The sequence below is a fragment of the Periplaneta americana genome, chromosome 4 (genome assembly GCF_040183065.1).
Source record: "Periplaneta americana isolate PAMFEO1 chromosome 4, P.americana_PAMFEO1_priV1, whole genome shotgun sequence".
Classification (NCBI taxonomy): domain Eukaryota; kingdom Metazoa; phylum Arthropoda; class Insecta; order Blattodea; family Blattidae; genus Periplaneta; species Periplaneta americana.
The window spans coordinates 118,579,855-118,651,943 of NC_091120.1; the positions used below are offsets into that span (position 1 = coordinate 118,579,855).

Below are 72,089 nucleotides of genomic sequence, written 5' to 3' on the forward strand. Positions count from 1 at the left end.
TAATAATAGCACTTCTGTCGTAATTAACGAACAAGTTATTTCAGTAACAAAAATATAGTATAGCCTAATGCTGCTTTGTATGTGGGCTACAGGTTAATCTGATTTACAATTTTATTACATTTGTTTAGTACGTTTCCACATCATAAGAGATTTCTGATCAAGCATGAGAAAGTAAATTGGTCTCATGGAAAAAGTCGTTAATTTAATATTCTCCAATAAGTAGCATACAACAACTTAATAAAGTACTACTAGATTGTTTTAATTTTACAAAACACAAAATAACCTAGTTATTTCAAAAGATTAAAACCTGCATTATCACAGATATAATATCGAAGCTTAATTTGTAAGTCTGAGTTGCAGTAATATTGCTTGTTCCCCATGAATTACGTATAAACCAGTTACAACTGCAACTAATGGGTAAATAGTAGATAAAAACTATTGGTGAAAATAAAGTGTCTCCTTTATTATATTATATTCTCTCCTGTGTATAAACAACAATTTCATAGCAATGCGTACTTTATAATGCCATAAAAATGTTTATTTTTGCGAAGCTGTACTCCTTTTTTGCATACTTCCGGTTGAAGTCGGCACAATGTTCCAATTTTCGGTTAATTATTATATTTACTATTCAGGGGTGCATTATAGCTCACAATTTGTTAATGTAGTAATGTTACAATGCATTCTTATGTAATGGGTTGTTTTTAAAACCTTTCGCATTCGCTCAAATAGCGATCTTGAAACTGAGGTCATATTTATCCATGCTGAGGTGGACAACAGAGCTAGTGCCACTCGGCGCCGAACCACTGAACTAGAGGAAGTTGCGTCACTTTCTCTTCTACCCGCTCTGGTATGGGATTAAGATAAATGCAAATAAGACGAAGAGCATGGTCACAGGAAGAAAAATACAGAAGATAAACTTGTGAATTCTAAATGAGGCAGTAGAGCAAGTGGACAGCTTCAAATATTTGAGGTGTACTATAAGCAGTAACATGAGCTGCAGTCAGGAAGTGAAAAGGAGGATATAGTGAGGATCACGTAAGTTCAGTTCCCAAACAGCAAATATTTCCGCCTTGTCAGTGTTGCCAACTGTTACCAGATATCACCACATGTAGTAAAATCACGATCCTATGTACTGAATGACTTCTTTATTCACCGTACTTTACCTTAATGTTGGAAGGTTATTCTAAATAGTTTCAATAATAATGAGAATAATAATAATAATGAGAAATGTATTGCTATGTTCTATTCTTTTATTCCTTTACATTATTATTAGTATTCGCATTAATAGGTTACTATACGTAAATATACAACAAAGTATAGTATATAATATTCAAGAATCAAATCTGTTCCAAGACAAATTAAATTATTGTCACTTCACTTCAAAGATTCCAGCGTACATATACTGTACTTCCTAAAGGTAGATAAATTAATAACCAATTGACTTTTGGTTGGAATTCGAATGAACTTCTGATTATCTTTAGAAATTAGTAAGGAAATGGATAATACAACTAGGCTAAAACTGAAATAATAATAAATCAACTTACAAAAATAATTTTGGTCCTTAAAAGCCATAAGTAATTTCACTTCTAGATACCTTTTTAAAGATTTCATTTGTTTGTAAATTGCTTAATAATGTTACACTTACACTTATTATTTCTGCAACTCCACGTCTGTCATTGAAAAAATGTATGATACATAACTGTGAAGTCTCTTTTTGGCTCTTGTGTCATAAATTTAAATAAGAAAAAACAAATGATTCAAGAAATGTGAGCTGGTGAAAATTAAATACTCAATTAATAAAACAATTACTACCAAAAGAGTATTTTATTAATTCTATACAAAAGATGGATTACACAGAACAGATGGCCAGAAATCATAGATTTATACACAACATACAGCATGAAACGATCATCAAAAAATGCTTTTTGTACACAATAACATCTTTCAAACGAAGTGAAATAGCCAATAAGTTCAATAAATATTATGCTAATAAGTAATAACTATAATTAATAATTATCTACAAGCTGTAAAAGGGAATAAAATAGTATATTGTTGAAATTAGGGGGTTATGGTTTATTACGTGTATTTATAATTTTAATTACTTTTTCTACATTTAATTATATTTTAATTTCTATTAGATTAGTTGGTGGTGTGGTTGTTAGTTTTATCTGTGTACGTCAGACTATTAAGGAAAAACTGAAAGAAATATTAAATCTACAATCTACTTTATATAACAATATTTAATCAAGAACTGAATATTACTATTAATTTAATAACATAAGACCTAAACATCTCCAAGTCCAGACAATACACATGCTGATTTTCTTAAACATGTTGGCAAACAAGCAAACTCACTACTTTTATCTTGTAATCTCATCTAAAATACAATATCTGTCTGGAGAAAATCTATCATAACATCAATTTTGAAAAGCAATTATTCAACTAATATCTTTTCGAGTTATCGACAGATACCACTTACTAGTATGATAGCCAAAATTATGGAAGAGATGATTTCATAGATTGAATTGGTTCCTGGAATCTAGTAACTAACTTTCATCTTATTGAGTTGACTTTAGAGAATTGCATTCAACAAATGGACAGATTTTAAATTTTAGTCAAGATATTAAAGATATTTTAAGCAGAAAACAAAACACCTTAACAATTTTAATTTATTTTCAAGGAGCATATGGCTCTGTAGATATAAATCACTTAAGAAATTGCAAACTTAGGGTGTCCATGATAAAATGTTACACTGGGCCTGTGACTTGATTATTTGATTCATTGTCACAAATATGTAAATAGAGACAGATTCATCTGGGCTTCCCACATTGTTGTTTTCAGGAATACATTTTCCAATATTAATGTCGATGGTCTAACTAAAGAAATAGATCTTATGATAATCTCATCATTTGCAGATAATATGGTTCTCTAGAACAAAAAATCACAGTCCACAAATATTAATAAACAGAGCCAAAATCCCAACAGACTTTTTGACTCTACTTGGAGAACTCAAACTTGCTCAATTAAGGGAAACTTTACTAATAAAAACAATCCCAAGTTATTTCAAAATGAATAGTATATAAGTTAACTTTAACAGATGATGTTAAGAAATGTGATACTTCTCCAGACATTTTAAAAATCATTAGAAACGATAAATGATCTGGTCAGTGAGTGACTACATACAGTATTTTTTTATAGATGGATCCTGTTTACCAAGCCATAGATGTAGTGGTGTTGTAGTACAATACCAGTATATTCCCTTTTACAGGGAATTATATTCAAACACTTGTTTGCCCCATTTTAACCGTGACAACGCTTTTTAGTTTTTTAAACATTCTGGTTATTGTATTGTGTTTGTGTTTAGTGAAAGATTTTAGATAAGGGCGCAAATAGCCATAGTAGCTGACGCGCCCTTTTTAAATGCCACTAACTAACTAACTAACTTCAAACACTGACTAATTTTGATAGTGAAAATTTAGATACACTTTTAAGCTTACAAAATCTCCAGTATCGACTTCATAAATCTGAGAAGGCTGTCATACTATCAGATTCAAAATCAGATATTCTTGCTGCAGTATTGGACGTAACAGCATGAAATCTCAATATTTTACAGTGTTTTAATATTTTAAGCAAAATGGTCGAATTACATCGACGACTGGTACTTCCATGGATACATGAACTTTATGGAGTGGGAGGTAATGAGGTAGCTGAAAGGTAGCAAAATTACTGTAAGGTTATCTATACCTGCATCTTACCACACTGTTAAAAGAATAACAAGATCAGAACATGACAATGTGGTAACAAAAATCGGAATGATTCTAAAGCAAATGAAAAAATTGCAATAGGCCATCCGGCATCCACTCCACGATGGAGGAAAATCCTCAGAAGAAACCAACTAATCAGACCAAATGGGGGATCCAAATTACCCTCGAGTGCAGCTCTGAATTTGCAGGCCAACGAGTCTACCGACTAAGCTACATTGGTGGCTCCACTAAAAATATGAAGTACATGGCACTCAGATTATTAAATTGACAAACCTAAACAATTATTCATGAGTTAAGCTATAAAATATAATACATAGCAAGCAAGTTAATTCAATTTAAAAGTATAAAGAATTCAATCAGTTGAAATATACAGAAATTGATAATAAATATCATGCATATTACTTCACATTACAAGCATAAACAATTCATCACTTGTGGTATACAGCCTACTATTTAATTTACAGCACATACAATTCATCAGTTAAGCTATAGGCCTACAGTCTACTATTCAATTTACAGCATATATAATTCATCAATTAAGCGAAACAAAAATATAGTACAATACATAGTAAAAATAATACACCTAATTTAATAACTGAACTTCTATGAAAATCTACAGTGGCAGTACTCATATTATCACAGGCCATGATTGTCTCAAATATTTACAAAGAACTGATATTTCAGAATCTCCCCATGCCATTTCTGAAATCTCAATGAAGATATGGATCATTGTCTTGACTGTTTAACTTTACACAGCTTTCAATCATCTGGTTAAATATTGGAGTGCAAGATAACAAATGACATCAACTGCTGAACACTTGGTATCAATCAACCAACAACTTCATTACATTAAAGGGGAAAAAAACTGAAAGAATTAATTGTATATAGACACAACACATAAGACAAGGCTGCTTCAGAACAGTAATTGGCAAGGCTCTGTTGTTTTAGGATTCTTATGTAGATTCAATTTCACCTGAAAGAAAAAAGTAGCATCTATAAGTATGCCTAATTATGAGAAATAAGAGAAACGGTTGCAATAGTAGTAGTAGTAGTAGTAGTAGTAGTAGTAGTAGTAGTAGTAGTAGTAATGATAATAATGATAATAATAATAATAATAATAATAATAATAATAATAATAATAATAATGACTGTAAAGTATAAAAATTAATATTGCAATGTAATATCAAAAGGTGATTTCACACCATCAACTCTTATCATTTAGTACAACAAATCTATTATATTCAGTTGCAATCACCAGTAGCTGTTCTTTCCTCCATTTTGTTGTTGGCTGATTTTTCACAAGTCTGCTATGATATGCAGCACTATCCATGACAATAACGCATTGCCCTAATGTTCTCAGGTCAACAACTGTGTTTGCACCCACTTCTCAACTACAGGGCTATTCATAGCACTATGGTAGTCCTGACTTTTCTTTCAATTGCATGAAAAAATTAAATCAGCACCTGCAATAAAAATTATACCTGGGCATATAATTACGTCACATGAATTCACAGCATTTAAATAAAGAAAATAAAACATAACATAACATAACATAACATGACATGACATGAGATCCTCTTTGGTGAAAGGCTTTCCCACGTTTTTATTTAGTCACCAATTTTTATATTTTTGTACCCTGATTTAAAAAATTACTCTTGCCAAATTTATGTAAAATATAAATCAATATAACTTACTGAGTATAAATCCACCTTTCGTTCTGGCATCTAATCTTCCACCCTCATTTGTTGGTCTACGAATAACACCATTCATGTCACTGGAAACTTCACCTGGTTTATTTCATGAATAAGTGGGTGATCCTACTTAAAAAAACAGAGAGAGAAAAGCAATTCACATTGACACTCTAAGAGACACAAAAATTTTAAAGACAGGAAAACCGTTCAAGAATTTTATAACTAGCCTCTAGTTATAATATGAAACTATTAATTGCAAAACATGTTGTTCCCACCTGAATTCATTACTAGTAGCCTATATTAATTGCAATTTCATATTCCACATAAGTGTTAACCTATTTGTTAGTAAAAAATTCAATCACTCAATGTCTCACAATACATTGAAATTTACCATTCATAAAAATCCAAGTCTCATCCAAGAATACTACGGGTTTAGGGTTCTCACGCTCCACATTTCTTATTTATTCTCTTAAAAACGAATAACATCACTTTCTCGTACATGTGTATAAGGTTCCCCTTTGCTCCATAGAAATTTCATCTCTTTCAAAATTTTTTTCACCGATGATAAGGATACTCTAAATAAATATGTTTCATAATCATCATTCATATGTTCCAGAACTTTTGCTGCTGTTAGTACTTCCCCTGTAACAGTAAATGAAAATTATGCCATATTTTTATACATATGACTAATATCAGAATTACATTGCATAAATCAACACAATAATTCCTGTAACTTCCCTACCTTTATGTAACTTGTCATAAATAAATCTCGCAATTGCATCTTTCGTAAAATCATCAGCATCAGTCACTGGATGTTTACGTAGTCTATGTTTTCCTGGTGTCACAAGTGGGATCCCCTTCTGTGAATTTATCACTTTCGTGGCTGTAGTAAAACCAAGCTGTAATAACAAACAATAACATAACACTTCTAAAAATTGTTATATCATAAAATTCATGCATGATACCAACATTTACAGCTATATGAATAGAAAATGATCAACATGTTAGGTTGGATCTACGATAGGTTTAAGTAGGCTAATATTTAAGTAATTCTCCAGAAAAGCTACATCAAAGAAGGCATAATTTTATTTTGTTTAATTGATTTCTGTGATATTTACATAGTGATGAACACGTGGTTTTAGTGCACAGCCACAAATACTTTCAGCACAAAAATCCTTTGACACTTACCTGTATATTCTAATGCATTGTTGTAGTCCCTCCCTCAAACGTGTTACTAATTACCAATATAACATGCAAGAGGTCCAGGACGAAGAGAAATGGTTAGTTTCCCAGTAGTGCGTCCTCGTCCTCTCGAGTGTTATATCTTAACAAGTACTTTGGGTGGGGTAGCTTTTCTGAAGAAACACCATATTTAATATTACTTAGACCAGTCATGAATAAATTATTCAGCCAGAGTCAACGTTCCTATGCTTTATAGAGTATGTTATATAGTTATTATATAAAATTGAATTATTTTTAAGCACCATAACAGGCCAACATTCATGTAATATTTGCTGCAATATCAAGTTAATAATTACAATATGACTTGTATTTTCTTCGGCCGATGTGGCATGTAAATTGTGATCTGAACGGTTAATTTAATACCAAAAGAGAAAACTGGAAATTTACTTTCGTGCTGTTTGATTACTTGTTCGTCTAATTTGTAAATGTATTTAAGCTATCACCTACTGCAGTATTACAGTATCTTAAATGTATTTAGTTTGGCAATATGAAAATCACTGACTTGATTAAACATGTAGGCCTAACCTAAAAATTTGTTTTGTTTGACCACAATCATGAAATTATTAGTGCAAACTCCTAAAACTGAATACCACTTTGAAATGTATGCTTAAGAATACTTACTCCTAATAATTGTCCTATTCTGGTTGTAATTGCTGTCTCCGTTAGCATAATTCCTTCTTCATTATCTTCTTTCTTCAACTCATTATACACGTGAACTACAGATTTCTGAAGCGTACTCTGAATGCCACACATTTTCTTCCTTGGAGGAGTCACTGCAACACTATTTCATTTTTTGACATAGTAATAAAAATCTAAACACGAAAGAAATTCATTAAAATTTGAAATAATATTTCTATCCATTACCCACGTGCATTATCACGCCCAAGTATATTATATTCATTCGTACTTATCTGACTATTCTTGAATTATAACCACAACGCAACACATAAAATAACTATTATGTATTAATATTAATACTAATATTAATTAATTATTAATAAGTTCGAATTTCACTATCTTCCAGTAACCGGCTGAGAAATCTAGTACAATTTTAATTTCATGGAACTCCAGTACCGGCAAATATTGTCGATATTTGCCTCAGCTGCCAACATACCGGTTACAAAATCACTACCATTTATAGTATTTGTCAGTATCGAAATTCGAAACGAAGTTGGCAAAAGAAAATTCAACCTTCAAACTAGAAAATCACCATAATCCACTAGCATTTGTAGTAATGGGGGAAAAATGGTTAGGTTTCACCCTTAGGGCATCAAGTTACCTGGTCTTCCCTATAGCAATGGCCAAGGAAGCTTTTAACTGAAAAAGGAGCATTTTCTGTGGATCTCTGGAAAAAGAACTAAGGAAGAGACTATTGAAGTGCTTTGTATGGGGCAGAAACGTGGACTTTATGATGAAGCGAATAGAAGCATTTGAAATGTGGATGTGCAGAAGAATGGAACATGTGAAGTGGACAGACAATAAAAAATGAAGCTGTGTTGGAAAGAGTAAGTGAAGAAAGACTGATACTGAAACTGATCACGAAGAGGAAAAGGAATTGGTTGGGTCACTGGCTGAGAAGAAACTGTTTACTGAAGGATGCATTGGAAGGAATGGTGAATGGGAGAAGAGTTCGGGGTAGAAGAAGATATCAGATCATAGATGACATTAAGATATATGAATCATATGAGGAAACGGAGAGAAAGGCAAAAAATAGGAAAGATTGGAGAAAGCTGGGTTTGCAGTGAAAGATCTGCCGTTGGGCAGATCACTAAATGAAATGACTACAAGACAACTTTTGTATAGGCCTACTCTTACATTTTGAATTTCGGAATTTCTTTTTTTTAGGTACACTCTACTACAGATGCTTCCTCCTGGCCATTTGCCAAATTCGGCACCAAACATTCTATCATATCATATTAACTGTACAACATTAGCCCACAGCCAAATACTACTTTTTATATTAGTACTGTACTTTTATGATAGTCGAATATGGATTAATTATCTTCACTTGTTATTATTAAAAATATCAAATTTGGAAAAGAGCTCAACATTGCTGTTGAGATTATGTCTGCTAATATGAGGGTGGATCGGAAAGTAATGCACAATAATTTTTTCTGCATAGGTATTGCGGCTGGGATGTTGACATTTCATTGAGATATAGTTTCAAGTTTTTACTACAGACACAATTTGTTTTGCATGTGCAGCTCTAGCAAGAGAAGCGTGAACTATGCAACAAAGATGGCGTGCATGTTACTGTCGTCAACTTGTGAAGAGCAGCAAAGTGTTGTACGATTTTTGTGAGCTAAGGACATAAATTCACAGGGACATGTATGGCGTGTACAGGGAAGATTGTATGAACCGTACCAACATCTCCAGGTGGTGCGCATTCTTCACAGACGGCCGTGAGAACCTTTGTGATTCGTCATGTTCTGGGCGGCCAGTAACAGCTGCAACCCAGCAGAATGTCACAGGCATTGAGGCGGCAAATTTGAACAACCGGCAGATCCAACTATGAACTTATCTCAGCATAATATCAATTAATGTTTTTGGTTTCAGTCAATGACTTATCATACAATATTCAAGGAATAAAACCTTTATATTACATATTTTATGATTTGTATGAACGTTTTCGTAGCACTTGCAATATCATCAGATACATATAATTTCTAATATATTAACCTCAGTTATAAGTAGAGCAGATATTAATTAATAATAATAATAATGATTTATTTAACCTGGCAGAGTTAAGGCCATACGGCCTTCTCTAACACTCAGCCAGGAGTAAAACTGCGTTACAAAAAATACTACAATTTTACACACAAAACTGAATAAGATAATAATAATAAAATGTAAACAACAAGTAAGTAGAAATCAGACATAATATATAACATACAGAAAGAAAGAAAAAAGCATAATAATATGTGAATAGCAGGTCAAAATAAATGAGACATACAAAGTATAAGAAAATAAGACAATTATTGATAATAATAATAATAATAATAATAATAATAATAATAATAATAATAATAAGAAGAAGAATAGTAAAAATAATAATAGTAATAAAATAGTGTAGTACAAAGCATACAATGAATACAATATTTTTAGGTACACACAGTGAGGAAAATTATGATTTTATATATATAGCTCAACTTATCACATTATAGATATACCATTATCAGAAAATATGAAAACAAAAAGATAAAATAAGTTAAATATCACTAGAACATTAAAAAAATGTGAATACGTGGAAACATGCAATACAACACTTGTCATAATAGTATGTTAGTTCTGCAACTCGTCATAAGATAATTTTCCAATTTGGATTTGAAAGATTTCAATGTTCAGCAGCCCTTGACTTCAGACAGCAGAGAGTTCCAGTGACGAGAGGTAGCAGCAGTGAAAGATGAATACAGAAATGATGTGTGAGGTGGAATTTCTAGCGTGTTATCGCATTGTGATCGAGTATTAATATTATGATAGCGAGAGAGAGTATGAAAACGAGCAAATAAATAATAGGGGGATGAAGTGTGTATAATTCGATATAAGAGAGAAAGTGAGTGCAGATTTCTACTCTCATGTAACCTAAGCCATGACAACTTCTCGAAAGAAGGTGAGATATAATCATAGTATCGAACATTACAAATGAAGCAGATGTACGCGTTATGAACACGCTGTAGTTTCTGAGCGGAATCAATCCTAAGATCACTGAACAAAACTTCGCAATAATCGAAGTGAGGTAGAATGTATGTCTGTACCAGCGTCTGTTTTAATTTAGATGGATAATGATACAATCTTTTTAGTGAATGGAGAATAGAGAATGGCTTCTTACTTTATATTTAATGTGCGTATCCAATTGAGATTAGATTCGAAATGCACTCCGAGATTTTTTACGTTAGAGCTAAATGGGATGATTGTTTTATTCAGTTTCACAGGTGGAATATTCAGGTCGTTGACATCAGGAATTAAACTACGGTTCGCAAACAGAATAGCCTGGGATTTACATGCGTTTAGGTTAAGCCCGAATTGTTGAGACCGGGAAGAGATGGAATCAAGATCTTCATTAAGACTATTAATGCTGTCATTTAGTGCAGCAGGACGGGCTGAAATATACAATTGAACGTCGTCTGCATATATTTGATATCTGCAGTGCTTAAATGATTTAGAAATTCCATTTATATAAATAGAGAAGAGCAAGGGGCCTAATACTGATCCCTGAGGCACTCCTGTGTCTACAGTACGCCAGGATGAGAAACGATTATTAGATATGACACACTGCTAGCGGCCAGTAAGGTAGGAGTACATCCAGGTGATAGCACTATCAGAAAGATGTAGTGTTTGTAGTTTAGTCAATAGTAGATCGAAGTCAACAGAATCAAAGGCTTTGCTATAGTCCAATAAAACTAGTACACAGTGGCGAGGCGTGACATTTCAAATAGGGGAAGCTCCAGGTTATACGATATGATAGGGTATGATATATTTCATGTAATTAATTACATCTATGTAAAGTGGACCTCACAATTTTACTCCAGTTTATACATATGTTTAACTGTAAAAATTCTTAACAGAGCATAGTGCTTGGGGTGTCGGGTGTCCTTCAGCTTGGAAACAAGTAAATAATTAGACCTAAATTCGTGGACATTAATAATGAATAAAATATGTACACTCTTAGACAAAAAAAATGACCGGGCTCCAGATTCTATGTCCGATTTGGAAGACTTCGGGTGCATTTGTCAGAGCATGATACACACGCGGATGAATTTCTTCTGTCGTGTTTCCGATACTCCACTGCCACCATTATATGATCATTATATAACATGCTTCTTAAAGAGTCATCGTCTCTCTCGCATAGCATAGTCGGTAGCATTGTGGACTTGTATTCGAAAGGTTTCGAGTTCGAATCTCAGTCTGTACTTTTTTTTTTTTCATTCTCATTTTTTACTTCTTGTATAATGATAATAACCAGTATTGTGAAATATTTAACAGAAAGTTAATATTTACAAAGGGCAAGTTAGATACATAATAGCAATCTTTTCCCTTGTATCTTGTATTTAAAGAGACTAAACGAAATCTTCTCGGATAGAAATAAACAATAATAAACCTTAAGTAAAAGAAATCCTTCTCGGATAGGAATAAACAGACATAATCCTTTTCTTTGTATTAAACAAAATAAAGAAATACATCTCTGAGACTAATAAACAAAAATCAAAATAGACAAAAAATTCAATACCAGGTATGTAATCCCTCCGCATCTATAACCGCCTGCAGCCTACGGGGTATGGATGCGATCAGGCGTCTCAGGTACTGTCGACGTGAAGATACACGATCCCAAGCGTCCTCGATAATGTTCCAGAGTGCATCTTTTGTGGTCGGCCGACATGGTATTGTATTTATCATCGCTGTCACAAATTTTTCTTCACCTCCGACCACACATTTTCTAGGACATTCAGATCTGGTGAACAGGGAGGCCATTCTATCAGTCTGATATATGGCCTCTCTGAAAACCATCTCATGACCTCGGCACATGTGTGAAGACGATGATTAACCTGTTGAAATATGATCTCATCATCATCAGGATGTATCATCCGTACAGAGGGAAGCATAACATTTTCCAATAAGACCTTGTATTGTTGGGCATTAAGATTTCCATCGAGCCGCCACAGAACACCCAGACCGTCACTGGACATCCAGCCCCAATATGGAACAGATACACGGCCACTGCGAAAGTGAGTTGCCACATGCGTAGGATCGTATCGGGATCCCCGTGAACAGTAGACTATTTGCCTCCCATAATTGTCAGAGGAAAAAGTAACTCGTCTGAAAATATTACCTTATTCCAATCGAAATTAACATTTTCCTCTGAAAATGCAAGGCAGAATAATCTGTGGTTATTGTTATTATTATTATTATTATTATTATTATTATTATTATTGTGTTTGTAATACTATGAATATTATTATTGTTATTATTCTGGTTGTTGCATTATTATTATTATTATTATTATTATTATTATTATTATTATTATTATTACTACTAATACAAATTATAGTAACTGATCAATATTCCTTATAGAGAGGGGAGAAGATCCAAGAACTGAACATCTATTTTAATTCAAGGGTAATTAGGAAGAAGTCTCCGATATTACTGAATGTTTTTGTTTAATTGTTCAACTAATCCAAACTCCTGTGCACATTAATAAATGTATCATTTGTTTCTAGCTAGAGAAAAAAATAAAACGAAACAAATATATATACTTATATGAAGGCGGATACGAACCCGGGTTTTTTGCGTGGGAAGCCAGAGTTTTACCACGGAGCTATGACACATACACAGTTCAAACCGTTGTTTGCCAATATAAGAGTATGTTCTTGGATCTCGCTGGTTTCGTGCTTACTACTCTGATTTTAGTCTTGTGTATCAGGCGCACAGCCAAACGGAACTTAGAAAAATTTACGCTTCAAGAGTGCGGTCATTTTTTTTGTCTAAGAGTGTACATAATTAAAAATAAATTAAACATTATCGTACCTTATTTTTTGTACACTAGTTCAATCCTCCTGTTTTTTCTGGCAAAGATGTCAATCACATCATCGTAGAAGAATGGTCTCTGGCGTAATGTAGCAAGCAGGGACTTTTCGATGCTCAGAAGAGCTAGTGAAGATAGTCTCTCCTGACATTGAGTGTTCCGAAGATAGGACTTAATCCTCTTCATTGCTGAGAATGACCTTTCTGCAGATGGACTAGATGCTGGGATGGTGATTATAAACAGCACAAGTTCATGCAGTTCTGGAAAAACTGACACTAATCCTTCTTCTGTCAAGTACTGATGTAATTTCACAACAGTGTCCTTATGCATTTCACTATCTTTGTATAATACACTCAGTTCACCTCTCAGACTTGAAAAATCAAAGAATTTGTCATAGCTCTGTTTTAAGCTGAAAAAGCCCTCTTCTGGAAATTGTTTTGCAAACTCTTTAAAGTATCTTGAATCTAAAATATTGAGGAGTTTGAGTTTACTCAAGTCAGCAAATCGATATTCAATGTTTGTTTTCATTACGTCAATAACTTCCAGAAATATTCTTTTATAGGACATGGATCTGCTTTCTCCTGAAATAGCATCAATTCTTAATCATTTACTAGGAGCAGGCTTATCACTGTTGTATGAGACTTTATCCCAAATAGATTCAAAATCTTCTCTGAGTCTTGTAAGATGGCTAGAAAATTTCTCAACTCGATATCAAAAGTCTTTTTCTGAAGAACTTGAAACAATATGTCAGCCTGAGGAAATATGGAATAGAACATGTTAAGGAAAAAATTGAAATCAAAGTCATGTACTGTTGAAAGAAGACCTCGAGCATTACAGACTGTTTCTGGATCCCAACTATCTGAATTTTCAACAATTGAAGTTAGTAAGTCTTCTATTTGTTGTTTGTGTTCGTACACAGTTTGTAATAACCTGTTACTGTAAGTCCATCTTGTTGGAGCTAATGTAGGAAATCTTTTCTTTATCTCATTGTCTAGTGCTGCCATTCGCTTTGTCGATTTTGAAAAGAAAATTCCAAAACCAGAGAGAGTGACAAAGAATATTTAGCACTGCTTAATAAAACTCACTGCTTGTGACCATACTAAATTCAGTCTATGTGCATAGCAGTGCACAAATATAGTTTGTGGGCATTTTTCTCTGACCCTCCTCTGAAGACCACTGTGTTCGCCTGACATTACTGCCGCCCCGTCATATGTCTGTGACACCAATTTTGTTTCACAGTTAAATTCATGTAAGACATTAAATACATGATGTGCTAAAGAATTTGCCGTTCTGTCGTCACTGACGTCTCTGAAATACAAAAATCTCTCCTCAATATTTCCAGCTTTGGTCACATACTGCAGTATAACAGATAATTGTGATTTTGTTGCATAATCCGTAGCTTCGTCCATAATAATGCCAACAAAAGGAGTGTCAGAAATTTCCTTCTTGATTTCTTTTGTCATTACCTGCGAAACAGAGAAGATAATGTCATTCTGTATGTCACTGGACAACCCCGAAAAAACCGTCGAATTTGACAAATGATGAGATAACTCTACATCAAAATCTCCGAATTCCTTCAACAGTTCGACATAATTCCCTCTGTTCAAAGAACTTTCGGACTCGTCGTGGCCTCGAAATGCAAGCTCTTGCTTTCCCAAAAAACATACTACCTTTATCATCTGAGAAAGTATTCTTCTGTTTCTTCTTACGTCCTCATTGTGTTTCTCTATCGAAAGCTGGAATTGTTCACTTAAACACGATTCGATCCTTGTTTTCCCGAACTGTGTAAATTGTTTTAGACACATTATGTGATTTTGTGTGACTTGATGTCTTTTCTGAGATTTGTGCAAGTTATTTAAGTCGTCAAAACCAATGTGACTCCAAGCGCTTTTCTTTTGCGAAAATAATAAGCATGGCCAGCAGAACAATTTTCGCAATCTATGACATCCACATAACCATGGAACTGTATCATACATATTTTCATTAAAATGATGCATAAACGCTTTAACACCTTTACTCTGTATACCGAGATCATTATTAAGAAGTTTTTTTGGTTTGTCACTTTTAATTATATTTAGTTTTTCCTCGTAAGGGAGAGAACTAAACCTACTTTTCAGTACTATTTCTATTGCACAATCACACGTAGGCCCTTCTTCCACTGCAACGCTGCCCACGCTGCTGTCAGCAGCCATGCTGTTCAAGGGGTCCAAAATTTCACGGAGCTGGCACTCGCCCCATCAACTCGCAACCTAAAGTGGAGTTAATGTGTATTTCCGACACTTTCACCATTCATTAGCAACTTAATAAGAAAACCCTAGTTTTATCTACTAAACTATAGTGTACACATAATACAAGAATCACTACAATTAAAAACATACTTACAGTTCTTTTTAATGATGTCACATAATATAAAAACAATAAAATATTCTTTGCCACTACAAATATTTCAGCGGGCCGATTTCTGGAGTTGCTTCCCGTTACCAACAACTCCCGAATTTTTCCGAGCAGCTACGATTGTGTCGAGTCCAGCTTACCACGACATGCTCAGTTGTCAATGCGCACTGGTCACTTGTTCCTGTGCTGCCGTTCGCTGCCTAGCATGAGGCTGTGATCTTCAACACGACTAATGTTCCCAAATGAATTTAAAGATATAAAATGAATATAAATATAAACCTGTAGGTAGAAGAAATGTCGGCAGGCCACGGATGAGATGGTCGGATCAGTTTTCTTGAAGACGGAACGAGCCACAAGGCTTATGCCGTGATGAAGAAGATGATGATGATGAAAATGAATATTATTTCTCCTAAAATTTAAGGGGAAGCGGCGCTTCCAGCACTTCTAAGGACACTTCGCCACTGCTAGTACAGTAGCCTGTCGTTTATCCATGGCTGCGCGTATGTCCTCAGGGACATTCAACAAAGCAGTAGAAGTGCTATGGTCATTTAATATTAGAGATGAATGCTAAAATTAGGTTAAAATTAAAATTAAAACCTTAAAAACATTTTGAAATATTACGAGCCTTCACTTACTTATACAATAAGCATTCTTTTGTGTATTTATGATTAATACTGATATTTATATTGCTTTATATGTTTATATGGTATAAAATTTGGTAACTAAGTGTATAGTTACTCTTGTGTATTAATCTTATGTGGTTTAATGTTACGAACTGTAGACCAATGCTGAAGTATTTTCTAAAAAAAAGAAAGGATATTGTGGGTTTATTGAATTAATTTATAAATATTTGAGTAGATTAAACTTATAATTATGTGTCAGAAGACGAACAATTGTTTGTATGCATCTGAAATCTGATTAGCTGCATATTCCACTAATCAGGGATGTATGCATTGGAGAGAGAAAGGAACTGGCCACTCTACTCCATTATCTCCTGGTCTAGTTGCCTCATGAGTGATCCCTTATTGGTGTTACTTCTGAGGTTCAAACCTGTCTTCGAACAGTTGACTAAACTACAACAAACTTATAATTGAACTTACATAGTTATTTGTATATACCTTTTGCTATGATGATGTCCTATATTTGGAAGCAGTGGTGTAGTTTATGTAGAGTATCATTGGAAGTTATTTAATGCGCACATCCATGAGCGACCCCTCCACCATCACAATACACAGTTGCTCTCCAGCTCTCAGTCTAACAGGACTGCATACATACCAACAGATAGATTGTAAGTACCGTATCATACATATTAAACAGTTTTACAGACACAAATACATTTTCACATCAAAATAATATTAAATTTTGTTCTTTAAAACACAACTTATGATTATACATTCCAATTCCATATCAAATAATTAACTATATTCAATAAGTTTAATTCAATAATAAATATAATATATTTTCTCTATTCAGATGCTACCGGTATCGAAGTTCACCTAGCATCTCAAATGCATAATAATTCATAAATCATTTAAAAGCAATAAAATAAGTTTATTTCGTATAAACCCATAATATAATGTAATCCACACAATCAATTTATTATAATTTTGCTTTTACAGTTTAAATAACTTCTGATGATACTCTACATAAACTACACCACTGCTTCCAAATATGGGACAACATCATAGCAAAAGCTATATTAAATAACTACGTAAGTTCAATTGTAAGTTTAATCTACTCAAATATTTATAAATTAATTCAATAAACCCACAATATCCTTTCTTTTTTTAGAAAATACTTCGACATTGGTCTACAGTTCGTAACATCAAACCATATAAGATTAATACACGAGAGCAACTATATACTTAGTTACCAAATTTTATACTATATAAACATAAAGCAACGTAAATAACAGTCAACAATATCAATTACGGCATGTAATATAGCCTATATAGAATAAAGCAATTTTATTAACTAAATAAAAATGTAAACAATTTTCACTCACACACAAATTAACAATTTACACAACTTTGCTTAATTAATCATAAATACACAACAAAAAAATGCTTATTATATAAGTAAGTGAAGGCTCGTAATATTTCAAAATATTTTTAATGTTTTCATTTTAATTTTAACCTAATTTTAGCATTCACCTCTAATATTAATATCTCCTCTATTTATAACTGAGATTAATATATTAGAAATTGTATGTATCTGATGTTGCAAGTGCGACAAAAACGTTTATACAAATCATAAAATATGTAATATAAAGGCTTTATTTCTTGAATATTGTATGATTGACTGAAACCATAAACATTCATTGATATTATCCAGACTTATCTGAAACACTTTCAAAATGAATTGTAAAATTATCTCAGAAGTTCAACATTTCATACGGTGCGGTGTACAACATTGTGCATGATACATTGAAATTTCATAAAGTCAGTGTCTGCCTGACAGACAACAAGGGCCGCCAAATGATGACATGCTTGAACCACTTAAGGTGTTACACTCCAGAAGGAGTTTCTCAAAGGAATTGTCACTGGTGATGAGTCCTGGGCATACCACTAGACGAAACAAAGCAGGTATCTATGAGTGGAAATATACTGCTTGCCCAGTAAAGAAAAAATTCAAAATGACGCAATCTGCTACAAAAGCGCTTGTGACAGTGTTCTGGCATATGCATGGTGTTTTGTTGGTGGACTTTGCTAAACACGGGACCACTGTAAATGCTGCAGCCTACATTCAAACATTGGTAAAGCTGCGTCATGTCCTTCGTGACAAACACTGTAACATTAATGCTGACGATGTGAAACTTTTTCATCACAATTTCGCCCCAATGTTGCGGCTTCTTTTCATGAGAAAATCAATACATTTGGTTCGAAGGTGCTCCAGCATTCATCATACAGTCCAGACCTTGCACCGTCAGATTTTCATCTGTTTGGTTCCATGAAGAAATTCCTGGCCAGCCATCGCTTTGCGACTGATGCAGAAGTGCAATCATCTGTCCGCAGATGGCTATACTCCAATCGAACAGACTTCTATGAACAGCGTATACTGAAACTGGTACCACGCTGAAAGAAATGTGTTGAGAAACTTTGCGCCTATGTAGAAAAATTGCTAAAAGATGCGAGTTCACTTGTGTATTTTTTATTTTATTTATCTATTAAACTTTTTTTTAAATTATTGTGCGTTACTTTCCGATCCACCCTCATAATTGTACTTTCTTAACTAGCATTATGATTTATAGACCATGGTATAACTAGTGTGCAATATAACGACATTTTAAATAATAAAGGTTTTAATTTTTAAGAAATAAGTGTACAATGACTGATTTTGAAAGGCTTGATATTGTTATCCAATGGCAACTCATAAAGTTACTATACATAATAATTTTTATAATGTTCTACTCAGAATAACATTATTGTACCATATAAAATTAACAAAAGAAGAAATACCAATCTATATCACAGACACATTCATTGCTAAAACTCCAGTTGTGAACGAAATTCCTCCATGGAAATGGGTGATTCCAGAACATAGCATACAAATTCCAGGAAATCATTCCAAAAATGATCCTCCATACATTCTTAAGTTAGATGCCATGGAACTACTCTGCACCACATGTAAGGATCAACTTCAAATTTATACAGATGGATCTCTAAATCCTAATAATGGGACATCAGGAGCAGGGTATTATATTCCAAAATATCAAGAAAGTTATTTCATACCATGTTCTTCCTCCTCCAGTCTTGACACTGAATTGCTAGCTATTGATGCTGCTCTTCAGTGTGTTACTCAAATTTCTGAAAAATCTATTTGCATACTTACCGACTCCAAGGGGGCTATATTTAATATAATTAAATATGTACCAAACCTATATGCACATAGAATTATTCCACTTCAGAAACAAGTAAGCTAAAAGAACTCCAAAAGGAAATAACATTTCAATGGATACCTAGTCATTGTGATACTGTATACCTGGAAACGAGAAAGTCGATAATATTGCAAAACAGGCAACATATTTGCAACCAAGACCTTTTCAAGTGATATCTCTATCCAGTGGTTTTGCTTCAGTAAAGTCTCATTTTACAAACCTATGGATCAACAATTGGCTCTCTTCTGACAAAGGAAAAATTTTACAGTCTGTACAAAAGAAATCAAATGACCTAAAATGTACAAAAACTTGCCCAGACATGTTCAAACATTTTTAACAAGAGCCAGAACAGGTCACATTGTCACTCAATTGTACCTACACTGATTTCACCTTTCTGATAATCCTACTTGTCTGTGGTGTAATAATCATGATGAAGATCTGGAACACATTCTCCTATCACAGTCTACTATATACAGTCACGAAGCTTGGGGTGATTTTTTGCATTTCTCACGATAGTTGCTAGCCGCTTGGAGCGCTGTGAGTACTAGGAACAATAGACTGTGTCATTGCCATCGTGATCTAATTCAGGCCGTAAGGCAGACCATGTGACTCGCTTAACGCGATCACGAAGGGCGGCGTTTCAACCATATAAATTAATTGGAATGCATAAAGAGTAACATATATTTCTCTAAAATGTAGTGTAATTGCATTAATGGAATTTAAAACAATGATTAGGAGACACTTCAGACATAATTCCTTGCGAGTTGTAATATAATTTAATATAATAATATAATATAATATAATATTAATATAATAATATAATTTAATGTAATATAATTTTTGGCGTGAAAATTACGTTGTTCGTATGTGTAATACTAGCCTTTATTTCGATTAAATATTGCGAAATTCTTGTGCATTCATTTATGCACGATTCAATAATTTTCAGTTGAGATATATTGAAATTAATTATAGATGGAACAACTGGATAATACCCACGGCAGAGCAATGTCGATAGTCGACGTTACTCGCTGGCCACTCAACGAGTTAGATAACTCGTTGGTGTGGAGGAATGGCACTCCATTCCTCCATTCCTCCTCTACTGCAGTTAACACACATAGACAACAGCGCACTAGCGGCCAGAGAAAGAAGCAGAGTTTTAAAGCAAGTAAATGAACGGAGAGGGAGGAAATCCTCCTCCGAATCAGTCATGGGCGGGAAATAGAAACCGACTGGTCGTGCAGCAAAGCTCGCTACTGCTGCCGCCTAACGATGCTGCATTCAACCAGACTATAACACATCTATTACTCCGCGCGACTGCGAGAGGCAAGGGTCCATAAGAGACCTGGAACTTATTGAAACAGGCATATAAAGTGCCACCAATTTAAAAAAAAAAATACTCCGCGTCAGACCAGCAAGTTACTGCAGGCTTTATGGGACAACAAACTCTCACACCATAGCCACACCAATCAGTAACAATAATTGGCCAGGAGTGTGGGGGAGGGCAAGTACGACAGAGCGTACTGGCTCCTTGTGTATACTATCCATTCTAAAAATGTTTTCTTTTACATCACGTACACAATTTAACTCTGGACTGCTCACCCTATTTTGGACTCATTACTGCTCACCTGGGGTATGTTGTTACCCCACGACTTTTCTCTCCTCCTTCCCCCGACTACAAGTAATTAAAACGTTTGTCGTCCCATAGCCCAAGCTATTATTAGATTATTATACTAAACTACAGAAGAAAATGAAGTCATCTGGGGTGACGATGACGCGTCACCCCGGGTGCATTGCAGGGTTAACTTACTTAGTTACTTACTTACAAATGGCTTTTAAGGAACCCGAAGGTTCATTGCCGCCCTCACATAAGCCCGCCATCGGTCCCTATCCTGTGCAAGATTAAGCCAGTCTCTATCATCATACCCCACCTCCCTCAAATCTATTTTAATATTATCCTCCCATCTACGTCTCGGCCTCCCTAAAGGTCTTTTTCCCTCCGGTCTTCCAACTAACACTCTATATGCATTTCTGGATTCGCCCATACGTGCTACATGCCCTGCCCATCTCAAACGTCTGGAGTTTCAAGTTCCTAATTATGTCAGGTGAAGAATACAATGCGTGCAGTTCTGTGTTGTGTAACTTTCTCCATTCTCCTGTAACTTCATCCCGCTTAGCCCCAAATATTTTCCTTTAACTAATAGGATTAAAGAATAAAATTAGTGTAACTCATCACAAATCTTATTGTTAGCACCAGTTTGTAATAAAATGTTGTGGCTAACGCCGTACGCAGTTTCAGTTACATTGAATGAAAAGGCAGTACGAAAGTACAAATACACGTTTAGCATCATAGTTCTTTCGTCGGAACCCAATATTCTTTTCCGGATTCGTAATTTTTTAAGCATTCTGGCGACTTGTCCATTGTTTCAGTACGACAAGAAAGAGCAAACTAACTGAAGGCACTACACTAACTTATTCTTGCACAGCGATTTGAAGCTGGACTAAACTAAACTAAAAACTAATTGTATACAAAAAACACGCAATATTTACACAAACTACGACAGCGAATAGATTGGCAATCGACACTTTCAAACAGGACAGTAAAGGCCTCCCCACACCGACACGAAATATTCGCACCGGTGGCGAATGTTTCGCTTCGCAAAATTGCCACTGTCTCAGTGTACATTGCGGTATATGAGCGTGCCTACACCGACGCGAAAGTATCGCCGGACGTCTGCGAATCTGCAGCGTTGAAATTTAGATTCGCCGCCTGCGGAGTTTTTTTCGCTGCCGCCGCGAATTTTTTGATAGTGTTCTGTGAGAAATTGTAAGGAAACATCCAGTTTTATACGATTTATTCTAGAGGATTACAAGTAAGTAAGGGAAAAGGGCAATGTGAGATGCAATCCAATTGGAATTAAATGAAAGTGGTAAGTTATTCACATCTTTAACATATCTTAAGAGAAAAATTCCAGCCTGTCTGTAAGGAATGATTTCATATTCGCATCTTTGTTGACTTTTATCAGTCCTTCAGAATATCATAGCGTTGCTTAGTACAGAAATATATTTCTAGAGAACCTACCTATATGAACTTTGCGTCATTTAACATCTTACTAAGGTTTAATAGTTCAAAGTTAATAATTTTCTTAGTTAAGGGAAGGTTTCCTTCTTAAATGCAAACATATAAGCCTATATTTAATAGCAATTTTTTGTCAAAACTAATCTCATTCATATTTTATTCCTATGAAATACTCTAGGAACTTTTGTATTAGCTAGTACAGAAGAGTTGTTTCAATAAACATAAATAGGCCTATTATTGTTTTCATTAAACCTTACGGATTCGCGCTGTATCTCCTAACATTAGTAGGCCCACTCGGGTTTGGTGTCAGTACAGTTCAATCAATAATAATCAATGTTTTGGACTTAAGCTAATATTTTTATTTTATTGTGCGATATTTGTCTACATAATGTTAAAATAACCGACTTGCAATTAATTTTTAAATATTAAATACAATATTATAGGATTGTTGTTTAGTCAATTTTCCGAAGAAAAGTCTGAACCTCACAAATGATACCAAGACGGCACCACTTATGAGGCAACTAGGCCAGGAGATAATGGAGTAAGGTGGCCAGATCCTTTCCCCCTCGATTTCATACATCGCCGAAAAAATTAGCAAAAATCTACACCTAGCAGATACTGCTTCACACTTACACTTACACATAAACAGGATAATTTTATTAATTATACGCGAATATCACTACTTGTGAGACAAATCTCTCACAGATATTAGACTTGGCATCATCTCTTGTCTTCCTTCTCTTGAAGGACGCATTATAACAGAATCAAAGAAAAGTTAGAAAAACGAGACGAAGTAGAGTCTCTTCTGTTTTCGAGATTTTGTTACGCACTTAACACACGTCCATTGTAAACTATTTTTGCACGATAATATATTTAGAACTGCAAATACTGTATGAATTTTATGATACTTTCTGCGTTGAGAGCGCATTTTAGTGAATGTAGCCATTATATATTCAAGGGAGTATTAGTTTGCTAAAAAGTTTAATATAAGTCAGTGTGGTTTTCTTTTGTATCTAATGATGAAAAAAAAACATGAAAAATATGTTATTGAGGGGGTTTAGACGTATTATATTACATTATAATAGAAACGAGGACAATGAAAGTATAATAATTGTTTCCAAATGTGAATGTATTGATTTCACGGCACTAAAATTATTTATATCGTATTAGGAGTTTGTTGAACGTACTCTCATCAATTCCTAGAAAATTGCTAAATGACCGAGAATCTTCCAGTGCCATCTCTCTGAGTAGGAATAAAAAGTATATTACCAATAAATGATATTTTATTTCATTCCACTAATTTCAATTATTTACATGTCCTGGGATGGTAATTCATATTATGAGGGATTCTCTGAATATTCGTTTCATAGGTAATTTATCTTTTCAGATATCTTTAACTTCTTGTTTCTGATGCACTTTTGTATTTTTCTACGTGGACTTCATTTTCTCAGCCACACTTCTTTCTTTTTTTTATGTGTTCTCTCCTCCAGAGCTCTAAGTTCTTTGACAACGTTTGCAACCTCAAGCACAACATCTAAGGCTAAATACTAGGTACCAACGTTCGCCATTTTGATTCTTTTCTTTTAATAATTTAATTAAATGTATTCAAATATTTCAGTTATATTTATTTTAATATTGTAATTACATTTATTTTAATATTGTGATTACATTTTTTTAACTGCATTATTTATATTTTAATTACATTTATTTTAATATTTATTATTACATTTCAAAACACATACGAGTAATTAAAACAATTTAAGCGATGGAAGTATTTTGTAAGCGGATTTGAAATCAGAGCAAAGATTTCTGTATTAGCAGACAAGAGGTTGTCTTGAGTTCTTCGCCAAGTAAAAAATCCTCTTTTCTTTAACTCGCCGTAACTTGAAAACCAGTAAAGATTTTGAATAGCGGCAACTTTTAAAAGTAATTTCCATTCTTTCTCAACATTTCATTCGCTTTGACCCCCCATCTAACGTGAAAAATAAAAAAGTTTACCGCTAACCACTTCTGAAGGTCTAAATGCCTATTTTGAACAGATCACTTCCTAATTAGTATATTTTTTTTCCCCGCGTTTTAAAAACAATTTTGATTTCAAAATTTGTTCCATGCTTTCCTCAGACAATCATAAAAATAACAGTGCCATTGATTGACTATCATAGGGGCTATGACATGATATTTCTCTGCATACGCGAAATTTGGTCTCCCTTCAGCGCTGCGAATATTTCGCGTCGGTGTGGGTAACGTGCGAATTTCGTTGCCGCTGTATACGCGAAATATTCGTCGCCGCCACGCCTGCGAATATTTCGCGTTGGTTTGGGGAGCCCTTAATACGTTTGCACGAGCCCAGCGACACGCGGTAACTGTCAATCAAGACGCGGTGGTGGTTTAAAGCTTATAATTCTGTACCTGCTGAGTTGCAATATACAAAGGTCCTTTAAATATATTTCTTCCAAGAGCTATTGTTAAAAGAGCAACATAGTTCCCTATTTCAAATGCACAGTAACTTGCTGGTCTGACACGGAGGAGGCACAGCAAAAACAGTTTTAACGCAGTGCTATGAAAGAATCATGTAAACTTTTTTTTTTAGTTATAAATCAAAAATATTATTCATTGCACTTTATATAGGCTACTATTCATGGTTTGAAACTTTCGTGGATATTTGAAAGTTAAAGTCGGGTTTATGTAAAACAAAGCGGAAGTAGTTCTACGTAGTTGGCCCCAATGACGTTATAGTTACTTACCGTCGGCCCCTGAAATTCACTTCCATTCATTGTTTACCAGACAGTGCAACAGCCAAGTTGTCAGTTTTGTACAAATATATTTGAAACTGAAAGTAGGTACTCCAAACTACAACATTTTAACATAAAAAAATTAATCGGCCACCGGCAGCTTTGAACAATAATGGTAGTATGACTTTACAAGAACTGACATTCTTCAAAAGCATGTGATACTGAACTTGTAAAATGTACATGTGGCAACACAGACCACGTGGGTGGGTGCAGTGTTCTCGCTTTCCTCAGATTATTTCCCATTCCCATTTCCGTAAAACGGTTCCGGTTACGAGTTAGTAGCTAGTCTCTTCCAACACGTGTGATACTGTAGTGTGCGCGAAAAATGCTTCGAGGTTGTGAATTTCCTTATAAGTGTTAATTTGCGCAATTATTCAACAATGAACAGAAGTGAAAACATAATATATTTTGGACAATTTAGGAAACTCAGTTTACAAGAAAAGATTTTTGCTATGCAGAAGGGAAGGTCAACCCCAACACTACCTGGTCTTAGACTACATTATGCATGTAGGCTAATTTGTAACATGTTTCATTCAAGAAGGTGTCATTTGGTGCTGTTAACTTCTTTCCTCCTCTTAAGAAATATGCAGGAGCCGCCACTGGCTAAACTGGAGAATTCCCACGGTATCTTTGAACCGTGCCGTTACGTTTAGCACCAAATTTAAGTAAATACACAATCTCGCCAACATAAGAACACGACGTTGGTGTGTGGTGTCGGAGGGAGAAATTTGTTTATTTTCTCTCTCTACAGTATTTCCTTCGTTCTCAACATTACTGAGAGATAGCACCATTGTTAGCTACAAGGTATATTTGCGCAAATATATTGAAGCAGATTACGTGACTTAGATGAGAGTCTCGGGACAAAACAGTTTTGCTATAGGCCAGAGTCCGTGGATATCCAGAGTACCGCAATCGTTTGAGCCGACAAATGCCGACAAATCCGCCATTGTTAGTCCAGCGCGCGCTGTGCAGTATACAGTTGCATAGGGAAAAAATATAATTTAAATGCGAAAAAATACAATGCCACTGTGTTCAGAACTGTTCACAGAGAACTGAAAAAAGCGCACATTTGTTTTCTCTGTGACAAGGTGAAAGAAATAAGGAAAAAGGAAAGAAGTGACTATAAATATAAAAAGGAACGATCCGCTACCTAAGCGAGCATACATTGTGAGATTAATGAATGACTGTATTTTGATATTTATTTTTTCAAAATTTGGGCCCCAAAATATTTTTATAAAACTAATCTAGAATTTAAGTTGATTCAGCAATGATATTTCTACATAAAACAAATGAAAGTCACGTACCAATTAGTATCAGTGTCAAATTTTTACCATCTTCTCCCTTTCAAATCAAGAATTTTTGAATTTAATCCTATTTGCTATTTGCAAGAATGACTTAATATATTTGTGAAGTTCTGAATTTATTCTTGAGACAAGATTGTATTGTTTGGCTTGATTAGAAAATACAAAGACCGTAGAAACTAGAAACCCTATTAAGGTTACACTGATGTGAAATTTCAATTTTCTAAACTATTCTAAGTAGATCTATGAAATTTTGTACTTTTAATTTGTAATTTTAAATTGTGCAAATTTAGGTTTTCAAAAATTGCTACTATTTTGGCCAGAATTTTTGTCTACATACTGTACGTGTCAGACCTTCAGAAACGAAACTTACTATACAATTTTCCTCTTTATTTTACTAAAAAATAATTAAACATATTTAATGCACCAAAAGTATAAAAACAGAAAAATTCAACTCCAGCGTAAAAAAATTAATATTAAAAAATACCTCTTCTGGCTGATATGCATGGAATATATAATCAGGCAGTACATCTCACTTGACGATATGTGTCAGAGGAAGACAATTGTTTGTAAGTATCTGAAGTGTGATTAGTGGAATATGTAGCTAATCGGCGAAGTATGCATTGGAGGGGAAAAGAAACTTGCCACCCTACCCCATTATCTCCTGGCTTAGTTTTCTCATGAGTGATGCCTTATTGGTGATATTTATGAGGTTCAAATCTGTCTTCGGACAATTGACTAAACAACAAGAACAAAAAAAAAGAGTGTTAGGTATAATACTGATAGTAAGTTTTGTTAAGAACATATTCAAAAACCTCTACAAAAAATCATGCATGTAGTACAGAATTTGTAGAAAGAGTAGCATTTTTAGCAATGCAGAATTTACAGAAAATTGAAGTTGAGAAAATTGACTTCAAAAGTTTGGGATAATAATAATTAACCAGGTCTCTGTCTTTTTTATTTTCTAGACATTTTGAAACAAATAGAACTATCATATTATATACAGAACTTATCCTTATATACACTACCACGCTGTGCACACCTAACCTACACTAGTAAATGAAGATGACTAAAAATTATGTAATCTTATGAAAACACTATAATAGATAAATATTATTTACAAATCACTTTGGACTATAGACACTATTATAACACTAACAATAAAACTGTTAGAAACTTGCAAATATTTCTTGTATCACAAACAAAAACCAAGCATGGAAAACACGTTGTTATGGCTACTAGCAACAAGTGGAATTTTCCTTTAGATAAGAGTTATGCTCTCCTTTGTAACTGAATATCTTTTAAAGGAAAGCAGCCTTTGAAGTAGGTCTAACACCTGTTGGATTCTATGAAGAAATATTTCGAGAAGTCAAGAAGCTACACTGGCTCAATCGGAAATCTAATATAATAAATAATGTATGAAATATAGCGTAATTTCCAAAATGGTCGCAGAATTCAGAGTGGAGGTCGTGGACGGAGAATTTAAATTAACAGTCAGAGCCCGCAGTCGTTTAAAATGTGACCCTAAACAGCTGATAGACCGGTCGTATGATCATGAAAATTGGCAGAGGGCATCTTTAGATCATAAATGAATTTTTAAAGATGGAAACAAAGAAACGATTTTTTTTTTACCAAAAATGACAAAATCTCACATCAGTGTATCCTTGGGGACATTGTAATGATATTACCAACTTCCATACTTTTAAAGCTAAACTCACAAAATGTTTATCACTAGTATATCTGGTTGATAATAACACATGTACAAACTTTCGCCTCTCTCTATGATAAGTGGTTTTCACTTTATTAATAACTTAATTATATAGTGTACTGCTTAATGCAAAAAGTCCCTTGCGTCACAATTTACATTATTTTTCATTGATATTCACTTATAAGATTCTTTATATACATTGGAACAAACATTACTATTGGAATTTTCTGTACAGCGAATGGGCAAATTACTAGGAATTTTTATGACTATTAATTCTTTTATTTACTAAAAATTCTAGCAATTTACTTATTAATTTTACAGAAAAACCTTATAGTAAGCTTTGATTCCATGTATGTAAGGAGCCATGTAAGTGAAAATCACTTAAGAATAATGTCAATTATAGTGCGACTTTTTATATAAAGCGGTTCAATATTTTAATACAATAATTAATAAACTGCGAACCACGTATCATAGGCAGATGCAATTTTGTACACTTGTCACTAATAAGCAGATATACCAGAAATCAAAATTTGGTGAATCTAGCTTCATAAGTATGGTAGTTATTAGTTCCACTGTTGTGAACTCTTAAAACTAATAAACTTCGAGAAATTTCAGTATAGTGTGCCCTTATATGCGGAAGCCGGAGAGTTTGCACGAGGAGTGCAGTTGGAAATGTTTAGATTTATTGTTATTTTATTTGCAAAATTGTTGTTTTCATTTGTTACTTGTAATTTATTACGTTCATGCTGCTGTAATACCTATAACTGTGATGTTTATGAAGGAGTGTATTGAACACTTAAATGCGTATTTATGCTGTAATAATTATTAAATGAAGTTTTTATACATTAATATGTTGACTGACAATAATATTCTATAATGTGAGAAGATCCTTTAGACGTTTTTGCCCCTCAAATTAAAAATATCTGAGTTTTACTTCAAATATTCCTATCCCTAGCGTGTTCAAAAGGACTAACAATGGCGGCCGACTCGGTGATTGCGCTACTCTGTATATCCACGGACTCTGCTATAGGCACCGTGCAAGCTCGTCTGGTGGCGACTGTTGCTACTAACTGCAGGACAGCAGAGATAGAGTTGTGCTTGAAGCGTATGAATATACTTAACATCTCAGGTTAAATGATTAGAAATATGGATGACCCTAAAAAGCGGAAAGGTAATGCAAATTGCTGTATTCTTGAGTGTAGTAATGCTTATAGGAACACACCAACCGATATTGTTTTTATTCACTCCCAAAACAGAAAACTGAAGCGCAACGACGCTAATTGTGGATCCATGCAGTACGCAGACGAAAGTAAATAAGGCTACACTGCTTGTAATCATAGTATTATTACTAGGCCTGATATAAAAAAATACATAATTACTGAGTTCTTTACATATATATTATGTATAATATTAGCAACAATAAATAATAATATACTTTTTTTTTTCGTTGTTGGTAACTCTATAGCATCTACTAGATGCTTTATGGTTGTGCTAACAGATGGAGTTACTTGTCAACAATGTGACGCTGAAACGTGTGTTCAAGTTACTGCACAGCAACAGTCCTGATGTATTTTTATATTTGTGATGATTGGTTAATTAATATTAAACCCGGCACACTCACATTCATACAAATTTCCAGACTCTAGACACCCAGGGAATTCCTCTTCTTCAAGAAAAATTCACCGAGCGCCGAGCCCGGGAATCGAACCCGGGACCTCCTGATCTGGAAGCCAGCATGCTGACCAACAGACCACAGAATAATATACTTATTTTTAAATGTATTCATATCGATACTTAATTCTTGATTTCAAGTGCTGATGGTTCACCTTGGAAACCAATACCCGCAGCAAGAATTTGCGGTATTCATTTTATTGGGAACGAGATCAGAACACCCCCAAAACTAGCATACCGTTCCCAGTATTTTTATAAAAGATTACAAGAAAAAGACTGCCTCATCTCAACTAGCTCCGGAAAAGTACGAAAGAGACGCATAAAGAAGAAGAAAAGATGAAAATTTAAGTTTTATGGAAGGCGAATGCTCAACAAATGTTATTTCGAAAAATGAAGTAGCCATACAGGCAGAAGTAAATGAAACCATTCTTAGTGATTTTGTTTTCTCTTTCACAATTGAATTGTGTGAAGTGTCTACTCAAGTGTCTATTCCATTACATGCCGAACTGAAGTCACATAATTAAGAAATGTTATGACAAGTGTTCAGGAATAGATGATATGTTTAATGAAATGCAAGGTTTCCGAAATTATTCTACAATAAAATATGAGACAGAACTACCACACTTAACGGGAGTGACATTTGTAGTTTCGAATATATATATTGTTAAAATTGCTGCCAATTGAAACACAATCATATCCGTAGAATCATAATAAGAAATATTTCCAGTTCTATCATTTAACCCAAAAATAGCTACAATAGATAGTCGAAACACCCCAAGATGTAGACCATACATATTATTTTTGCCATTTTTATTAGTGAATTTCACATCGAAAGCTTTCGTAAAATTCTGTCAAAGAGTAAGATTAGTAAAGAAAATCGTCTACTCATATTTTTCAATTAAAATGAAAACTGGATTGTCGTATTCTGCTATGAGGGTGATGTTCGGAGTTAATCGTACAATTATAATTATGATGTATTTTTACCGCCACTTTAATGTTGTTGACATCCACAATGGTTACTATAATTTTGGGTTTTGGCCTAGTAGAGAAAGTATTCGGGAAACAATGCCTGCAATATTGAAAAATGTAGAGTGACAATTAATTGTTTAGAAGTGGAACAGCCACCCAACGTGGATCAGATGATGGCCTTCAAATCTAAATGCTACCGAGGAAGATCGAGTGACACATTCATAACAACTGATTGCGGATTATTGACTTTATTAGAAGGTGGCGATGAAGTCAGGTTTTCCGGAATAATAACAAACCTCTCAGATAAAGGGATCATTGTTGTTACTCCACCGTATCTGCACGATGGTAAATTAACAGCTGAAGAAGTCGAAACTACTTACAGCGTGATGAGAGAGAGATGGAACGGAGAAAAATTCTCTCCGGCGCCGGGATTTGAACCCGGGTTTTCAGCTCTCCGTGCTGATGCTTTAACCACTAAGCCACGCCGGATACAATCCCGACACCGTTGAGAATCGTCTCAGATTAAGCTCCATCTCTTGGGTTCCCTCTAGTGGCCGCCCTCTGCACTACGTCATAGATGTCTATGCACGCAGGACCGAAGTCCATACATGTGTAGAGGTGCACTCAGATGAGTGACTGGTTGGCCGGGGTCCGACGGTATGGGCGCCGTCTTTAAATCACAAAGTGATTTATTACGCATATCATATTTATTTTGATGTACCGAAGTACATATGATATTTCCATGCAGATATTCTGCTTTCTCAGATGATGAGAGAGAGATGGAACGGAGAAAAATTCTCTCCGGCGCCGGGATTTGAACCCGGGTTTTCAGCTCTCCGTGCTGATGCTTTAACCACTAAGCCACGCCGGATACAATCCCGACACCGTTGAGAATCGTCTCAGATTAAGCTCCATCTCTTGGGTTCCCTCTAGTGGCCGCCCTCTGCACTACGTCATGGATGTCTATGCACGCAGGACCGAAGTCCATACATGTGTAGAGGTGCACTCAGATGAGTGACTGGTTGGCCGGGGTCCGACGGTATGGGCGCCGTCTTTAAATCACAAAGTGATTTATTACGCATATCATATTTATTTTGATGTACCGAAGTACATATGATATTTCCATGCAGATATTCTGCTTTCTCAGATGATGAGAGAGAGATGGAACGGAGAAAAATTCTCTCCGGCGCCGGGATTTGAACCCGGGTTTTCAGCTCTCCGTGCTGATGCTTTAACCACTAAGCCACGCCGGATTGTCGGGATTGTATCCGGCGTGGCTTAGTGGTTAAAGCATCAGCACGGAGAGCTGAAAACCCGGGTTCAAATCCCGGCGCCGGAGAGAATTTTTCTCCGTTCCATCTCTCTCTCATCATTTGAGAAAGCAGAATATCTGCATGGAAATATCATATGTACTTCGGTACATCAACATAAATATGATATGCGTAATAAATCACTTTGTGATTTAAAGACGGCGCCCATACCGTCGGACCCCGGCCAACCAGTCACTCATCTGAGTGCACCTCTACACATGTATGGACTTCGGTCCTGCGTGCATAGACATCTATGACGTAGTGCAGAGGGCGGCCACTAGAGGGAACCCAAGAGATGGAGCTTAATCTGAGACGATTCTCAACGGTGTCGGGATTGTATCCGGCGTGGCTTAGTGGTTAAAGCATCAGCACGGAGAGCTGAAAACCCGGGTTCAAATCCCGGCGCCGGAGAGAATTTTTCTCCGTTCCATCTCTCTCTCATCATCTGAGAAAGCAGAATATATGCATGGAAATATCATATGTACTTCGGTACATCAAAATAAATACTTACAGCGTTGTCAGTGTTCGAATTCATGTTGAAAGGTGCATTAAGCGAATTAAAATATACAGTACAACATTTTACACAAACTATCAATTGAACTGCTTCCTCATGTTGATCTTGTTGTTTATTCAACTGTCCAAAGAGAAGTCTAAACCTCATAAGTGATACCAACAAGGCACCATTATGAGGCAACTAGACCAGAATATCATGGGGTAGAGTGGTCAGTTCCTTTTCCCTTCCATTGCATATATCGCCGACTAGCTACAAATTACACTAGTCAGACTTCATATGCATACAAACAATATTGTTCTTCCTCTGACACATATCGTCAAGTGAGATGTACAGCCTGATAACAGATGTACATATCAGCCAGAACCTCAATCAGAGGTAGTATGTTGATGATATTGTTCATTATGTGTTGTGTTTTAGAGAATTTGCAGTCGCCCATTATGCAGGAAGTGTAATTAAGACTACTTTTACAATTAAATCACATTAAAATACGTAATTTATAGAGACATTATACACACAAATATTACACACGTCATGACATCAAATATAAGTATATCAATGTTTTAGTAATATGACTGTTCACCCTCATTCAATGGTCTGAAATCTGATTTAAATGCCAAATAACTTCATTCATATTTCAGGAACTTTGTAGTTACATTTTACACTCCTCTAGCAGTACTGAACTTTCCACTGAGTCTATGTTATGTCATATGGAAAGTATAGGTTATGTTTACTTTATTTAACTTATATTCCTATATTCGCAATTATACATTATAATTAAACATAATGTCATGTATGACACCCGTCACATTTGTGAGGTGGTACGATCATCCACTCCTCCTCTTTATCTTTCTTATATTGGCTGCTTTCGCCAGGTGGACGGCACATTGAAAGGATTGGATGTGCGCAGTGGAAGACTTTTAGAATGAATAGTGTGAATTTGTAAAACAAATATAATTAACAATAATAAGTAACAATGTACATAAATGAAAAATGAAATAACAATAAACATGAAATAGATGAGTGAAAATAGGAGAAACTAATCTGAAATGATATCCCCAGGATATGTAAATCATGTATCACAAGGCTGAGGCCAACACACTTATAAGTGATTAAATCATCTAATATGGCCGTCTCTCGACCATCAGTGACTAACCTATTAACCATATGTTCATGAACCACTCTCTAAATATATATATATATAAACTATCTGAGTATGAATCTGAACACAACACCCAACCAGCACATTAACTTAATACATGATCCATTCGACCATAGATACCACTCAGTCTGACTAACCAAACTAAAAATACATGTACACTCAATAAGAGAAACTCTACCCAGCATAAGGCATTACATGACAGATCACTATACATTACCCATTGCACATATTGCTCACATAAACTGTGCAAATAGCACTAACACAAATCTCTGCACTTTACAAAATGAATACCCAACGGAGAGAGAGAGGGATGGAGACATGCACGTAATAAGTAACGGACGATAATTCCAATTTCAAGGATCATTTAAATAGCAACTAAACTCGACGCACATGATGAGAAAATAGCGGCGAAGGAAAGCAACAATCAAAATGGAGCAGGGAAAACACTAAAACCATATGTGAGACCGTAATCGCTGCCTTATCACTCTAACTGTCTCGGAACATGAACTCACATTTCAAATCATGTCTCCTTACATAATTCCCAATACAATATACCTCAAACACATATATCTCACAAATATGTTACTCGATGCAAATACTAAAACTTGCCCCCAAGACGTATCACTAGCAAGCGATATTTCAAACTACGATCCACTAAAATCCCAAACACACACGACGCAATTTAACTACTCCACTGATCTATCTCCAACACGTACAAAGCCCGAGTCACGTTGTCTATATCTGCCGCGTACCAAAATGCTAAATCTTGTTAAATGTTTCTGTCGCGTACGAGAGCTTGTATCAGAGCCAAGTGTTTCCGAATATCTCCCGCGTACGAGAGCCTAAATCTTGTTAAGTGTATCTGCCGCGTACCGGAACCCAAGTGACGTTCCGTGTATCTCCGTTAAAACAGGTAAACTCTCTCCCCCTCTATCCTCGTGAGACTTAATGACCCGGCCAATAGGATTATTTGGAAAGAACAAATGAAGGGATTGATAGCGCTATCTATTCTGTGACGTCTGAGAGCGCTCTGACGGATGAAGTGACGTACTAGGTAAACGGCCGTGGTAGTAGGCACGGCTCACATTCTATTTGTCTGTATTTTAATACTAAAATTGAGTACGTACTGAATTATTATATTTTTTATACTATCTAAGAGACGAAGTAACACAATCGTACGTACACTAATTTCATAGGAGTGATATGGTAAATTTTCTGTCTCCAATTAAGAAAGATAGATGTGCTAAATTAAAATCACAATATAAATTCGTTTTTATTGAACCTCAAAATAGCTTCCATTCTAAACTTAAAATGTTGATGCGAACAGATTATGTTAAAGCGTAAAATTCTCTTCACATTAAAATAACACAGTTTTGTAATTAATCCTGCAACATATTATGCAACAAGAAGTAAACGGAACTTATGGACACATTACACTAAATAAAACTTAGCAATGATACACAATAAAATTATAATATAATATTTCACTGAGCTACATACACTGAAATAGAAAACCCGAACATACATTACGGCCTGGTCTAGATTGAAAAGGCATTGACTGTGCCGTATTTCGCTGTGTTGTGAAAAGTTGTGTAAACTGTGAAATGTTCGTTATCGGTTATAATAACTGTAAATGGCTTACTTACTTACTTACTGGCTTTTAAGGAACCCGGAGGTTCATTGTCGCCCTCACATAAGCCCGCCATTGGTCCCTATCCTGAGCAAGATTAATCCAGTCTCTACCATCATATCCCACCTCCCTCAAATCCATTTTAATATTATCTTCCCACCTACGCCTCGGCCTCCCCAAAGGTCTTTTTCCCTCCGACCTCCCAACTAATACTCTATATGCATTTTTGGATACGCCCATACATGCTACATGTCCTGCCCATCTCAAACGTCTGGATTTTATGTTCCTAATTATGCCAGGTCAAGAATACAATGCGTGCAACTCTGCGTTGTGTAACTTTCTCCATCCTCCTGCAACTTCATCCCTCTTAGCCCCAAATATTTTCATAAGAACCTTATTCTCAAACAACCTTGATCTCTGTTCCTCTCTCAAAGTGAGAGTCCAAGTTTCACAACAACCATACAGAACAACCGGTAATATAACTGTTTTATAAATTCTGACTTTCAGGTTTTTTGACAGAAGACTAGACGACAAAAGCTTCTCAACAGAATAACACGCATTTCCCATATTTATTCTGCGTTAAATTTCCTCCCGAGTGTCATTTATATTTGTTACTGTTGCTCCAAGAAATTTGAATTTTTCCACCTCTTCGAAAGATAAATCTCCAATTTTTATAGTTCCATTTCGTACAATATTCTCGTCACGAGACATAATCATATAGTACTTAGTCTTTTCGGGATTTACTTCCAAACCTATCGCTTTACTTGCTTCAATTAGAATTTCCGCGTTTTCCCTAATCGTTTGTGGATTTTCTCCTAGCATATTCACGTCGTCCGCATAGACAAGAAGCTGATGTAACCCATTCAACTCCAAACCCTGTCTATTATCTTGAACTTTCCTAATGGCATATTCTAGAGCGAAGTTAAAAAGTAAAGGTGATAGTGCATCTCCTTGCTTTAGCCCGTAGTGAATTGGAAAAGCATCAGATAGAAACTGGCCTATACGGACTCTGCTGTAAGTTTCACTAAGACACATTTTAATTGAACTAGTTTCTTGGGAATACCAAATTCAATAAGAATATTATATAAAACTTCTCTCTTAACCGAGTCATATGCCTTTTTGAAATCTATGAATAACTGATGTACTGTATCCTTATACTCCCATTTTTTCTCCAATATCTGTCGAATATAAAAAATCTGATCAATAGTCGATCTATTACGCCTAAAACCACACTGATGATCCCCAATAATTTCATCTACATATGGAGTTAATCTTCTCAAAAGGATATTCGACAAAATTTTGTACGACGTCAACAAAAGTGATATTCCTCGAAAGTTACTGCAGTTAGTCTTGTCCCCCTTCTTAAAAATAGATACGATTATGGACTCTTTCCATTGTTCTGGTACAATTTGCTTTTTCCAAATTGCAAGTACAAGTTTATAAATTTCGCTAGATAATGCCCTTCCACCCTCTTGTATTAATTCTGCTGGAATTTGATCAATACCTGGAGACTTGTACTTTTTCAGATTTTTATCGCAATTTCGACTTCAGAAAGTGTGGTTTCCCGTATGAATGGCTCAGCAGTTTGTATTTGAATTTCGTCCTGTTCATTTCTATTTGGCCTATGTATATTTAGTAGTTGCCCAAAATAGTTTTTCCATCTGTTCAGGATTGAATGAGAGTTTGCAAGTAAGTCACCATTCTCATCCTTGATTACGTTTACCCTTGCCTGATATCGCTTTTTAAAATTCCTTTATACCCTTATATAAATCTCGACTGTTTTTATTCTTACTATTTGTTTCTACCTCATTCAGTTTTTCCTTCAAGTAATCTCTCTTTTTATTCCCAAGTGTACGACTTGCTTCCCGTCTTTCATTGAAATAATTATCTCTATTCTCCACAATTGGATCTTGTAAGAATTTCAATTTTGCCTGTTTCCTACTATCTACTACAATGGAACAATCTTCATCAAACCATGGTTTCTTTTTCTTAGTTTCATGATAACCTATGCCCTGCTCAGCTGCAATTTTGATATTATCTCGGATATTATCCCACACGCTATTAACATCTAACTCTTCCTCAGCTTCGTGAGCAGTTGCTAAAGCAGCAAACCTATTTGAAATTTCAACCTGATAACGTTGCTTAGTTTCCTCGTCCTTTAATTTGAAAATATTGAATCTACTAATATTAGCTTGTTGCTCTACTCGCTTGGCTACTGATAGTCTTTCTCTTAATTCTCCAATTACCAAATAATGGTTAGAATTACAGTCTGCCCCCCTGAAAGTTCGAATGTCTACTATACTAGTGTGCCTTCTTTTATCTACCAAGATGTGATCTATCTGGTTATGTGTCATTCCGTCTGGAGAAGTCCACGTATATTTATGTATATCCTTATGGGGAATGTTGTACTCTTGACAATTAAATTCTTTGATGTGGCAAAGTTGACTAACCTAACTCCATTGTCATTACTACTTACGTGTAGGCTCTCTTTTCCAATTGTTGGTTTAAAAATATCCTCCCGTCCTACTTTAGCATTTAAATCCCCCAATAAAACTTTCATGTGATATCTAGGTAACTGATCAAAAGCGTGTTCCAATTCCTCATAGAAGCTATCCTTTATATGGTCGTCTTTCTCTTCTGTAGGGGCGTGAGCATTTATAACTACGATATCGCACCATCTACCCTTAAGTACTAAATACGATAACCTGTCACTGATAAATTCGACCTTTTTTACTGCTGATTTTATTCTTTTATGTGCAAGGAATCCTGTTCCTAATTGGTGATTATCGTTTCCTTCCTCATAATACAGTAAATAATCGCCCATTTGTGATATGCCATTCCCATCTAACCTAACCTCTTGTGCTCCCACAAAGTCTATTCTATATCTAGCTAGTTCTTTTGCTACTAATGTTACCCCTCCTGTTCTATAAAGACTAGTTACGTTCCATGTACCAAATCTTACAACCTTTTTCCTTTGCTGTGGTCGTGGCGGAGAATCAGTCCAATTCCGAGGCTTACAGTTAGGTTTCGTAACAAGCTGTTTTTTACGGTGATGGGTTGTTAGCCCTTCGCCCAACCCCCAAGCTGGAGGACCACCCCTTATCAGCTGTCCACGACTGCTCATTCAATATATTTGCAGCTACCCTCCATATCTGGAGATCGTCTCCTCTATCCGCAACCTGAACTGTAAATGGCTAAAATACAATAATTTGAATAATAACATGGGACAGGAGACATTTGTGGTACTATAAATATTGTAAGAAAAAAAGGTCAGATTTATCCTTCTTCCGAAAAAAACAGGAAGATGAGTTTATAACATATAATATATACTTTATGGAAATAATATACCACTAGGTTCGAAAAGTTCCCGGAATTTTACTACCATTTTTCGTATTAATATATAACAAGGGATATTATACATTTGTTTTGTTGGTAACATTCATGATGTCATTTCCTTAAAGTTTGTTGATAATGGCAATTATTGGTTTTGAGTTGTATGCATTTGTTTATCATAGTGTTTTGTTTGTTCGTCGCATTTTGTAATTATGTCCACAGAGCAAAGTACAAACATCAAGTTCTGTGTTTTGCTGGGGACATGATCAGTATGGCTGATGAAGATGGTGATTTCTTAAACAAAATGAAACTGGTGCTACTTGTACGACCCAGTCCCTAAACGACAGTCATCTGAGTGGAAATCGAAAACATCTCCTCGGAAGCAAAAATTTCCTAGGGACACTTCCAAAGGCAAAGTTATTTTAAATGTTATGTTTTATTTAACGACGCTCGCAACTGCAGAGGTTATATCAGCATCGCCGGATGTGCCGGAATTTTGTCACGCAGGAGTTCTTTCATATGCCAGTAAATCTACTGACATGAGCCTGTCGCATTTAAGCACACTTAAAGCAAAGTTATTTTGGAAGTTTTCTTCGACTCTCAGGGTCTCATGCACCATGAGTTCATTCCAGAAGGTCGTACTGTAACGAAAGAATTGTACGTAGAAACCCTCCGTCGCCTCTGGGACGCAGTGAGAAGGAAACGTCCAGAAAAGTGGGTAGAAAACAACTGGTTCCTTATGCATGACAATGCACCTGCTCATCGCGCAATTATTGTAAAGAATTTTCTTGCCAGGCACAACATAACTGCTTTGGATCACTCACCATACTCTCCTGATCTCTCACCACCTGATTACTTTCTGTTTCCCCGTCTGAAAAGTCATTTGAAAGGACGGAGATTCAATGCTGAAGAGGTTATCGCAAACGCGACGAGAGCACTAAGACGGGTTTCACAAAATGGCTTCCAGGCCTGCTTCCAGGAACTCTACACGCGTTGGCAAAAGTGTGTTGTTGCGGAAGGCAACTATTTTGAAGGGAATGCTGTAGAATAGTGTTTAAGGTACGTTGTTTCTATGATGCTAGCAAATTCCGGGAACTTTTTGAACCTAGTATGTATAAACCGTATATATATTTCACATTTCAATAGCGGAAGGAAGGTGTTATTTTTTTCAAAAGAATATGATATCGAAAGTACTCTCCACATCATTTTTAATCTAACATTACATTACGTACATCTGCACTTATATTACTCCATTGTATTCACCTGTGTTCATATTTTATGTTACATATACAGTGTCCCAAAAAATGTATATACTATTTAATAGCTCATAACTAACTCACTTTTTAATATTTTTTCATGTGTGACCGCTTAAATTATGGCTGAAGTCAGACTAAACATCAAGGAAAGAAAATTCATTCTAAAGTGCTATTGAAAGACAGAGAACATAAGTGAAGTGCAAAGATGATAGAATGGAGTTTTGAAAAGATGCACCAACGCGACTCACAATTACTCGATAAGTTTGAAGAAGAAGGAACTGTTCAGAATGTCCATAAGAACAATTCCGAAAGACCACGAACATCCATCAGCCACACAAGAGATAGAGAAGTCATCCAAAGGTTTCAGCAATCTCCTCGAAAATCTGTTCGGCAAGCGACTCGTGAGACAAGACTTTCAAAATCAAGTGTCCATCACATTTTGAAGCGTGCTCAATGGAAAAGTTGTATTCCTGGATTCGTCCATGCTCTCAATGAAGACGATCATGACTGGAGAATTGAATTTTGTGAGTGGTTCCAAGCAAAATGTTCATAGGACAATCAATTTCCATACAAGATTGTTTGGAGTGATGAGGCCATGTTTAAATTAAATGGCTCAATTAATCGTCACAATTGCACCTACTGGGCAACTAACAATCCTCATGTGACAGTGGAAGACCATGTGAACTTACCAGGAGTTACAGTGTGGTGTGGTTTGTCAGCATTTGGTTTAATTGGACCTTTCTTTTTTGATGGTACCGTGACTGGTGCAATTTACCTCAACTTGCTACAGGAATCCTCCATTCCAAGCATCCAAGAGAGCTTTAGGAATGAAGAATGGTACTTCCAGCAAGATGGAGCAACTTCTCACTACCATCGCGATGTGAGGGCCTATTTTAACGGCCACCTGCAGAACAGATGGATAGGACAAAGAGGTAGTACCGAGTACTCCCCTTGCTCACCGAATTTGGCTTCAATGGACTTTTTTCTGTGGGGACATGTCAAGCACAAAGTTTATAGCACAAAACCAGTTATAATCAATGAGTTGAGAGGAGCCATTGAAAGATAATGTGCCCAAATACCAATCAAAATGATTAGGAACGTTTTGGATTCCATCGGTCAGCGTTATCAGCTGTGCCTAAACCACAATGGCCAACAATTTGAACACTTTCAATAAATAGTTGGTTTCTACATTGGTTCACATTATTTTTAATTTTGAAACTTTTCTGTATCATAATAATTCTTAACATCATAGTCATTCAAAGAATGTATACATTTTATTGGGGCACTCTGTATATGATAACTCACCTGAAGATGATCTTATAGTAGATCGAAAATATTTGTGGAAACACTACGTATGTTGAAAAGATAGAATTTTAATTCTTTATTTCATAATAAGTTGTAGACTGAAATACTACATAATAAATGTATTAATTATTAATAATAAGTCATAAGAATTATTATTAATACAGCTGCCTGCCATACAGGGTATACTGAAACTGGTACCACGATGGGAGAAATCAATTCAACTCTGAAACTAAATATCAAATATGACTTTCAAATTGTTTTATGAGGTTCAATTAAATTATAAAAGTCTGGTTCCCACATGTCCTCATTATGAAGTATGAAGTGTTGAGTGAGAAAACACAACATTGTATTTTTTTTTTTTTTTCAATTTAATTTGCTGCCAGAACATTTTTAGATTGAGATATGACACTGTCCACACAAGGACGTTCCATGCAAAATAGGAAGATATTCTTTGATCCACTTCTAAAAATTCTCATAATTAAAATTTCCATGGTAATCTTCAATTTTTTGCTGAGGTTTAAAATATAAGTGCACATTATGTCATTCATATCACACATATGTTATAGCAAATGTCTTCCTGAAACTGAAAATAATAAACTTTTAGGAAGTTTACTCCATTTTTATAATTATGTATCGTAGTTTTATCCATAAAAATAATGTAACCTATTTACTAGCACTTTATTCATGTTGGTATATAGGAGCCTCAGTCTATTCATTAAAATTGTTTTGATGTTTTGTCTTCTTCCAACTGAATCTTATGAGAGAAGAATTTTTCCCGAAGTTTACACACCTTATTTGAGCTTAGGATAATATTTTTCTCAGAGAAGGTCGCGATTTATGAATGAAATAAAATTAGTTTACTGTTCAATATTGTATTAAACATTATCGAAGCTATATAGAATACATTTTTTTCTCTTTATGTAGACTTCAGAATGAAGAAGATGCACTGACGTCAACAGTTTTCAATACACTAATAAACCAGTGTAATTTTTCAATGTCAGTCCTCCTTTAATTATGATCAACAGATTTGAGACTTTCTCATAAACTTGTACACGTTAGCGAAGTAAGCAACTTCTTGTCAATGCTTCATTTACTGTTAAATGCAGAGATCAGACTGATATGTTGTTTGTGATTCCATTCAATTAAACTGACTGGACCTGAATGGTTTCCATATATTCTCCCCTCATTTAAATATCTTCTGTTTTATAGTTTTGGATATCAGGTCTAGTGAGTGTGTGCACCCAATTGTGCTAACTTCCTTACTGTCAAATTGCATGATGGAGGTTGAAATATCGAGTCTTGTGAATCAAAACTAAGACAAATCTAATATGTGACAATACATATCTAGTCAAAACAGATTCTACTAATATACTGATACGGACATTAGTTGAAACTTTACATTTGTGTTTCATAATCCCTATATAAATTCTTGTTCGTATTCTCAGCTTACAGCATGACACTTCAAACTTAGAAAGACAGGAACAGGCACATTGTCTAATTCTTTATAAAGTCTAAAAGAGACTGTGTCCTTCTTGAATGGATAACTGGGCCTTCCTTGAAAAGTGAAACCAATAATGATAAAAATTTATTTTCAAAATCACTGCTTATTGAAGGTAAATTTTATGTAAAATAGAGTAATGTTTTCCATACTGTACAAAATACATGTGACAACACTATAATAGCTCTATAAATATTAATCCTTTAGAAGGAAGCTTCTATTGGAAATAAAGGTTCTCGAGTAGCAGTATTTGAATAAAAAGTAAATGATGATTCAATTATGATGTAAATGTTTGTACACATGCTTTAGTATATGTATTACTAATATATATACATACATACAGTAATTACAGTTATGACTTGAAAATATACGATATTGAACTACTAATATGAAAGCTGTTTCACTGTTCTGTTCAGTCACATTAAGTACTAAAAATTAAAATAACTGAGCAGCAGTACATAATTATTACTAGTAGGAATAGGTTACTCAGTAATAGCACAGTCTAATAGATACAGTCACGCAACTCATACGTATAAAATATGCCAACATTTGACAGCTGGCGCGACAGTAGCCCTCTAGCGGCAGGCAAGTTAAAAGTGTGCACACGACATATGATAACACATCAAAAAACGGGTTTTGCGTAATTTATTTTATATGTTTATGCTATACAATAAGTGTATATGGTTCTAATTAATTCTACTTTAGAATCCTGGAAGAATTTCATACGCAGTTAATCTACAAGTTTCAGAAGCTGGGAATAAACGTAATTCTTTCTGCTCCTTACAACTGAATCATGGCCCTGATCGCGTATCATGGTTTGAAATAATATAATTGTTCGTGCGTGGTCGGTTAATTCAATTCATTCCTAAAAATATTTATGAATCATTGGAACTTTGTATTTCCTGTGAGAAGAGTAAAAAATTTGGATCTTCAAAATTGTAGGGCATATCTCGTAGGGTACATCGCGTGGTGAACGCCTCTCCCTATTTCCTGAGAAATTATCGATTTTGCATACCGCAAATTGGGCTAAACTCGGCCGCTGAAGTAAACTTAAAAATAAAGAAAAGGGGAGGATTTAAATATTAATATGAAGTTAATTATTTTTCCATTTCTTAAGAACCGGTATTTTCTTTATTATTTTGAGTCACAAACAGTGCTGATGTTATGGTTTACATTTTTATGGTAATTTTACAGCTTTTTACATTACATTTCCAGTTTTCACACATAATGCCTAATTTTAACTTATCCTACCTATATAATACGTAATTTACATGCACTTACTGTTAATATGACTTAGGTGAGAACAAATAAATGGACACACAATTTTGTTGAAAAATTGTAACTTCAATTAACTCAGAAAATGTAGGCCTAATTTTATTTTCAGAGCAGAAGTGGTGTAAGTAAAAAATGGGTAATGAGGGGTTAAAGTAAACATTCTGTAAAATAGAGCGCAAAGTGGCAGTTAATATATGGAATGTATTTAAACTATTAATTGTCAGTGAATAGCACGAAGGATATATTAATTGCTACTTTGTGCTGTATTTTACAGAATTTTTACTTTAAACCTCATTACATGATTTTGACTTACACCACTTCTGCACTGAACGGCTCAAATAATCACTGGGAATGTAAAATCACCACCAATAACAGTCATGCAAATTATTACAGAAAATATTGCTTTTTATATTAAATTAAAAAAGGCTCTTTTATTTCTTGAGAACTTAATAAGTCTGGCACATGAATCTACACCACCACATCAGAAATTTATCGACACAGTCTGCATTTATTCAAGAAGTGAATATTTTGCAAAAGGATTACTATACTCCATGAATTCTTGCAAAATTACCACCATGATACCTACTTGAATGCTATATAACATTCTTGAAAAATATAAAGAAAAAAAACACGAATACAAAAACTATGAAATTACTTGCATTAAAAACTGTAGATATATTATCCAAAATCGGAATGGTTACACATTTACACATATGATCTCTGCAAAAAAAATAATATACTGTAACAGGTATTTACTTTTTTTTTTATTTAAACTGTCCTTCCTGACATACAAATAGGTAACTGATAAGTAATAAATGTTTTATAGAACACAATACCTAGGCTACCTACAACGTGGATTATTGGTTATGACTGAGTTATGATTTTCTCTTGGTCTTTAGGGAATCTGAAGAACGACAAATTCGGAGATTTAAACTTGTTGTTACTGCAATTTTCGTCATTGCACACATTGCCTTTATTCCGACGCATGATTAAAACGTTATTATAACATCTCGCATCCCTTTAAAGCACGTGCTGGCTGTATCAAACCTATGACCAGTGCCTTACCTGCCGCTTGGGCGCTAGTGTCGCGAATGTTGGCAAAAAAAGTGTTGAAGTTGCGCGACTGTAAGTATTAGACTGTGGTAATAGATACATGACAGAGGTCTGCATCGGATGTTTTAACTCGAGCGCCAAGTAGTTCACAGTATAATCCGATAGGTAGCGCACAAGCATGATGGGTAAAAGTTCGTGAACGATAAATCCTTGAACGGTATAAGCACTGCCATCGTGATTTAGACCAGGCCGTAATGCAGGTTGTGTGACGTCACTCGATGAGTCGGGCTTTTCTATTTGAGTATACGGAGCTGAGTGAAATATATTACTTTAATGCGTGTCGGCGCTCAACTTTATTTAGTGTAATGTGTGTATAAGACCCCTTCACACTTCTTATTGCATAATATGTTGCAGAAATAATTACAAAACTGTGTTATTTTAATATGAACGGAGTTTTACATGGTAACATAACCTGGTTGCATCAACATTTTAAGTTTGGAATGGAAGCTATTTAGAGATTTAATAAAGAAGAATTATTTTTATTGTGATTTTAATTTAGCACATCTACCTTCCTTACTTGTAGGTACAAAATTTACCACAGTCCCTCCTATGAAAATAGTGTATGTACAGTTGTGTGTTAATCTGGTAGGTTAGATCAATATAATTCATTACAACCCAGCATAGTAGGGAACAAATAAATAATACAATTAAATTTTTATCCAATGTAATATGTGCATAAGTTCCATTTATGTGTTGCATAATGTGGCAGGAACAATAAATAAAACTGTGTTATTTTTAGAGAATTTACCATGTTAACATAACCTACCTGCGTCAACATTTTAGGCGTAAGTTGAGAACGAAAACGGTTTTGAGATTTAATAAAGAAGAATATATTTTTAGGATAAACTTCAGAACACGGTTACCGTCCTTACTTATAGGTAGAAAATTCACCACAGTCCCTCCTATGAAATGTACATACGTTATATTACTTAGTAGCGCTGAGGTATAGTTCCGGTAATTTCTGAACTGAAAACAGTTGAATTTATTTTTGTGGAGATGCATTTGATCCTATAAGCAAGGCATATTAAAATCCTGAACGAACCGAACTAATTTGTATATGCAAGATGTATGAATACGAAGGGAACTACCTCAGCGCTAGTTTAGCCCTAGTAACATATTAAACTAATCAGACTTCAGACTGGAGTACCGTATGAAACGAATAAATACAATTGAAGTGTAGACAAATTGCATTTATGAGTTATACGTAGCGTTATGCTTAATTATAATGCATAATTGCGAATATGGAAATAAGGCAAGTACTGATAGAATAAACATAACCTATAACTTCAACACATTAAAATATGCGTGCGATGCAACTGAAAATTGTTGAAACGTGCATAAATGAATGTGCAAGAATTTCGTAATGAAGCATGAGTGCTTTATTTCAACTAATTACAATTCCAGATACTGTAACAGTAATGGAAACTATAGGGTATAATTTTTTCTAATATACTATATGTATCTGGAATAACTCTTCTCGGGTTCTCAGCCAGGTGAGTTGGAGATTAGCTTCCAAGCTTTCGACGGCTAGCTCTGCCATCTTCTTCGTCCCTGAAGAAGATGGCAGAGCTAGCCGTCGAAAGCTTGGAAGCTAATCTCCAACTCACCTGGCTGAGAACCCGAGAAGAGTTATTCTACATCAAACGCCGGGAAAGCCTCAAGTCATATATGTATCTCGTTTTTAGTTCAAATTGTGTATATTATCAAACGTCGTATTATTTACTCGTATAATGTAGGTTATTCACAAATAAAAAGGGCGCAATAATTTAAATTTAATAAGACAAATACGGTAAACTAACAATAATGGATTAGACAAGAGTAACATCGGTAACGCTGCACTTAGGCCTAATCACAGCTTACTTTACATGCCAGTCAATGTTTCACTTTCACGTATATATTATTACACATATTTAGCCTACTGTTTATAAGACCAAAATTTCACTTAACCACATAAGGGCGCAATATTTAATCGAAATAAAGGCAGGTATTACACATACGAACTTTGCCTGCAACAACGAAATTTTCACACCAAAAATAATATTATACCTTAAATTGCAAGTAAATTGTGTCTCAAGCGTCTCACAATCACTGTTTAAAATTTTACTGACGCAATTACACTGCATTTCAGAGAAATATATGTTATTCTTCATGCACTACAACTAATTCATATGGTTGAAAGACCGCCTTTCGCGATCAGCTGTTAAGCGAGTCACGTGGTCTGCCTTACGGCCTGTATTAGATCACGATGGCAGTGGTATAAGCCAAGCATTAGACATTTGTTCTTAATACAGGCAAGTAGTAGTACACTGTCAAAAATGGAGCGCGAGCTAAAAGATGTGGTGGAAGGAATACAAGTTAAGTTTTAAAGAGGATATGAAGAGCAGTGGCGGCTCGTGATCATTTTTGTTGGTGGGGTCAGATATTTCACAAATTTTGCGATATGCCTTAAATAATGTACCAAGATTTTTTTAATTTCATTTCAGTTAATTGTTTCTACTTAAAATAATATAACTAAAACTATCACCTATATAATAACGCAAATTCAACGTTAAACTCACCAATTTGCAGAATTATTTATAAAGAAGATGTGCTTGTCTGTCCTTCTTTCTGGCAAACTTTTCGATGACCCTGTTTCCTAAGTTCGGAATTTGATGGAGATACTCCTTAAGAATAGAACAGAAAGCCAGCGAATTCAGCCTATCTTAACCCATGGTATTTCTGAGAAATGTTTTTATCCTGTTTAATGTGCTGAAACTCCGTTTTGACACAGCTGTGAAACAGGTGTTGTTAGTGCGATTTGAAGGGCTTTTCCCACTTCAGAGAATGAATCTTCAAAGGAGTAATCATAAAAAACTGAACAAATCACACACACAGGAAATGTCTTTAAATATATCATTTTGATAGATCACTAATAGTTCATTAATAAATTTTTCTTTCGAAATTAAAGAACAATAATTTTTTACGAAAATATTAGTCAGGTTGGTGGGGAACTTATCTCTATATGAAGCTAATTTCTTTGTCTTTAAATATGTCATTTCGTTAGATCACTGATAGTTCATTAATAAATTTTTCTTTCGAAATTAAAGAACAATAATTTTTTACGAAAATATTAGCCAGGTTGGTGGGGAACTTATCTCTATCTGAAGCTAATTTTTTTGGATCAAGCATATTAAAGCTGCCAAATACATGTGATTGCAGGAAACGTAACTGAATTGGTTGATAATGATATCGCATATTTCTTTGGCATCTGTCGACAGGTTTACTTGCCTACTGAGTTTCAGCCTTTTTCTTGGAGGAAACGAACATTCTTCTTCATCATCAACATTTATTTCTTATCTGTTAGTGTTCTCTCTTATTTCCATTACAACTGACTCAAAATGTTGTAATGCGTCAGATATTCTCAATCTATTTGCAGTTTGCATCTGTATTATATTGTATAATATATCAACATTTTCATTAAGTCATAAAAGAAATTTAGAAAAACAAAAATTCATTATTATTTAACAAGTCTTTTAGGCCAAAAGCTTCTTTCACTGTTATATCATTCTATTCATTTGAGTCATCTCCCTCTTCAATCCTTTCGAAGCATTTAAATAGCTCCACTTTATTACCCTTAACGGAGGATACAATTTGGGACTGAAAGTTCCATCGTATTGCTGAAACGGTTGGTATGCGCTTACTGCACACAGATCGCAGTAGGTCACTGTGTTAGGTAAAGTGGAGAAGAATGCTATGAATCCAGTAATATTTGCAAAAAAAAAAAAAACAAACAAACAAACAAACAAACAAACAAAAAAAACAAAAAACAACGTAATTGATTTAATGCGTTTTGAACCTGTATTTTTATAAGTAAATGAAGTTGGTGGGCATAGGAGTGAACAATATTTCGCACAAGGAAATGTTTTCTGCATCAAAGTCTGGACCCAATCCTGGTTTCCACTCATTACTATAGCACCATCATATGCTTGAGCTATGAGTTTATTTTCTAAATTGGAAGGTTGTAGAACCTCGCTCAGACTGTTAGCTGTGTGATTGTTTACAGAACAAATATCTGCGATAATTGCTTCCATCCGTTAGGTGGGCCTCAATGAAGCATATACTCGTAACGGTAACTTCGTAACACTTCGTGAATTTCCGTTCGTAGCGAATGCGACATTGCACGCAGCGCACCATGGCAGTTGAGCACTAAAGTGATTCAAGTTGTGGGGCCCTTTGACGCGGGACCAAGCTCACAATATTTAGTGTTTTACTGACTCACATCACATAATGTGATGAAATTTATTGAAACAATTATGAATCCAGTACTCTGTCTCGTACAAAATTTACGTATTTTAAATGTGAAAAAAAATTATGGGGGACGAAATATTGGTGGGACACAGCCCCGGTGGTCCCTAAGGACCGACCGCCCCTGATGAGTGATGTGTGGGAAAAATTCTTATTTGTGACTTCACAGGATGATAAAAAGGTTGGTTGCGTTTTTTGTAAACATTGTTCAACATTGTTGTCATTCTCTTCTGCTACAACTCATCTGAAGACACGTGTGTAAATTTTGTCCAAAAAAGAAGATCTGATTATGTGCCACTTCATATAAAAGAGCAATTCCATGAAAATATCATATCGATGGGAATTTTTAAAAATTAACATGGGAATATTTTTGTTGAAGAAATATGTTTCCTTATAGTTTAAGTTGACTTATTCCATTAACTACTGTTTCAAATACTCTTTGTTTTAGTCTATCTTGTCATATTGCAAACACTTAAAAACGATGGAAGGGAAATGTATATTTAATATCACAATTTGGACACGTAAATTTGTTTTATTTCAATCCCTCTTTTTTTATACCATATTTTGGTCTTTCCTTCAACTAAATATAAAATAGTTGGAATATCCTAAGGTTCAAAGTACTTAAAACATTATAATTATTTGTACTGTAAGTTACGGTCAGTCAGTCACAATAAACATACAAAAACTCTTCCAAAAAACACAATAACTAACAGATTAAAATTTCCTTTGAGATTCTATGTTATCACTACATCGTTAACAAAAAAGTATTAGAAAACTTTTTTCTAAAATTATTTCATTTTCTGCTGCAGCACCGTTCCATTAGATATTTGTCATAAACGCAGAAAATAAATCCTTATTTTTTATGGAGTAAGCAAGACATCTGTTTATCTTATCTGTCACCTATACAAGATAAGACATGTTGGAGAGATGACCTTGTACTGTGTTTCATGTTTCTTATGAATGTGTTACGACAGATCTATCTTACTTGAGGGCGCGGCATTCAACTGAATTCAAGCGAGTGATTTAACTCCAATGCAGCCCTCTGATACATGAATAATTTTGAATATCAGCCCATTTCTCAAATTTGAAACTATAATTTTAAAATTAATAATTAAAAACTGTCCCATTCTGTCACGTGTTTTTAAGAATTGCATATATTTAACAGAAAATGTGTTAGTTATCATTAGTTCTTTAAGGAAATTATTGTCCAGGTCATTAAAGTTACAAACTTCTGAATGTAATTTATAACATAACTTTAAAACATGAAAATCATATGTAATATGGAATAGGTAATGTCTAAATGTTTTTTTTTCTGAGAGAAACACTGTGACATGATTTACTTCTTTACAAAAGCATAGTATGATGAAGTGACTGCATTATAATTGCAAGTAAATATAATTTTTATAGCAATGCTGTCTTTACGCGTATATTTTCTCTTCCTTCCTTTAGATTTGAACACTGTAAGAGACAAACTGACATAGCTAAAACTCTAGCAGATAGACACAAGGATAGGAGACAACTCTTGAAACAAAATCCTGAGAAGTATGAGAAATATAAAGAAAAGAGCAGACTCAGGGAAAAAGGTACTGGTAAACCAAGAAAATGTGTAAAGATTTGTGTGAAACGTGAAGCTGCTGTTTTAAGAGACGAGAAGCTATGAAAGTGAGCCTATCGAAACAGATTAAAGAAAAAAATTCTAGAATCTTCAATGCTAAATTCCCCTCCATGTGATGGAACTGCTTATGCTAGTCCCCAAAGTAGGTGAAAAGGTGTCAGGAAGGTCACAAAGTCACTTCCTTCGAGGCCTAGAAAGATTCGATGTGTAATAAAAGAATTAGTCAAAACACATGGAGTCTTTCCCTCCTAAAAAGAGTAAAAAAGAACCATGCACCTTGTAATATTGATAAAGAAATTGTTCAATTGAGACCCAGAATCCAAGAGGGGCCCAACTCCATTTTATATCGAAATCGAGTTAGATACTCGATTGCATTGATTTCGTTACTGGGCATCTGTATACCAAAAATAGACGCCCAACTCAACATTTAACCATGCTAAAGTGATGTGAAATATCTATCGGAACCAAAGAGAGACCCAACTTCATTTTGTTGCTAGATGACAGCAAGAGCGTTCTACATCAGTTTTTTGAAAATGGCTTTAGCTTCATATAACGAATCATCTGCTGATAGCATAAGCCAAATTAGAATTAAAAAAAACCTGAAAATCCTTGGACTCAAAATAAAAGAAAGAAATACAGAGCTGCAGGAGAAGAGTATTTTAATACTAAAGGCACGCTGGTTCCAGCTCGCCAAACTGGTCAACATTGCAGAAAAGTTTGCAGAAACAAGAACAGGTCATGTTAACATTGAAAACATAAAGTGTGAAGTAACATACAGGTTTTATACTAACTATTTCAGATCTAACTTTAACTATGCTCTTGGGAGACCAATGTCTGATGTTTGTAGCATTTGTCATGAACATGCAGCAAAGATTTACTCAGAAAAAATAAGGCTATGAGAGATACACTAAAAACACAACTAAAAGTACCGTACACAAAAAGAAGGGATGTATGATTTATGATAAGTTAAAGAAATGTGAAGCAGAAGGTAGGAAAAACCCTGATACTGAAATGTTATGTTTTAATGTCATGCAAAACATTCCATACCCACATCTCCCTATTGGGCAGATGTTTTATTTGAGGCAATTGTGGCTACATAACTTTTCTGTTTACAGTGGAAAGTTAGGTATATCAACTATGTTTATATGGCCTCAGTGGCGTATACTGGTTAAAGGGTTTGGGCTACCGCTGACCCTATTATTACACAAAATATATCTAACAATTACTTTAATTTTAATTACTATCGTAAAACTAATAATACAAAATTATTACATTATGTTATATTATATAAACTTTTTCTTTTGTAATTTCCTTGGGCTACCGCCGGTAGCCCGCAAAATACGCCCCTGCCTGAAACAGAGGCTAAAAGGGGGGCAAATGAGGTAGTAAGCTGCCTGAATGAATATATTAATGTAAAGGTAGATGCAGAGGTTAAAAAACTTTACATATTTAGTGATGGAGCTCCAGAAAAAAATAATAATCATTGCATGGTTGCATTTTTTTCTACACTGATCAAAATGAATCGCTTTGAAAGATTGTACATTACTTTCCCATCACAGGGCACAGTTTCTTGCCCTGTGATAGACATTTGGTGTGATTGAGATGATGAAAAGAAAAGAGGAGGAAATTCAGCATTATATGGAATGGGTAGAACTTGTTCGTAAAAAGTTTGATGTTAGAGTCATGTCAGGGCAAGAATTTCGGAATTATAAGAATCACTTCCTTCAGTGTTTCAAAAAGACAGCAACAAAAAATGAAGAAAAATTCAAAATATCTGAGTATAAAGATTTTACCTACAGTAAAACTCATAAGAATGAGATTGCAGTTTCACGAACAATGTCAAATATTGTGTTTGATTACTTCAGGTTAATTAAGCCAAATTCTAAACTGGATCTTTCCAATGTACACAAAACCCTGCCCAGTGAAAGCTGCCAAAATTCGAGACTTAGACACAATCAAAAATCATCTAAAACAGGACGTAGCCTATTATATAGAATCACTGCAGTCAGCAGAAAACTTGTCCAATGTTGAGGGCGATTAACACTTTAATGTGTATTGTGTAACAAATAAAAGTACTGTATTGTAAATCAAAGTGATTACTTGTCATTTACATTATTGTTTGTAAATACCCACACATTGACCTTTAAAACCACTCAATATGACTGCAAACTTGTATGTAAAGGCTCCGGAATCCAAGAGGGGCCCAATATTTAATTACTTTGAAAATTTATTTCCCATGCAAAATAATTAGTAGAAGCTTGTTGCCATGGTTATGAAAAGATGTAATGGAGATGTACTTACGAGAAAAAAAATATAGTTAGTCAGAGGCATTTTGTAGCAAAAGCAAACATTTTTTCATTTTCCCAAAAGTTTGATGTAATGGACTTGGGCCCCTCTCGGATTCCGGGTCTCAATTTTACCAAAGGGATGACGTATCAAGGCAAGTTCCTGGAAGGAAGAATGTTATTAGTATAAAGCAGAAGGATAAAACATTGAAGTTTCAAAAGAGGTTTAAGAATACTACAATAGCAGAGGCATACCAGTTGTTTAAGAAAGAAAACCTAGATGCAAAAGTGGGGACATCAAAGTTTTTGTCATTTCGACCCAAATTTGTACTTTCAATTAGTGAAATGTCTCACCACAGCTTTTTATGCAGTTACCATGAGAACATAAATTTGCTACTTATGGCACTAACAAGATACAGTGTTCCAAAGTCATCTTTAGTTCTATTAGACACAGTTGCTTGCAACCCAGAAAATGAAACTTGTACGGCCAGCAAATTTAATAGTTGCGGAGTACAAAACCTTCTCCATCAGTGCTCAATCTTACCAGAGGACACAAATGAATTAGTGTGATATGTCTGGGATATTAGCGAAGGAAATGTGATGAAAATTGCATGAAGGTACTGTGAGTGAGGCATTTGGAGAACTTCTCAGCAAAATACCACAGTTTTTAAAGCACTGCTTCCTTATAAAGATTCAAGAAAATCCTTCTGGGAAAAGAAGGCACTTACAAATGACAAAGAAATCATTCTGAAAATTGACTTTGCTGAGAACTACACTGGAAGATATCAGAACGAAATTCAATCTGTCTATTGGAACTCGCAGCAAGTAACAATTCTTATTGCAGTTGCTTGGATAGCTCCTGGAACTGTACAGAGTTATGTCAGAATAACTGATGAACTATCTCATGACAAATATGCTGTTAATGCCTTGCTACGACACCTACTTCCACTGATCAAAGCCACATATACCAAAGTATCAACTATAAACATCTTTTCAGACGGAGCAGCCAGTCACTTTAAGCAGTTACACCTTATGTAATCTAACAAACCTCCAAGACGAATTCCAGCTTGAGCTATCTTGGAACTTCCTAGCGACAAGTCATGGGAAAGGCAGTGTTGATGGTGAACTCAAGCGACAAGTATGGCATGCAGTTTTACGTGGAAATTGTGAAGTTAAAGATGCAGTGTCCTTTTATGAGATTGCTAAAAAAGAAAAGTGTCAAAATCAGTTGTGGTGACACTTTGTATGAAGGATAAAGTGGAACAACTGAAATCTGGATTTGATGCTGCTATGCAAGATGTTGAGTGATGCTTGCCACTCACTCTGTGTCATTATGTGAAAGCCATATCTCCCTACATTGTGATTTACAAAGAACATTTCTTATCAAAAAGTACTTCTGAGTTTAACTTTGCTTCAAGCAAAATGATGACAAAGGAGATGTGATCAGTATCAAAGTAATTCAGATCAAATTTTTCACTTTGGTGCTTTTGTAGGTTAAATTTGCGACTATAAAGTCGGTTAAGCACTTCATAGGTCAAGTTCTAACAGCAGATACGGATGAATATAAAGTGGCCTTCTTGAAAAAGGGCATTGCAGAATTATGTTCAAAAGTAATGATACTGCTTGAGTACCAAAGTCTGATGATGATCAAATTCTTTCAACTCCTGATATTGACAATCAGGAAAGATATTCATTTCCTGGCTTAAACTTCACTGTTATATAACAGAAAACACGAGTGTGGTATACAGGCTGTTTAAAAAATACGGGGCATAATTTCAGGTATGTATTTCCCACATGTAGACAATCAAAATGGTTCATTACAACATGTGTCCGGAAATGCTTCATTTCCGAGTTATGGCCTTCACGACATTGAAATTCACCGGAACGTTTTTCTTTCCGCAGGTCGTTGTCATTACAGAAGATGTTCAAAATGTCCACCTCCTGCTTGAATACAGACCTCACATCGATGTGCCACAGACCTGCGAACACGATCCCAAACTCCAGGAGTATTGCGTATGTCCTCAGAACATGCCACAATTCGATTCCGAAGGGATTCCAAATCAGGCACCGGAGACGAATAAACCAATGATTTTAAATGGCCCCACAAGTAGAAATCGAGAGGGTTCAGATCAGGTGAGCGTGGAGGCCAAGCAATTGGGCCACCTCTACCTATCCATCGATCAGGAAACCTTCGATACAAATACCGGCGAGCCGTACGACTGAAGTGTGCAGGAGCGCCATCATGCAAGAAGTGAATGTGTTGACGATTGATCAGTGGAGTGTCTTGTAAAACATGAGGTATGGTGTTTTCCAGGAAGTTTGTGTACGCCTGCCCCGTAAGTCTGTTTACAAGTACATGGGGTCCAACTAATCGATCACCAATGATACCGGCCCACATGTTGAGGGAGAACCGCACCTGGTGATGAGATGGAACAGTTGCAGGTGGGTTTTCATACCCCCATACATGCTGATTGTGGAAATTTGTTATGCCATCTCGTGTGAACTGTGCTTCATCTGTAAATAGCCTAATACTAAGGCAGGAAAGTTCGGCTTTACACCACACTGCTGCAAGAACCACTGACAGAACCTAACTCGTGCAGGGTAATCTGCTGGTGACAGGGCCTGTACACGTTGCAAATGATAAGGATACAATTGATACTCTTTCAACAATTTCCAGACAGTCGTATGAGGAACATTGACTTGCAACGCTACCCTTCGTGTGCTCATAGAAGGAGTCATGTTCACAGCCTCCACAATCTCCTCCTGTACTTCTGGAGTTGTAGATCTTGGTCGTATCATTTGTATCACTGTCCAAAAGTCTTTGCCTACTTCTTCCTTGACTTCTCCTTCCTCTTGGGACGTAGTTCTTCGAAATTTTGGGTAGTCTGTTTCTTGCCATTCTGTGTTCTTATGGAAACCATTTCGTTTTATAATTTTCAATTTTGTCTAATACTGGACCTATTTTTAATTAATTAATTTAATTAATTTTGAGTAGTTCAGGAGACACTGATGAAGACGTAACATCACGTCGAAACAGGCCGTCTGTCGAAGGTATATACCTTTTTTAAAAATTTTAACACTTTTTAACGTGTGACTAAGCAATTTTATGTTTTTAACAAACAAAGTGTTAACGTGAACTTTAATAAATGTATTTTTAATTCTTCTGCAGTCTCTATATTAGTTTTGTAGTCCATCCAAATGTAACCCAATTTCAATTATTACAAGAAAAATAAAGAAATTGTCGTATGCCTGACACCGTGGTCGTTCCTCTCCGACGTATAGTCGAGGTGGGGAGGGGAAACGGGAGTGACCGGACAAAATGACCGAAGATTAAAGGGGAATGAGGTATAGATGTTAGGCCCCACATTTGGGAGCCAATTTTCGTTCGCCGGTCTCCGTTGTCATTTCCCTCCGACGTGTCTTTGATGTGGGGAGAGGGGAAAAGGAAGATACGGGACAAAAGGGCAGAAGCTTGTTTTTGGGAAGGTGGTGATACCACAGTCTACTATATAGTCACGAAGCTTGGGATGATTTTTTGCAATTCTCGCGATAGTTGCTAGCCGCTTGGAGCGCTGTGAGTACTAGGAACAATAGACTGTGCCACAGCCATCGTGATCTAATTCAGACCGTAAGGCAGACCATGTAACTCGATTAACCCGATCACGAAGGGCGGCGTTTCAACCATATAAATTAGTTGGAATGCATAGACAGTAACATATGTTTCTCTAAAATGTAGTGTAATTCCATTAATAAAATTTAAAACAATGATTATGAGACACTTCAGACATAATTCACTTGCGAGTTAACATGTAATATTATTTATGGTGTGAAAATTACGTTGTTCGTATGTGTAATACCTGCCTTTATTTCGATTAAATATTGCGAAATTCTTATAGGGTGACCCAGTGGGATATGACGGTTTTTAGAACGCTGCCGTTTCTAGCGGTTTTGTGTGGGGGAAACAAAATTGGTTGCTATGTAACCTTCATAACATGCATTTTTGATTTTCAGTGTACTTCACGACCAAGGTATATAGAGAGTACTAATAACGAGTTAGAAAGAGAAGACTATAGAGTGGCCATGTTGTCCTGTACAGCGCTCTTTGCGGTGCCACCGCGAAACACGGTAGATCTGAGCTAAGCGCCCACCTTTGTAAAAATTCGTCTGCTTACAATGTTGTATAACGGAGGTAAGAAGTACAAAAAAACGAAGAAAAAACATGCCTGTTGTGTGTGCTGCATATAATTGCAATGTCAAAAGGAAAAAGACAATTGATATATCATATTTCATGTAAATTTTATTAAGTTAAGTCCATAGTTTTGTTAATTAGCAGCATATTTTTTAATGCATAAATGTGTAACAACATAAACAAAATAAAAGGTTCACTGGTAATGTACTTAAACTAAATACGGATAAAACCAATACAATTCCGTTTCAGACCCAGTGAAAAACAAATAGTAATACAATATTAAAACTCTATTTCGACACCGGCATCCTTTATTTCTGCTCCTTTTGTCCTTACTGCTTATACAAGAAGACGATGAGCTGTAGCTTATAAGACGTAGGCCTATTTCGAAGACAAACGATTAATCAAATAAATGGTTCACTAGTAATAAAGTTAAACTAAATACGGATAAAACCGCTACAATTCCGTTTCAAACCTAGTAATAGCAATCAAATATTAAAATTGTATTTCGACACTCGCATCCAAAATAACGCAAAACTCTGGGGTAGTTCGTATTGTTGTTAGTATTTTGACTGGAAGGACATGAAAGAACATAATTGAGCACCCACGTGCAATAATGGGGTAAGTATGAATATATTTCGTAACTACTTACCCCATTATTGTACGTGGGTGCTCAATTATACACTAATAATTATCTATGGTGCAACAGCCCTTGAAAGGCTCAGACAGACCAGCCGGCTGTTGGCCTCACGTTCACATTTCGATAATAATTATACTTTACTGTAACAAAAAAACTGAAAGCGTGTTTTGTTATGTTTTACCCAAGTTACAAGCTTGGAGGTAAAGGTTGGTTACTACAGATAGGGCCTACTTTCATTCTATATCTTATGGTATAGTAAATAGTTTTGCAACGTTTAGAGACTGGGAAAACAATTTAATAAAATCATCCGAATCATACTCGTTCATTATATAGGCAATCTTGCAGGTCGCATTTAAAAGAACCTAGGAATATTAACATTTTCTTCAGTATATTTGCTAGGACTTCTTGTCATACTACATGACAATTTTGCTTAGGTTATTCTTTTAAGCATTCCTTCTAGGAAATTTTAAATTTAGCGTACATAAGTTTAGATTAAGTTCCTAGCACGTATTTGACGAAATATTAGGTTTTTCCACTTCAGTTTAACTGATTTATGCAAACGAAATGAAGACAGCTGACGATTCTAATGTCAGTTACCACCACGCCCACTTTGTTTTGGGCGCATAAGTTCATTACCGACGGTCGTTCAATTTTCTTCAAACATGGTGGCGCAATGACCACTCTATATCTTTCTCTTTCTAACTCGTTGACTAATAAGGTAGCGCCATCCGTTGCAGCAGAAAGCACTAGAGGAGTGTGACGTCACCATGGAGGGAAGCTGGCTGATAGCGGCACAGTATTCAAATACGCTATACGATTTATTTCATATTTACGTCAATTTAAATACTTAAATATCGCAATTTACTCACACTGATAGGTTGTTTTGTTTTATTAATATATAAACATACAAATATAACACTCACAACACCTTGTATTATTGTGTAGGCTGTACCGTTTGTATCATATTTTAAATGTTGAACAATTATGTAATAGTTCAATGTTGTCGTGGGAAACAAATAAATTGCAAACTAATATATATTTAAAAAATAATGGGATAATATGAGTTTTCAAGACGGCTTTTGTTATTAATTTATTTCAGTATTAAACACGGGTTTTCTACAATAAAATAATCGCTTCAATTTCGATCTTGAATTAATAAGTGCAATAATGTAACTTTATCTTAGCTGTCTCTACTTAAGCCCTATTTATCACAGACAAATATATAGCTATTTATGGCTTAAAACAAAATTATAGCGCCAGTGTAATCATTTCTACATATTAGCAAATAGTGGGCCTTTGAAGTTCATGTTTTTTTTTTTCAATTTAAGCCTAAGTTTGTCGTTTGCTTAGATTAATATTACATATGTAATTGAGTAATATCAACGTGCTAAACTTTTAAAAAGTTTGAAATAACTAGCGATTAAGCTACATTAAATGTATACATTCATAGACTATTATTTATTTCACACTATATTGGAGCAAGATTTCTAAAAAAAAATAGCCACACAAGATCGGTACGGTACTTCTATAAAAAATCTTTGAATTGAACACTGGTATTATTCACAATGTGTGTTTCTAAATTCTGACATTGGCAAAGGGTATTCTTCCGTTTCTTGTTTTAATATTTAGTGGTAGGCTACATATAATGAAAAATACAGTACCACCAGTTGGTAATGCAACACAATTTTTAATAAACTTTGACGTCATTCCTAAATCACTTCCCTGTAAAACAAACAAGAGAGAAAATGTACAATTACCTTTTAATTTGATGTAGAAGGAATGGTCGATGCTTCCCACTTGCGAGCTTTTCGGCGCTGCAAATCAATGGACCTCTTGACTTTGTTGGCTGCATTCAGATGTCGGATTCGGATGAAAGTCCTGGTTCTCGCATACACCTTTATGATTGAACTATTTAGGGACGGATACTTGTCAGATAGAATTTGGAAAAAGTTATGATGGTTGGTTTATCAGATATGGAACTACCATGTAAACTCCTAAAAACTACTTCAAATTGTTTCAGGGTTTCTAACCATTCATATGAGGGAACAATCAGACCTCCTCGGGACAGTTTCTCTAACCAGCCAGTACTTTCTTCTCCGTCGGGAATATTTATAGACTGTCCACTGGGATGCCCTAAGGTATAATCTATCTGGCGACATCGGTGAGCAACATAACCTGCTAAATATCGCAGCCCCTGTGCAGAACATTCAGAATTCTCGGAATAACCTGATGTTGAAAGATCTTCAATAAGAGTTTCTTCTAAAATAACGTCAGATTCATTAATATACAAAATGTTGATCAAGTTCTCCATCTCGTGTGTCAAGCCAGTGAAAAGATAAGAGGTGAGATAGTCCTCTGAATCAGTTTCAGCTGCAACTGGGGACGCATTTACTGAAATGTCCAAGACATTACGGCTCATTATCAGAAGTCGCAATCGATTCTTGAATTCCACTGGGAGTGGGTGGTCATATGTACGTCCGAGTGCCCTGATCTGTGAGAAGAAATTCTCAAGACAGTCTTGGTTAAGTCTTGCTGTAAGTATGTACTTTACATGGCAAATCTTCTGTAAATCGGAAAAACATCCCAACAGAGATCTTATATTGGTCAGAAATCCTTTCTGAAATGGAAGCAACACTCTTTTTCCCAACCTTCATATGTTCACATACAGAACAAAATTTTCTAAGCACATTTTCTTGGGAAATGTAGTTTAGGCCAAACGCACTTGCAATTGGACGTTGTTCATTGACAGGGATTAAGGATGTCGAAAGTGTCATTGACAAGGTTAAAAAAAAATCTGAAGCCTCTTTTTCATTTCACCACTGTCCAATGTTATTATCTGTTCTATAACTCTTTTGTCGATTTTTTTCCCACTAGAAAGAACAAACCCATCGTCAAGAAAATGATTTATTAGAAGTTTTATTGCATGGGGCACATCACAAAAGACCTATATGCGCTTTGTGACATCACATGGATGATTGAAACAAGTGTTTCTATGACTGACACCTAACTCATTCCAAACTCAAAAATTTTTCCCACCCATGTCGCAGACCACTACCACTACCATAAAGCCTACTGCATAGAGTTTCACAATTGCTTCTTCCAACAGTTGCCTAGTCATTGTCGTATCATACTGAAAGAATATGGGCTGTTTCCAGTTTTTACATAAGCCTCTTGCCATTATCACTTGTACTTGGCTGTGGGGTCCATAAATTCTGTCTTGCTCCTGATCGTAACATATTTGTGCATTCACATTCATTTCATCGAAACTAAGTATGCACAGTATTTCATTTGTGCTTAAGCTCTTGGCCTGATTCATCATTAAATTTAGTACGCCATTTAGTATACCTGCGTGACAGTGGAAAGAATTTGAAACCCATCTTCTCAATGTTGATAACCCAGGAAATGGAATGCCTAAACTTTTCCTGAGGTAGGGGAGACTGTTGTACCTTTAGCATAGTGTACCTTTGAACATTTTTTTATTTTAATTTTTTGCTACTACCTAGAGGACTCAAACTGAAGTAGATTGTAGAGAAAGCTGCTAAGTAGCCCTGGTCGTAGTTTCGGTTTGATTTATTGCGAAGTGTGAGTTCTGTGGACAAAACAATCTTTTTAGTACAAAAAGTAAACATTTCGTTCATTGATATATGTTTTCTATCACAAAACCAGATTGTATTTGTTACTATCCATCAAGTACAGAGCGTTCCCTATCATCTGGTGAGTAATAACATATTTTAATTTCCATGATTTATTCGAATCTCTAGTTTTGGGAGCCATATTTGTTTAAACGTGCACCCTCTTGTACCTTTGAACACAGAACATCTTGTACCATGGAACATGTCCCAAAGTGCACGATACTATCGGTTTTTGTCTTTCTTTTATTTTAAGATCATGTCACAAAGTAAGTCTGGAGTTAAGAGACCCCCAGTTGATCCGGATGCCTTGAAGAAAGCTGTTGAAGCAATTCTTGCTCCTCCAGGAAATATAATCTAAATCAGAGAAGCCTGCTGTGGTTTATGATTGCAAATACATTTTACATTTGATTGTCAGTTCTTACAACTGTATTCCCTCCTATATTCTATGTGTTTCAACTTACAAGAGGGTATGTTCTAAGGTACATGAACCTGTTGTACCTTTGAACATATTACATTTTATTTTTTCCAGCCTTAATAGATGTGTAGAACAGGAAAATATATACAGGAAGTTGTGAAAGAATCTTCAATAATTATTTAAAGCATTTTTTTTTATTTAAAAAATGTCATTTCCCAAAATTAAAAAAAAAATAAAATGTGAAAAATGTTTAAAGGTACAACAGTCTCCCCTACATGTAGCATTTTTTGGAAATTGATCGAAGAGTAAGTGCTCTGCTTATATCTTTCTTCTTCCAGTGTTGCTTCTTTTTCCCTCTGATTAAACTGTCGATTTGTGTCTCAGTAAAAACCTTCTTTAATATATTAAATACACTCTCCTTAACATAATTTTTAAATATATATTCAACATCCTGTGTCTGTTTCCTCCTCCTAGCTAGTTCATAATTCAAGAGTTTGTTCTTCTGTTTAAGTTTGTTTACCTGATTTTGTAAGCTTTTATTTTTCTTTTCAAGTTCACTCAGTTTAGTGTATACATCCTGCTTTAAACCACTACTTTCCGTTTCAGTGCTAACATCCAGCTTTCTCTTTTTTTGGGGATAAAACCCAGTGGCGGTTCCTCGGGGGAGGGAAGGGAGGAACGTCCTCCTCACATTTTTCTTCTTTTGAAAGTAAATACCAAATGAAATACGAGTATATGCTTTGAAATTCGAGAAAGATCAGATAATTTTTAAGTTCACAGGTATAAGAAAACCTCGGTTGATCGAGTTTTTAACGACGCGCACTCATGTGCTACTAGAAAACTGTGAGAAGGATGCGAGATTGTTTGTGTGGAGGAATGTCAATCCATTCCTCCTTTACTGCAGTTAATACACATAGACAACAGCGCGCTAGCGGCCAAAGAAAAAAGCAGAATTTTAAAGCAAGTAAATGAACGGATAGGGAGGAGATCCTCCACTGAATAAGCGCATGGGCGGGAAATAGAAACCGATTGGTCTTACAGAAATCTCGCTACCGCTGCCATCTAACGATGCTGCATTCAACCAGACTATAACACGTCATCTAGGAGGAGACACAATAAAAACAGTTTTAACGCAAAGCTATGAAAGACACCATATAATTTTTTTTTTTTTTTCAAAATTATAGATCAAAATATATTATTCATTGCACTTTATAAAAGCTGCTATTCATGGTTTGAAACTTTCGAGGATATCTGAAAGTTGAAGTTGAATTTATATAAAACAAAGAGGAAGTAGTTCTACATTAGTATCGCAGATCTTTTTGGCCCCTGAAATTCACTTCCATTCATTGTCTACTAGACAGGACAACAGCCAAATTGTCAGTTTTGCACAAATATCTTTGAAATTGAAAATACTGCAAACTACATTATTTTTAACATAAACAAATTAATCGGTTACCGGCAGCTTTGAACAATAATGGTAGTATGACTATAAGAACTGACATTCTTCAAAAGCATGTGATACTGAACTTGTAAAATGTACATGTGACAACACAGACCACGTGGGTGGGTGCAGTTTTCTCGCTTTCCTAACAGATTATTTCCCATTCCCATTTACATTTCCGTAAAACGGTTCCGGTTACGTGTTAGTAGCTGGTCTCTTCCAACACGTGTGATGCTGTAGTGTGCGTGAAAAATGCTGCGAGGTTGTGAATTTCCTTGCAATTGTTAATTTGTACAATTATTCAACAATGGATGGAAGTGAAAACAAATTATATTTTGGACAATTTAGGAAACCCAGTTTACAAAAACAGATTATTGCTATACAAAAGGGAGGAAGGCCAACCCGAACACTATCTGGTCTTACATGTAAGCATTTAGGCTAATTTGTAGCATGTTTCTCTCAAGAAGGTGTCATTTTGCGCTGTTAACTTCTTTCCTCCTCTTAAGAAATATGCAGGAGCCGCCACTGATAAAACCTCTATTCTATCCAGAGCCCGTTTCCTAATTTCTCTTTTAGTTTTTCTGGCATTTCTATCATTTACCTGTTCTGACGTGTTAAAGCCGTTAAAGGTTACGGGTTGATCATCATTGGCTGGCTGCAGAGATTGGGTTGATACAAATAAGGATGGAATTGCCGTGGCTTTCAGTTGCTTTCTTGCTTTTGTCCCGAGAAGTTCTGCTCTCAAGTCCCGCACGTAATCCTCTTCTTGAAAATGGACACTGCACACTCTTGCTTGTTTCAAGTTAACGAAGTCTTTACGTTTGCAATCATTAACCCATGCCGCACAGAGCGTTTTGTCTTTAGGAAAAGTGTGATAAATTACATCAGTGCCTTGAGTTTTTTTATTATAATTCTGACAAACAGCAACAGCACAATTTGGCATGTTTATAAATATATCACATACATAACACAAAAAAGGCGCAACACCACAGTTTTTGTTACCTAGCCTCCAACAATGAAAACACACGCAATTACTCGGGAAACGAAATAAAAATATTAAATTCTAATTATTATAATATGCAAAACTCTACTATAGCTTCTACTTTAATAACAAGGATATATAGAGAACTAATGAAACAGAGCCATCCATTTACGACATTTCTTCGAGTAACCTCTGCACATTTAATACCATCACATGCCTCTCGTGGCTAACACATGCCTCCACAGTGACGTCATGCGCACAACGGAGAAACTCGAGGCCTTTGCGCATCTAGAATGAGCACCCCCCTGCTTCAAGACATTATGGCGAACTGGACGGTGGCAGAACGTGTCTTCACAGTGACTGCATTTATAGAGTCAAAATCCATCACGCAAGTGCAAAGACGATTTCAACATCATTTTAATGTCCCACGGCATGGAAGAGTACCTTCACGTAACACTATACTGAAGTGGATGCGTAAATTTAATGAGACCGGCAGTCAGCGTAATGAGTTCGTTGGTAGTGCAAGAAGAGTCCGCACGCCGGAAAACATCGAGAGAGTACGGGAAGCAGTGATCAGAAGTCCACAGCGTTCTGCAAGGCGGCAGGCAGTTGCATTGAATTTATCGCGCACAAGCGTTTGCCATATTCTGCACGAGGACCTAAAATTCCACCCGTATAAAATTCAAATGTGAATTGTGCGCGTGATGCTGATAAACCTGCTCGGTTGGCATTTTGCAGACAGTTTCTTGCAATCTTGAATGCAGATCCAGGCATGCTTAACAAACTAATTTTGTCGGACGAGGCACACTTTCACCTGTCTGGAGCAGTTAACAAACATAATTTCCGGTTCTGGAGTGACAGCCAACCAGAGGCAGTGCACGAAAAATCATTGCATAGCCCCAAGCTTACAGTGTGGTGCGGCGTTTCTGCCTTCCGTATTATCTGCCCACATTTTTTTGAAGAACGTGGCCAGTCTGTGACCATCAATGCACAGCGATACCAAGCAATGCTGGCAATGCTGGAACTGCCCGATATGAAGGATGCTGAGTTATGTTCCAACAGGATAGCGCCACAGCGCACACTGCTCGTGAAACAACGAACTGTCTGCGAGTCATGTTTCCTGGACGCATAATTTCAAGGTTTGGAGACGTAGCCTGGCCGCTGCGATCTCCTGATCTCACAGCACCCGATTATTTTCTATGGGGGTTTTTAAAAAGTACGGTGTACTGCAATAAGCCACACACCACTATGCAGTTAAAAGAAAACATCCAAAATGAAATTAGAGCAATTGATGCTGGTTTATTGCAGCGAGTTATGAGCTTCCAGCACAGATTGCAAGAGTGTGTAGAATGTCATGGAGGCTACTTAAAAAATGTAATATTTAAGAAATAATTACAGATTTGTAAATTACAGTGTTGTAGAATTTTCCTGTATAAGCGTCATCTTTCAATTCCACTTAAATATCCCACAACAAGGCAATAAAAACCGTCATATCCCACTGGGTCACCCTGTACATTCATTCATGCACGATTCAATAATTTTCAATTGCACCGCACGGATATTTAGATATGTTGAAATTATAGGTTATGTTTGCTGTACCAGTTGCCCCTTTCTGTCTAAATTTAGTGATCTCCAATGCCTTGCCATTCATATGAAAATTATAGGTTATGTTTACTATATTTAACTTATATTCCTAAATTCGCAATCATACATTATAATTAAGTATAATGTCATGTATGATATCCGGGACATTCAATGTCTATATTTTAATACTACAATTGAGTACTGAGGCCGTGTATCAAAGCTCTAGTCCATACTACACACCACAGTCTAATATATACAGTCGCGCAACTTCAACACTTTTTTTGCCAACATTCGCGACACTAGCGCCCAAGCGGCAGGCAAGGCACTGGTCAAGGGGTTGATACAGTCTCGTTCAGCCAGCACGTGCTTTAAAGGGACGCGAGATGTTATAATAACGTTTTAATCATGCGTCGGAATAAAGGCAATGTGTGCAATGACACAAAATTGCAGTAACAACAAGTTTAAATCTCCGAATTTGTTGTTCTTCAGATTCCCTAAAGACCAAGAGAAAATCATAACTCAGTCATAACCAATAATCCATATTGTAGGCAGCCTACGTATTGTGTTCTATAAAGCATTTATTAGTTATCAGTTACCTATCTGTATGTCAGGAAGGAGAGTGTAAATAAAAACAAAGTAAATACCTGTTACAGTATATTATTTTTGTGCAGAGATCATTATGTGTAAATGTGTAACCATTCCAATTTTGGATAATGTATCTACAGTTTTTGTTTTTAATGCAAGTAATTCCATAATTTTTATATTCGTGTTTTTTTCTTTATATTTTTCAAAAGTTGAATGTTATATTGCATTCAAGTAGGAATCATGGTGTTAATTTTTCAAGAATTCATGGAGTATTGTAATCCTTTTGCAAAATATTCATTTCTTCAATAAATCCAGACTGTGTCGATAAATTTCTGATGTGTTGGTGTAGATTCATGTGGCAGACGTATTAAGTTCTCAAGAAATAAAAGAGCCTCTTTTAATTTAATATAAAAAGCAATATTTTCTGTAATAACCTGCATGACTCTTATTGGTGTTTATTTTACATTTCCAGTGATTATTTGAGCCGTTTAGAGCAGAAGTGGTGTAAGTCAAAATTAGGTAATGAGGTTTAAAGTAAAAATTCTGTAAAATACAGCGCAAAGTAGCAATTAATATATCCTTCGTGCTATTCACTGACTACTAATAGTTTAAATAAATTCAATATTAACTGCTACTTTGCGCTGTAATTTACAGAATCATTACCCATTTTTGACTTACACCACTTCTTCTCTGAAAATAAAATTAGGCCTACATTTTCTGAGTTAATTGAAGTTATAATTTTTTCAACAAAATTGTGTGTTCATTTATTTGTTCTTACCTACGTCATATTAACAGTAAGTGCTTGTAATTTACGCATTATAGAGGTAGGATAAGTTAAAATAAGCTTATGTGTGAAAACTGGAAATGTAATGTAAAATGCTGTAAACTTGTCATAAAAATTTAAACCATAATATCAGCACTATTTGTGACTCAAAATAATAAAGGAAATACCGGGTCTTAAGAAATGGAAAAATAATTAACTTCATAAATCATTGTCTGTCATATTAAGGTTTTAATCCTCCCTTTTTTATTTTCAAGTTTACTTCAGCGGTATGGAAAATAGTTAATTTCTCAGGAAATAGGGAGAGGAGTTCACCACGCGATGTACCCAACAATTTTGAAGCTACTAATTTTTACTCTTCTCACAGGAAATATAGAGTTCCAATGATTCATAAATATATTTAGGAATGAATTGAATTAACCGTCCACGTACGAACAATTATATTATTTCAAACCATGATACATGATCAGGGCCATGATTCAGTTGTAAGGAGCAGAAAGAATTACGTTTATTCCCAGCTTCTGAAACTTGTAGATTAACTGCGTGTGAAATTCTTCTAGGATTCTAAAGTAAAATTAATAAATACACTTACTGTATAGCATAAAAATATAAAATAAATTACGCAAAACCCGTTTTCTAATGTGTTATCATATGTCGTATGCTCACTTTTAACTTGCGTGCCGCTCGAGGGCTACTGTCAGGCCAGCTGTCAAATGTTGGCATATTTTATACGTATGAGTTGCGCGACTGTATATATTAGACTGTGCTACACACCATAGACAAATAAATAGAAAGACCCCCAACTCAATGCATTACCTTCGACACGCTATTGACGCGACGTCGAGACACTTTGCGGCAAAACATCGGAACTACATCTCGTTACACATAGTGGCAGAATGCCACAGAATGCCACACATAGTGGCAGAATGCGGAACTACATCCCTTGCCCGATCGGTATTACAGGTATCCGTTATGCCAACATTAGAGCACGATCGGTACTGCAGATACCTATTATACCGACACATACCGGTATTTTTCATATCGCCAAAGGAGTGTATAATGGTTTCTCAGTTTAAATAACATGTTTAACCACAATATTTATATCACATTTTTGTTTTAACATGTGAATATAAATATAATGGTTGAACATGAAACTGAAAACCATTAACACACTCCCTCTCTTAACACCGTCATTTAACCCTTTTATTAAATTAATTTATCAAATTTGACTAATAAAAGTTTTTGCATCTTCTAGATCAAATATGTAATTGAGATACAGGATGCGAATAGGATAGGATACTTCTCTCCAAAACACCTTAAGCACTATTTTTAAATAATGTTATGTATCATGTATTGGAAGATAAAAACAAAGATTGACTTTGGAATATTGACTTCGAAGTTATTATTGGTCAGTTTAGATAATTATAATTCGCTCTTAATTTTTTTATGTCAAACATTAGCTTGAAAATAGTCATAAGATGTTTTGCTGTGACACAGTACAACGCACGTTCATAAACATTTATAAAACGCCACTTTATTTCTTTTAAACCGTCAGAGCTGAACATCTATTTTTAAAAGTAACTGCCATTAGTTTAATATATGGATATTAAAAATCTAAGTAATCAATAATCACCAATGATAAAGAATACAAAGAAAAATATTTGTCTACAACAGACATAAAATTAACTTAGACTTTTAATAAAAACACCATTAAGAAATACAAGTAAAAAAATCATTTTTCATTCTCTGATGTATAGTTGATTCAAAACACTGTACATATTAGAAAAAGTGCAATACAATTTATTAGAGATAAGTCTATACTTCGCAACGTTTCCTAATTTTGAGCTTTGATACTGAGTGTTTGATTTGGTTGTGGCCCCATTGCTCAAAATATGTTGTTGTATTCTAATGCTAGGGGTTTGACAAAGTCATTTGACCTCTTGCACTCCAATATTTTTCGAAGATATTATCATGGCCAGCCACTGAAGCACAGATTTTGAGGTGTTCCGAATCCATTTCTTGGTTTGAGTTGCACAGTGGGTAGTTAGGGGACTGATATATTCCAATTCTATGCAGGTGTTTGTTTGGCCAGACAGTCATGGCCTGTTGCCAATCTAAATGCAGCTACAGACGATTTTCGTGGTAAATCGGGAATTAACTGTGGATTATGATGCAGAGAGTTCCATTTTTTCCCTTGAGATTTGTGTTATCAAATTTTGTTTGTTGAAGTCTAAGTATGTAGATTTAATAAATCTTTTCACAGAGTAATACCTAGATTTAGTAACAGGTCTGTAAGTAGCAGTGCTGCCCTTCTTTGCTAAAGCATCAGCATTCTCGTTTCCCAGGATTCCACAATGGGATGGTATCCACTGGAATACAATTCTTTTATTGAGTGATATTAATTGAGAGAGCATTTTAGTTATTTCTGCTGTTTGAGATGAAAGTATGTATTTAGAGACTATTGATAGAATAGCTGCTTTGGAGTCTGACAATATAACTGCATTCTTAAATTTATTGATGTGGCATAGAAGATTCCTGACACTTTCACTTATTACAATGATTTCTCCGTCAAAACTTGTTGTTCCATATCCAAGAGATCTATAAAGTGAGAAGAGACAAAATATTGTACCATATTTACTCTCTTCTTAGCTGATGTTATACAAGCATTCCATTGTAAAAAATTTAGTTGCTTCTGTACCATTAAAGTAGTCCCGCCATAAATCCGATTGGGGGACTATTTTGCTGCATAGAATTGGAATATATCAGTCTCCTAACTGTCCATTGTGCTACTCAAACCAAGAAATGGATTCGGAACACCTCAAAATCTGTGCTTCAGTGGCTGACCATGACAATAATTTTGAAAAATACTGGAGTGCAAGAGGTCAAATAGCTTTGTTGTCAAATGCCTGGCATTAAAAAAAACATCAACATATTTACTCTGGTCATGATAATATCTTTGAAAAATATTGGAGTGCAAGAGGTCAAATGACTTTATTGTCAAACGCCTGACATTAGAAAACAACAACATATTTACTCTCTAAACATTCTAAATAATGCACCCAAATCTCACCAGTTGCAGAAGCTGCAGATTCGTATCGCTGACACTGGACTCCCTCCTATGCCCTATAGATGACACAACTGAAATGCTCATTGTACTAGTAATTATTATTTGTATTTATATTACTATGTAATGTTAACTTAGGGTCTTAAAGATCGTTAGATTTATCATTGCCCTATATATTACAAAAATTATATTGGTCATAATGTAGAAGTCAAGTACTCTACTTTTTTTTCAGATTAATGAATGAATTCCCCTTATTTTACTTCAATTAACTGAAGAAATCAACACATTAAACGAAATGAGATAACAATGATGATAATAATAATAATAATTCATTCTAGTACCGAGGTCATGGAAAGCATGGGGCTCTACCTCCATGCCCCCCAAATGCCTTCTTGGCATGTTACGGGGATACCTTTACCTTTTACCTTTAATAATAATAATAATAATAATAATAATAATAATAATAATAATAATAATAATAATAATAATAATAATAATAATGAATGAAGTCCATTATCATACACTTGTCAACAAAATTAAACACAATTTTGTTAAAAGATAAAGACAATGAATGAATCACCCAATGAAAGAGAATACAGGTTCAAATTGATGCCACAGTGAAGTGCAATGAATGAAGCAATTATGTTAGGTGGTGAAATAGGTTAATGTAAGTAGGCTGGTGATGGCTGGTGATCAAAATTATTCTAGTAAAGGTACTACTGTTAACTGTAAAGTCAAATTTCTAAAATATATCTTTTCGGGAACAACACTTCTTCACTATTGTGTTACCAAGCTAAGGTACCCCGCCATCCTTTGATAACGCAACTGTAAAGAATTACACCGGGAACAACATATTTAGTCATATCAGATTCTGTCCCACGAATTTTAAGATGTCTGACCAACTTAACTTAGCTATATCCAAAAATAAGATTTTCGTTCATACCCAAAGTGTATATTAACCCTGTTAGCTTACCTTTAAAGCTCTTGGCGTAATTGCAGTTAGACCTAATACACTGTTGTAATTCAACACAGAAGTCAGTTCATCATGTGGTAGTGGTAGAAGGAAGGTAATCGCGTTCTGAAGTTTATCCCTGAAAACAATTACAGATCTCAGTGTAATAAACGTTTAAGATATGATGGAAGAATTCAGTTTAAATTAGAAAACATGACGGTGCAGTTAAACTGCATCTACACGGT

General features: G+C 35.2%; 2 long non-coding RNA genes and 5 other non-coding genes across 7 annotated transcripts; 3 read left to right on the top strand and 4 right to left on the bottom strand.

Moving 5' to 3' along the window:
* Positions 1-580: 580 nt before the first annotated feature.
* LOC138698140 (uncharacterized) lies at positions 581-56,745 on the top strand. Its single transcript, XR_011331726.1, has 2 exons — positions 581-1,035; positions 55,485-56,745. It is a non-coding gene; the product is annotated as an uncharacterized lncRNA (long non-coding RNA).
* LOC138698139 (uncharacterized) lies at positions 1,268-7,882 on the bottom strand. Its single transcript, XR_011331725.1, has 6 exons — positions 7,319-7,882; positions 6,198-6,354; positions 5,847-6,097; positions 5,459-5,584; positions 5,020-5,227; positions 1,268-4,737 (listed from the first exon to the last, which is right to left on the bottom strand). It is a non-coding gene; the product is annotated as an uncharacterized lncRNA (long non-coding RNA).
* Positions 31,423-31,494, bottom strand: TRNAS-GGA (transfer RNA serine (anticodon GGA)). Its single transcript has one exon. It is a non-coding gene; the product is annotated as a tRNA-Ser (tRNA).
* TRNAS-GGA (transfer RNA serine (anticodon GGA)) lies at positions 31,805-31,876 on the bottom strand. Its single transcript has one exon. It is a non-coding gene; the product is annotated as a tRNA-Ser (tRNA).
* On the bottom strand, positions 32,187-32,258 carry TRNAS-GGA (transfer RNA serine (anticodon GGA)). The gene has a single exon. It is a non-coding gene; the product is annotated as a tRNA-Ser (tRNA).
* TRNAS-GGA (transfer RNA serine (anticodon GGA)) lies at positions 32,273-32,344 on the top strand. The gene has a single exon. It is a non-coding gene; the product is annotated as a tRNA-Ser (tRNA).
* TRNAS-GGA (transfer RNA serine (anticodon GGA)) lies at positions 32,655-32,726 on the top strand. The gene has a single exon. It is a non-coding gene; the product is annotated as a tRNA-Ser (tRNA).
* Positions 56,746-72,089: the final 15,344 nt, after the last annotated feature.